Source organism: Lolium rigidum, chromosome 1 (assembly GCF_022539505.1).
Source record: "Lolium rigidum isolate FL_2022 chromosome 1, APGP_CSIRO_Lrig_0.1, whole genome shotgun sequence".
Taxonomy (NCBI): Eukaryota; Viridiplantae; Streptophyta; class Magnoliopsida; order Poales; family Poaceae; genus Lolium; species Lolium rigidum.
Genome location: NC_061508.1, coordinates 271,838,729 through 271,909,375, shown reverse-complemented (window position 1 = coordinate 271,909,375; position 70,647 = coordinate 271,838,729). Strand labels below are relative to the sequence as shown.

At 47.3% G+C, this 70,647-nt stretch overlaps 5 protein-coding genes across 5 annotated transcripts in view; 3 read left to right on the top strand and 2 right to left on the bottom strand.

Annotated features, from left to right (window-relative positions):
* Positions 1-15,744: 15,744 nt before the first annotated feature.
* Positions 15,745-21,529, top strand: LOC124694308 (V-type proton ATPase subunit B 1). The gene is made up of 15 exons (XM_047227309.1): positions 15,745-15,869; positions 16,242-16,321; positions 16,900-16,955; positions 17,073-17,171; positions 17,266-17,325; positions 17,662-17,773; positions 17,914-18,119; positions 18,214-18,345; positions 18,505-18,642; positions 19,228-19,378; positions 20,213-20,295; positions 20,542-20,589; positions 20,698-20,751; positions 20,841-20,924; positions 21,019-21,529. The coding sequence occupies exons 2-15, from the start codon at positions 16,264-16,266 to the stop codon at positions 21,202-21,204; spliced, it is 1,467 nt and encodes a 488-aa protein (XP_047083265.1). The 5' UTR covers positions 15,745-15,869; positions 16,242-16,263; the 3' UTR covers positions 21,205-21,529.
* A 1,943-nt stretch (positions 21,530-23,472) lies between these two features.
* On the top strand, positions 23,473-29,213 carry LOC124694319 (cinnamoyl-CoA reductase 1-like). The gene is made up of 5 exons (XM_047227319.1): positions 23,473-23,619; positions 27,883-28,068; positions 28,263-28,428; positions 28,588-28,777; positions 28,858-29,213. The coding sequence occupies exons 1-5, from the start codon at positions 23,521-23,523 to the stop codon at positions 29,048-29,050; spliced, it is 834 nt and encodes a 277-aa protein (XP_047083275.1). The 5' UTR covers positions 23,473-23,520; the 3' UTR covers positions 29,051-29,213.
* A 22,288-nt stretch (positions 29,214-51,501) lies between these two features.
* LOC124694297 (transmembrane 9 superfamily member 7-like) lies at positions 51,502-57,993 on the top strand. The gene is made up of 7 exons (XM_047227299.1): positions 51,502-51,633; positions 55,133-55,297; positions 55,464-55,573; positions 55,742-55,835; positions 55,923-56,035; positions 56,310-56,457; positions 56,534-57,993. The coding sequence occupies exons 1-7, from the start codon at positions 51,502-51,504 to the stop codon at positions 57,689-57,691; spliced, it is 1,920 nt and encodes a 639-aa protein (XP_047083255.1). The 3' UTR covers positions 57,692-57,993.
* Positions 57,994-59,106: 1,113 nt separating this feature from the next.
* Positions 59,107-61,297, bottom strand: LOC124683705 (L-ascorbate oxidase-like). The gene is made up of 3 exons (XM_047218170.1): positions 60,884-61,297; positions 60,245-60,751; positions 59,107-60,141 (listed from the first exon to the last, which is right to left on the bottom strand). The coding sequence occupies exons 1-3, from the start codon at positions 61,295-61,297 to the stop codon at positions 59,107-59,109; spliced, it is 1,956 nt and encodes a 651-aa protein (XP_047074126.1).
* Positions 61,298-69,338: 8,041 nt separating this feature from the next.
* LOC124683704 (L-ascorbate oxidase-like) overlaps positions 69,339-70,647 on the bottom strand; it is a 3,857-nt gene continuing 2,548 nt past the window's right edge. The window contains exons 4-5 of the mRNA XM_047218169.1: positions 70,406-70,597; positions 69,339-70,304 (exon numbers count right to left, since the gene is read on the bottom strand). Coding sequence (XP_047074125.1) covers positions 69,339-70,304; positions 70,406-70,597 — 1,158 coding nt within the window. The remainder of the gene's footprint in view (positions 70,305-70,405; positions 70,598-70,647) is intronic.

Below are 70,647 nucleotides of genomic sequence, written 5' to 3'. Positions count from 1 at the left end.
GGGTGTTTACTCGGTTAAGTCTTTTTATGGGGTTATCAACAATGGCGGGGTTATCCCGGTGCATACTCCCACGGTGTGGAAATTGCATGTACCTCCCAGAACGCATATCTTTTTGTGGCTGCTGGCAAATAATAAGTTACTCACACGTGATAATTTAGATAAGCCTAGGGTTGTTGATGATAAGACTTGCTTGTTTTGTTGTGAACTGGAAACTGCACATCACCTTTTCTTTGAGTGTGTGGTTGCTCGTGTGCTATGGTGCCATCTTTCTGAGATCCTTAAAATTGACATTGGTGCTGATTTTGAGTCGGTTGCCCGTTGGTGGATTAGTGAGAACAAGAATTCTGTTATTAACATCTTTTCTTCGGCGGTTCTTTGGATCTTGTGGTCAACCCGTAACGAATTATGTTTCCAGGGCAAAAGCTGGCCAGGTGTCAAAAATATTCTCCGAAGACTGTGCTCTATCATCGGAATTTGGAGACCTCTATGTCCGGACAAGCACTCGAGCCTCCTCGACTCCAACCTCGTTGCCGTTGGACCATATCGGGGAGAGCTGTCGCGAATTGCCCGGACTTGAGCCTTCGCTGCCGGGCGCCATTGGAGAATCCGATGGCTCACTCGCGCTCCGTCGACGCGTGTTGGCGTCAGGGGTTTGCGTGCGAGAAGATGCTGGAAAATGTTCACCTTCGCTGATTATCCTCTTTTCTTGCTGTTTCTCGGTGGTGATTCCTGTTCTATCATGTCGTTGGTTCCCAGTCATGTCCAAAAGTTTGTTGAAAAAGTGAGTTGGTTTTGGGTTTAGTTCCCAGTTCTGGGTTTTGTAATGAGAGTCCACAAAGCTCAAACTATTTGTGAAACCTTGGTTGCATGTCAATGGAACGAGGGGGCTTTTTTTTGCCCCTTTTGATCTAAAAAAAAATTACTTGTCTCTAATATAGTGGCAAGTAATATGGATCGGAGGGAGTAGCATAATACCCATGCATTATTATGAACTGAGAAATGCAATATATGTTTATAATGTAATGTGCCATTCATTAAATCGATGTCTCGGGTCTCAATTGGTGGTTAAAGATCATGTATTTATATGTGTATAAAGATAGCACGATCATCTTCAATACTTATTGACCTTATCTTAAAGGTTTTGTGACATCACATTAATGTAACTTATACCTATAGCTTGTTGTACAATAACATAATTTGTATGATCTCCCTGCAAGAAAAAAAAATTCCATATGATCATTCATATCCACTTGTTATTCACATTTCTATTGATGAGCTAACCCAATGTCCACAATCAACTCTTCAAGAAAACATGATAACCTAGGATCTTTGGTAAGAAGTACATCATGTGATTCAGTTGTGTTGAAGAGGTTATATGTGCTTGATGGCAAAGAACATCATCCTGGTGCCCCTGGCACGAGCATCTTGATCGACACTTGTGAACAATCACACATGTAGAGCAAAGATCATAAATGAAAGTTCAAATCATAAGCAAACATAGTTGTTTCACAGTCGTAGGTGTTTTGCTATATCTCCTAATGTTGCTCCATAAGTCTACGTTGTGTACTTTTTTATGATATTGACATTTGCCTTGCATCAACTTCAATAAAGAGCCTTGTGTGCATCACTTTAATGCACATGTCGGGGTTTCAACACCCATTTCAGAAAAAGAAAAAAGCAAGCATGCATATTTGAATGAAAAATATGGTGTACTGCAATGGACAACACTTAACAAATTGCAGTGACCAACTGATACCCATAAGAGATATGGAATTCTCAAGAGTTTACACGAGCGTATGCATGTGATATCTCTATTGTACAGAAAGTTTTTGTCTAGAAATTCTTAGCCAATTCTTGTTCATGTCACATTTCTTAGCTGTAAATAATGTTTTTATCTAACAGTCATTTATAAACCAAAACTTGTTCCTCTTATAGTGTTTGAGTTGTAATGCTAATCTTATTGTATTATCATCACACTAATCGTTGACAGATGTACCATCATACATCCTATGAATCATCAGACTCTCAATGCACTACCGAAGGTTGGCAGGGTGATTTGGGGAGAAGTTATTCATGGGTAATGTAGGAACATCGCATATGGGAGGAGGGCCCTGGCAGCAACGCAATCAGGAGAAGATAATCTAGGAGGGCATGCAACTCGGGGATGACACGTCCATGAGGAACTGTAGCCTATCCATGGTGGCGGGAGGGGCCATGGAAGGGAGCATGGCGACGCCGAGATGGGAGACAGAGCTCGGCGACAACTCAAGCCGAAAGCGAGATAGCTATTTGATCCATACAAAATTTCATTCTCTAATTATTTCTTACGAATAGAAAACATAAAACTCCATTTTGGTAAATATGCAACATAACATGGGCGATGTGTCCTAATGAGCATTGTAAAGCCGCAAGTCGCGGTCTTTACAGATCAATTATCCACCCCGAGTTCCAACGTAGCACGTGGAGTCATGGTATTAAGATAAATGAGACAATAACATTAAGATTGATGATGTCAATGTTACTCCCTCAAAGGTAATCACACTATCGACCCATGAATATTGTCACTTGAGCATATGCCATCGAATCATGCAACTAACTCAACTCAAACCATAATACCTTTACCAGTCTCTCTAGTTTGGGTACCTATCGAACCTTCAAGATCAAGCTAAAAAGATTGAAGACTAGAAATGGACTATACTCCCATATTGCACAATATCTCATAAGTAATTAGATGCACATAGTGCTACAATGCTAGGCCTCAGCCCATAGCCCGAGAGGAATACTCACGCATGATTAGATCAACAATCATAAACATTGTATTATAAATCTCAAAGAGATGGATGATGATTAGTCTTACAAATAATGCCGCCAATCACGAATGAATCAAGATTACAATCAAGGGAAGAGAGGATGGACATGATGATGATGAGGCGGAGAAGTCGATGGCAGCAAGGACATGGCTTTTGTGTAGATTGGATTTGACTATGGCGGTGGAATTTTGTTTTTCTTTGTGTGTGTTCTCCCGAATGCTATAGGTGCCTTCACAATTTATGCTGGGTTTGACGAGGTAAAGCCACCGATACATGGTACGGTCAGGCTGTACAAGTGGCCCTGGCAGTAACCGTACCAGTGGTCGTTAAAGCTTTTGCAAATCAGCTCTGCACCCTAGTTGACTTGGTGACATCTCCAACCCGTAATTCTTCATTAATTGCCCTTGATTTCCTCCTAAATACTTTCCATTTCTGCATAAAACAAATGAAGAAGGAGATTTCTTGATCTTGGCATTGGTTAGTACATATTAGTGGGTCTAGGAATGTATTTTCTTCATATTGCAACAAAATGTCTCAGTCCAGATGGAAATAATGTGGTCGTTTTCATGAGCCATCATATCCCAAGCTTAAACCTTGAGCGTCCTCGAGCAACAAGGTACAAAAATCATAAGGAGCTCGGAGTCTAAACCGAAATAAAGAAAATTCAAGTTCACCTACAACTGGTATCCGCAACTCTTACTTCTTATCCTAAAAGCTTTGCATAGATAGAGTAATGGCAAGATACTATAAAAGTTTTAGGATGCCAATGCAACTACAATTAAGCTTTCATTAATAAGTATGGTTAATTAAGTAATTGGTATTCTGCCTTTTTCTAGACAACACTTGCTTGCCAAGAATTAATTGACATTCAAGATTTAAAAAATTGAGAGTGACATATCATGTCAAAAAAAGCATATCAATAGAGCAGCTCATTTAACTCCCACTTATTAAAGCATGGCTTTCAAATACCTTCTTTAGTTTGTTGTCTTTCAAAGACTCACACTTATTAGTAATGCGACCATGCCAAAAAGTTGTAAACTTGGCTTAGAAGAATTAGAAACACCTTTTTGTCACCGTACCAGTAGATCAGCATATCTAATAGCGAGGGGATCTTAAATTTGCTCAAGATAGTTAACAACCGAACACGGGTTCTAAAATGTGTTCCTTGCCCTGAGGGGATGTATGAAGGGCCACATGCTACCATATGTTCTGCTTGGACTAATCAACTAGGGTACGATTACAAAAAGAACCTACAACTAAACCATACTATAAAACTTGGTCATATTACCTTACATGAATGCATATACGTGAAATCGTGTCCTTTGGAGAATGGATAAGGCAGGGAGCAATGGTCTCAGAACATGATCATACCATCCCGTGGTCCACCCATTGATCAATATTTCATTTCCCACTGATGCGTGTAGTTGACACGTCCGTTGGGAACCCCAAGAGGAAGGTGTGATGCGCACAGCGGCAAGTTTCCCTCAGTAAGAAACCAAGGTTTAATCGAACCAATAGGAGTCAAGAAGCACGTTGAAGGTTGATGGCGGCGGGATGTAGTGCGGCGCAATACCAGAGATTCCGGCGCCAACGTGGAACCTGCACAACACAACCAAAGTACTTTGCCCCAACGAAACGAAGTGAGGTTGTCAATCTCACCAGCTTGCTCGTAACAAAGGATTAACCGTATTGTGTGGAAGATGATTGTTTGCGTAAAACAAGAAAACAAGTATTGCGAGTAGATTGTATTTCAGTATAGAGAATTGGACCGGGGTCCACAGTTCACTAGAGGTGTCTCTCCCATAAGATAAACAGCATGTTGGGTGAACAAATTACGAGTTGGGCAATTGACAAATAAAGAGGGCATGACAATGCACATACATATTATGATGAGTATTGTGAGATTTAATTGGGCATTACGACAAAGTACATAGACCGCTATCCAAGCATGCATCTATGCCTAAAAAGTCCACCTTCGAGGTTATCATCCGAACCCCTCCGGTATTAAGTTGCTAACAACAGACGGTTGCATTAAGTATTGCGCGTAATGTAATCGGTAACTACATCCTCGAACATAGCACCAATGTTTTATCCCTAGTGGCAACAAGCACATCCATAATCTTAGAGGTTTCGTCACTCCCCAGATTCACGGAGACATGAACCCACTATCGAGCATAAATACTCCCTCTTGGAGTTACAAGCATCTACTTGGCCAGAGCATCTACTAGTAATGGAGAGCATGCAAGATCATAAACAACACATAGACATGAATTGATAATCAACATAACATAGTATTCTCTATTCATCGGATCCCAACAAACGCAACATATAGAATTACAGATAGATGATCTTGATCATGTTAGGCAGCTCACAAGACCCGACAATTAAGCACAATGAGGAGAAGACAACCATCTAGCTACCGCTATGGACCCATAGTCCGGGGGTAGACTACTCACTCATCACTCCGGAGGCGACCATGGCGGTGAAGAGTCCTTCGGGAGATGAATCCCCTCTCCCGGCGAGGTGCCGGAGGCGATCTCCCGAATCCCCCGAGATGGGATTGGCGGCGGCGGCGTCTCCGGAAGGTTTTCCGTATCGTGGCTCTCGGTGCTCGGGGGTTGCGCGACGGAGGCTATTTGTAGGCGGAAGGGCAGGTCAAGGGGCGTCACGAGGGGCCCACACTATAGGTCGGCGCGGCCAGGGCTTGGGACGCGCCGCCCTGTGGTTTGGCCACCTCGTGGCCCCACTTCGTCTCCTCTTCGGTCTTCCGGAAGCTTCGTGGCAAAATAGGACCCCGGGCGTTGATTTCGTCCAATTCCGAGAATATTTCTTTACTAGGATTTCCGAAACCAAAAACAGCGGAAAACAGACAATCGGCTCTTCGGCATCTTGTTAATAGGTTAGTTCCGGAAAATGCACGAATATGACATAAAGTGTGCATAAAACATGTAGATATCATCAATAATGTGGCATGGAACACAAGAAATTATCGATTCGTCGGAGACGTATCAGCATCCCCAAGCTTAGTTACTGCTCGTCCCGAGCGAGTAAAACGATAACAAAGATAATTTCCGGAGTGACATGCCATCATAACCTTGATCATACTATTTGTAAAGCATATGTAGTGAATGCAGCGATCAAAACAATGTATATGACATGAGTAAACAAGTGAATCATATAGCAAAGACTTTTCATGAATAGTACTTCAAGACAAGCATCAATAAGTCTTGCATAAGAGTTAACTCATAAAGCAATAATTCAAAGTAAAGGCATTGAAGCAACACAAAGGAAGATTAAGTTTCAGCGGTTGCTTTCAACTTATAACATGTATATCTCATGGATATTGTCAACATAGAGTAATATAACAAGTGCAATATGCAAATATGTAGGAATCAATGCACAGTTCACACAAGTGTTTGCTTCTTGAGGTGGAGAGAAATAGGTGAACTGACTCAACATAAAAGTAAAAAGAATGGTCCTTCAAAAAGGAAAGCATCGATTGCTATATTTGTGCTAGAGCTTTTATTTTGAAAACATGAAACAATTTTGTCAACGGTAGTAATAAAGCATATGAGTTATGTAAATTATATCTTACAAGTTGCAAGCCTCATGCATAGTATACTAATAGTGCCCGCACCTTGTCCTAATTAGCTTAGACTACCGGATCATCGCAATACACATGTTTTAACCAAGTGTCACAATGGGGTACCTCCATGCCGCCTGTACAAAGGTCTAAGGAGAAAGCTCGCATTTTGGATTTCTCGCTTTTGATTATTCTCAACTTAGACATCCATACCGGGACAACATGGACAACAGATAATGGACTCCTCTTTAATGCATAAGCATGTAACAACAATTAATTTTCTCATATGAGATTGAGGATATTTGTCCAAAACTGAAACTTCCACCATGGATCATGGCTTTAGTTAGCGGCCCAATGTTCTTCTCTAACAATATGCATGCTTAACCATAAGGTGGTAGATCGCTCTTACTTCGAGACAAGACGAACATGCATAGCAACTCACATGAAATTCAACAAAGAATAGTTGATGGCGTCCCCAGAAACATGGTTATCGCACAACAAGCAACTTAATAAGAGATAAAGTGCATAAGTACATATTCAATACCACAATAGTTTTTAGGCTATTTGTCCCATGAGCTATATATTGTAAAGGTGGAGAATGGAAATTTAAAGGTAGCACTCAAGCAATTTACTTTGGAATGGCGGGGAAATACCATGTAGTAGGTAGGTATGGTGGACACAAATGGCATAGTGGTTGGCTCAAGTATTTTGGATGCATGAGAGGTAATCCCTCTCGATACAAGGTTTAGGCTAGCAAGATTATTTGAAACAAACACAAGGATAAACGGTGCAGCAAAACTCACATAAAAGACATATTGTAAACATTATAAGAATCTACACCGTCTTCCTTGTTGTTCAAAACTCAATACTAGATATTATCTAGACTTTAGAGAGACCAAATATGCAAACCAAATTAGCAAGCTCTAGGTGTTTCTTCATTAATGGGTTCAAAGTATATGATGCAAGAGCTTAAACATGAGCACAACAATTGCCAAGTATCACATTACCCAAGACATTATAGCAATTACTATATGTATCATTTTCCAATTCCAACCATATAACAATTTAACGAAGAAGAAACTTCGCCATGAATACTATGAGTAGAGCCTAAGGACATACTTGTCCATATGCAACAACGGAGCGTGTCTCTCTCCCACAAAGTGAATGCTAGGATCCATTTTATTCAAACAAAACAAAAAAAACAAAAACAAACCGACGCTCCAAGCAAAGCACATAAGATGTGATGGAATAAAAATATAGTTTCAAGGGAGGAACCTGATAATGTTGTCGATAAAGAAGGGGATGCCTTGGGCATCCCCAAGCTTAGACGCTTGAGTCTTCTTAGAATATGCAGGGGTGAACCACCGGGGCATCCCCAAGCTTAGAGCTTTCACTCTCCTTGATCATGTTGTATCATCTCCCTCTCTTGATCCTTGAAAACTTCCTCCACACCAAACTTAGAACAACTCATTAGAGGGTTAGTGGACAATAAAAATATACATGTTCAGAGGTGACATAATCATTCTTAACACTTCTGGACATTGCACAAAGCTACTGAAAGTCAATGGAATCAAAATATCCATCGAACATAACAAAACTGGCAATGCGAAATAAAAGGCAGAATCTGTCAAAAACAGAACAGTTCATATTGACGAATTTTATCGAGGCACTAGACTTGCTCAAATGAAAATGCTCAAATTGAATGAAAGTTGCGTACATATCTGAGGATCACTCACGTAAATTGGCATAATTTTCTGAGTTACTTACAGAGAAAACAGCCCAGATTCGTGACAGCAAAGAAATCTGTTTCTGCGCAGTAATCCAAATCTAGTATGAACTTTTCTATCAACGACTTTACTTGGCACAACAAAACACTAAACTAAGATAAGGAGAAGTTGCTACAGTAGTAAACAACTTCCAAGACACAAAATAAAAACAAAGTACTGTAGTAAAAACATGGGTTGTCTCCCATAAGCGCTTTTCTTTAACGCCTTTCAGCTAGGCGCAGAAAGTGTGTATCAAGTATTATCAAGAGACGAAGTGTCAACATCATAATTTGTTCTAATAATAGAATCAAAAGGTAACTTCATTCTCTTTGTAGGGAAGTGTTCCATACCTTTCTTGAGAGGAAATTGATATTTAATATTACCTTCCTTCATATCAATGATAGCACCAACGGTTCGAAGAAAAGGTCTTCCCAATATAATGGGGCAAGATGCATTGCATTCAATATCCAAGACAACAAAATCAACGGGGACAAGGTTATTGTTAACCATAATATGAACATTATCAACTCTCCCCAAAGGTTTTTTTTTAGCATTATCAGCGAGATTAACATCCAAATAACAATTTTTCAATGGTGGCAAGTCAAGCATATCATAGACTTTCTTAGGCATAACAGAAATACTTGCACCAAGATCACATAAAGCATTACAATCAAAATCATTGACCCTCATTTTAATGATGGGTTCCCAACCATCCTCTAGCTTTCTAGGAATAGAAGTTTCAAGTTTTAGTTTCTCTTCTCTAGCTTTTATGAGAGCATTTGTAATATGTTTTGTGAAAGCCAAGTTTACGAGCGCTAGCATTGGGACTCTTAGCAAGTTTTTGTAAGAAATTTATAACTTCAGAGATGTGGCAATCATCAAAATCTAAATCATTATGAGCTACAGCAATGGGATCATCATCCCCAAGGTTGGAAAAATTTCAGCAGTTTTATCACGAGCGGTTTCAGCGAGCTTTAGCAATTTCGAGCAGTTTTGTACGCTTTGCACTAGGAGTAGAAACATTGCCAACACCAATTATTTTACCATTAATAGTAGGAGGTGCAGCAACATGTGAGGAATCAACATTACTTGTGGTGGTAATAGTTCAAACTTTAGCTACATTTTTCTCTTTAGCTAGTTTTTCATTTTCTTCTCTATCCCACCTAGCACGCAATTCAGCCATCAATCTTATATTCTCATTAATTCTAACTTGGATGGCATTTGCTGTAGTAACAATTTTATTATGATGATTCTCATTAGGCATAACTTTCGATTTCAAAAGATCAACATCGACGAGCAAGACTATCGACTTTAGAAGCAAGTATATCAATTTTCCTAAGCTTTTCTTCAATGGATTTGTTAAAAGCAGTTTGTGTACTAATAAATTCTTTAAGCATGGCTTCAAGTCCAGGGGTAAATTCCTATTATTGTTGTAAGAATTCCCATAAGAATTACCATAGCCGTTGCCATTATTATAAGGATATGGCCTATAGTTGTTACTAGAATTGTTCGCGTAAGCATTGTTGTTGAGATTATTATTTTTAATGAAGTTTACATCAACATGTTCTTCTTGTGCAACCAATGAAGCTAACGGAACATTATTAGGATCAATATTAGTCCTATCATTCACAAGCATAGACATAATAGCATCAATCTTATCACTCAAGGAAGAGGTTTCTTCGACGAATTTACCTTCTTACCTTGTGGAGCTCTTTCCGTGTGCCATTCAGAAGTAGTTGATCATCATATTATCAAGAAGTTTTGTTGCTTCACCAAGAGTGATGGACATAAAGGTACCTCCAGCAGCTGAATCCAATAAATTCCGCGAAGAAAAATTTAGTCCTGCATAGAAGGTTTGGATGATCATCCAAGTAGTCGATCCATGGGTTGGGCAAATTTTAACCAAAGATTTCATTCTTTCCCATGCTTGTGCAACATGTTCAGTATCTAATTGTTTAAAATTCATTATGCTACTCCTCAAAGATATAATTTTAGCAGGGGGATAATATCTACCAATAAAAGCATCCTTGCATTTAGTCCAGGAATCAATACTATTCTTAGGCGAGAGATAGCAACCAATCTTTAGTTCTTCCTCTTAATGAGAAAGGGAACAATTTTAATTTTATAATGTCACCATCTACATCTTTATACTTTTGCATTTCACACAATTCAACAAAATTATTGAGATGGGCAGCAGCATCATATGAACTAACACCAGAAAATTGCTCTCGCATAACAAGATTTAGTAAAGCAGGTTTAATTTCAAAGAATTCTGCTGTAGTAGCAGGTGGAGCAATAGGTGTGCATAAGAAATCATTATTATTTGTGGTTGTGAAGTCACACAACTTAGTATTTTCAGGGGTGGCCATTTTAGCAACAGTAAATAAAGCAAACTAGATAAAGTAAATGCAAGTAACTAATTTTTTTGTGTTTTTGATATAGTAAACAAGATAGAAAATAAAGTAAAACTAGCAACTAATTTTTTTGTATTTTGATTTAGTGCAGCAAACAAAGTAGTAAATAAAACTAAGCAAGACAAAAACAAAGTAAAGAGATTGGGAAGTGGAGACTCCCCTTGCGGCGTGTCTTGATCTCCCAGCAACGGCGCCGTGAAATTTGCTTGATGCGTGTAGTTGACACGTCCGTTGGGAACCCCAAGAGGAAGGTGTGATGCGCACAGCGGCAAGTTTCCCTCGATGAGAAACCAAGGTTTAATCGAACCGAGTAGGAGTCAAGAAGCACGTTGAAGGTTGATGGCGGCGGGATGTAGTGCGGCGCAACACCAGAGATTCCGGCGCCAACGTGGAACCTGCATAACACAACCAAAGTACTTTGCCCCAACGAAACAGTGAGGTTGTCAATCTCACCGGCTTGCTGTAACAAAGGATTAACCGTATTGTGTGGAAGATGATTGTTTGCGAGAAAACGATAGAAACAATATTGCGATAGATTGTATTTCAAGTATAGAGAATTGGACCGGGGTCCACAGTTCACTAGAGGTGTCTCTCCCATAAGATAAACAGCATGTTGGGTGAACAAATTACAGTTGGGCAATTGACAAATAAAGAGGGCATGACAATGCACATACATATTATGATGAGTATAGTGAGATTTAATTGGGCATTACGACAAAGTACATAGACCGCTATCCAGCATGCATCTATGCCTAAAAAGTCCACCTTCGAGGTTATCATCCGAACCCCTCCAGTATTAAGTTGCTAACAACAGACAATTGCATTAAGTATTGCGCGTAATGTAATCGGTAACTACATCCTCGAACATAGCACCAATGTTTTATCCCTAGTGGCAACAGACACATCCATAATCTTAGAGGTTTCTGTCACTCCCCGGATTCACGGAGACATGAACCCACTATCGAGCATAAATACTCCCTCTTGGAGTTACAAGCATCTACTTGGCCAGAGCATCTACTAGTAACGGAGAGCATGCAAGATCATAAATAACACATAGACATGAATTGATAATCAACATAACATAGTATTCTCTATTCATCGGATCCCAACAAACGCAACATATAGAATTACAGATAGATGATCTTGATCATGTTAGGCAGCTCACAAGACCCGACAATTAAGCACAATGAGGAGAAGACAACCATCTAGCTACTGCTATGGACCCATAGTCCAGGGGTAGACTACTCACTCATCACTCCGGAGGCGACCATGGCGGTGAAGAGTCCTCCGGGAGATGAATCCCCTCTCCGGCAGGGTGCCGGAGGCGATCTCCTGAATCCCCCGAGATGGGATTGGCGGCGGCGGCGTCTGCGGAAGGTTTTCCGTATCGTGGCTCTCGGTACTGGGGGTTTCGCGACGGAGGCTATTTGTAGGCGGAAGGGCAGGTCAAGGGGCGTCACGAGGGGCCCACACTATAGGTCGGCGCGGTCAGGGCTTGGACCGCGCCGCCCTGTGGTTTGGCCACCTCGTGGCCCCACTTCGTCTCCTCTTTGGTCTTCTGGAAGCTTCGTGGCAAAATAGGACCCTGGGCGTTGATTTCGTCCAATTCCGAGAATATTTCTTTACTAGGATTTCTGAAACCAAAATCAGCGAGAAACAAAGAACGGGCTCTTCGGCATCTTGTTAATAGGTTAGTTCCAGAAAATGCACGAATATGACATAAAGTGTGCATAAAACATGTAGATATCATCAATAATGTGGCATGAAACACAAGAAATTATCGATACGTCGGAGACGTATCACTCACTAAAATAAATCCAAAGGATATTGCTAGTGTTCACAAGACATGACATTTTGCGGGCTCTATCTCATTTCACGTAAAAACTGTGCGTAGACGTCTCCGGCTTTTGCTTTATGGATTAAAATTTGATTAGCTTCCCTTGTTTTTATTTTTGTTTTGTTCTTTTTTGTTAACTTTCTTATTGTCTTTGGCACATCAACTTAGTTTACTTTTTAATTATCTGTTGACTGGACTTTTAAAACCTCGATAACCTAAAACTACACTCGGTTAGGGTATTAAACTTTAGTGAAACATTAGTATAAGAGCATCTCCAGTCCCCAAACTGTTCCCTCAAAGGGATTTGAAGCACGCCGGACAAAAAAACGTTCCCAGCCGCGTGCTCCAAAGGCCTTTTTTGTCCGGCGCGGCCTAATACGGTGTCCGGCGTCCCGAGCCCGTCCCCGCTACACAGGGGACGCTCCGGGCATACCGGACACAATGAAATGAGAGGCGAGGAGGCGCGGCCCCGACGCGTCAGCGGCTCAGATGCTCAACCGCCGTCTACGTAGCGACGATGCAGTTGTCGGGAAGCGGAACCGTCGTATTGCCAACCGCGTCCACCGACGCGCCAACCGCCGGAATGGAGCGCGGACTCCTCGGAAGAGCAACCGCCGCTCTCTTCGACTTCTGCGCCGCCGTTCATCCGCGCTCAATAAGACCCGTACGTCGGCGCTTTCGGATCTTCAACCGGCCTCCATTCATCCAAGCTTCCATTCGACACCTCCAGCGACGATGAGCTACATCTCCGAGCTTCCATCCGACACCTCCAGCGAGGGCAAGCCTGCTGGATGGTGCCATTGGTGGGACAGAATCCGGATGCCCAGCAGCGGCGACGATTCCACGCGGCCAGTTGACAGCGCGGAGGAATGGCTGGGCGTGGAGGAGGAGGAAGGGTCAGAGGAGGCGGCGGCGGCAGCCCGTGCAAAGGCGGAGGCGGAGGCGGACGGGAAGGCCAAGGCCAAGGCGCAGCCGGCGAGCACCGGCGACGACGAAGAGGACACTAGTTCCTCCGACGCGTCGGCCGACACCGCCTCTTCGGAAGAGGTGACAAGCAGGAAGCGCCACCGTGATGACAACAACGAGGCGGGGCCATCATCGAAGAAGAAGTAGTTTAAAATAATTTATATGTAATTTAATTATGTTTTTTCGAAGTTTTATATGTAATTTGTTTATGTTAAACCGATTTGAATATTAGTAAAGAGTTTTCTTCTATTTATTTAAATTATTTTTAATGTTTTGGGGCGGCGTTTGGGGGACGCAACTGGGGAGCGACGTCCCCTAAACGTGGCACGAACAAAACACGTCCCCCAAACGCTCGAACCGGCGCGGTTTGGGGACGGCTTGGAGGACGCGACTGGAGATGCTCTAACTTTTAGCTCTAGGTTATAGATATGGAGTTCTTGGAAACAAGAATAGTTGGATGTTTATCTACGGGAAAACACGGTCTTTCCTCTGGAGGAAGGCTTGCTCGTGTTCTCCGGGTCGCGCGTCCTGATGCTTCACATCATGCGGTCAAAACACGGCCACCTATGCGTCCTTCTGTGCCTATCAAACTAAACAGGTGGAAGGAAAGGGGTCCACGTCCACCCACGTTCTCATCCCCCATCGTTTCTCCCATGTATCTTCCTCCACGTGCCAATTGTCTTCCTCCACGCGCAGGCTGCCATGGAGCTATGCAATTTATCTTCCCCAACACACGTCACCGACCTAAAATCGCCCCCCCGCTCGTTCTTTTCTCTCTGGTGTAATACCGCGTTGTGTTCCCCGCGTACGACCGTAAGGGGTGGCCCTCTCTAGCGAGGTCTAACTTCTGCTGCTACAAGCAGTTGTCTTCCTTAAAAATCACCGTCAGACACTGCTGCAAGCGTCCACTGTTGTTGCTACATATCCGGCCAACACATGCTACAACAGTTGGTCATAGGTGCTGCAAAGCCTCCGCAGCTGGCCGACATTGCTACAACATGCCACTGGGGTCTCTGCAATAGGCCACTGGTGTTGCTACATATCTGACCACCGTGCCACAACGACTGGTAAAGTGCTGCAAGCAGCCGCTGCTACAAGCGTCCACCACAGAAGGAGGAGCGACGCCGTCCGCAACCATCGCTGCAACAAACAACCACCGACGCTGCTACAAGCAATCATCGGTGCTGCTACAAAGCGGCCACTGCCGAAGAGGGAGCGACGCCGGCTGCAGCCACCGGCGTTGCTACAAGGAACCACTTCCGAAGGGGGAGTGACGCCGGCATGCTTCTCTGTGAATCCATGGGGAATGTTGGGAATGGGAGGAGGTGTGCAGGGTAAAGACTAGAGAGCAGGGACGGAGCTAGGGGTGCCAGCTAGGGCCATGGCCCCCCTATGCTGCAAAATTTTCTGAAAGAGTCCCTAAAATACATGTAGATTGGTCCCTAAAATTTGTAAATATTGCATCTACAACCCCCTCCAAGCAATCTTATGTTCTATTGGCCCCCTCTAAATATTTTTCGTGGCTCCGTCCGTGCTAGAGAGTGACAAGGGTGGTGCGCAACAAGGCCAACGAGGGTCTCGTACGGGCGGTTGCTGGGAATTGAGATGACGGGATATCAGGATGACCAACGATTTGGGAGTGAGCTGGGATTTTTGCTTCATGCAGCCAGGGTGGGATCACTCTATGTGTCTGCGTGTCTGCTTGTGCTGACTCTTGAGTCAGGGTTAAGAGAGAGACAATGACATATTGTACGGCGATGATGCCATGACCGGACGATGCGGAAGTCGAGGGATCCCCCGGGGTACACGACCAGTATCTAAGAGCTTCAAAACTTTCTTAAGATTTATGGAGTTTTCAACACAAGTGATGATTCACTCTGTAAAAGGCATACCTATATTGTAGAAGGAGGGGTTTCTTCGTGGACTTTGCCATTAGGTAGGTGAACCATGGCAATAGGTTGTGAATCCATTCGCTCGGGTCTATTCCCATAGTTTGTACATTGCACTATTGGAAACTTCAAAAAATGCAATTTTTGGCACATGTTGCTAATTCAGACAACAAAAATGTGGAGCACTTATCTATAACAAACCCATATCTGTGTCACTCGAAAATCGATCACTGGTTGGTTGGTTGGTTCCGAGGGTAGTTGAGCTCATGGAAATGCACATTCTAAAAATAGCACTCCTGTTTTCCCTCTTGCCTGTATCCAAGTCGGCAGGGAAAAGATGGCCATAAATCTGGCAGGCCGATTGGTGCCCCACCCCGTCAATGTGGACGTATTTGGCAAATCGGTACTCCTCCAGGGCAGGTTCGCAAAACGGCCTCCTGTCTGTCTCTGTCTGAGCGATTGTTAGTATTTCCTGGCATTAATTTCTCGTCTGCCCTCCTCCTCCTCTTCTTGCCCCAGCTTCGTCGTCGCCCACACGATCCACCACCACCACCACCACCTCCTCTTCCCGCTCCTCGCCGTCTCCCACCGATCCCGACCCGAGGTACGCGTCGTCCTCCCCCCTCTCGCGCCTAGTCCGGCGAAGCTCTCTCTCTCTCCCCGCCCGGCCAATTGCTCTCCGCTTCGCGCGCGCGCGGGGGCGGATTAGGTTGGTCCCCGCCGCGCTGTTACGGGGTGTCGAATCCGAGATCGGGATCGAGATCTGCCCCAATTGGCTAGATCTGGGCCTGTGTGCCGCGCAAAGATCCCGCCTTTTCGATCGGTTCGCCTGGATTGGGAGCCGCGGGAGCGATTGGCCGCGAGCTTTCTTTGCTTTTTTTTTCTCGGTGGGGTCGTAGGGTCGGAATGACGAGGCGCTGTTTGCGGAAACGCGGATCGGTTTGTCTAATGGTGCGGTTGATGTTGCTCTCTGCAGGTCGCCCGTCGGTGGGTTCAGCATGGGTCTGGTGAAGGATGGCGTCGACATGGAGGAGGGAACCTTGGAGATCGGCATGGGTGAGCCATTCATTCAACTGATCTTGCATTGCGCCTCCTTATGATCGTGTTGCGCCATTGCCTATTATCGTGGGGACGGGGGAGAGGGCTTGCTTGTTATTGAAAATGCGCTAGGTTGGAGGTTTGAGATGCTGAGTACCATACATGTAAATGAGCTGAGGCTAAAAGATAACGGATAATCAGATGTAGTGCATCGTACAGTCACAGAGCTTTTGCTAAAAAATGCACAGTGTTTGCCCAATAGAGAGACGACCTTCTCCATTGCAGACAAATTTTGCCTTCTGTAGTTTTGCATTTGTTATAAACTACGCAACATTCTTATGTTCCCTCAAGTCTAGCGCTCTAGCTATGCCGATTCTTATAGCTTGCCATGACCATTATTTCATATGCTAATTTTCCGGATAATTTGATTCATATATTGATATATATCCATAAGTTTATGTTCGACCTATTGTGTCAAACCGTCAATGGCATATGGGTCAAAGCCCACATAGCTGTACTGCTTTTAGCCGGCTACAAAAACATTCTTTTCAGACGACTTACCAATGACGCTGTTCACCAAATATTTACTTCTACAGAGTACAGGACTGTTTCTGGTGTGGCAGGACCTCTGGTTATCTTGGATAAAGTGAAGGTATGTATGCTTTTCTGAATTTTGCATCTATTACCATATTCCCACCTTTAACCAGGCTTGTTCTAGTAGCGCATTGTTTTCTCACTATTTCATTCTCCTCTTTACGTTCTACTATAGGGCCCCAAATACCAGGAAATTGTAAACATCCGGCTGGGTGATGGTACCACTCGGCGTGGTCAAGTTCTGGAAGTTGATGGTGAAAAGGCTGTTGTGCAGGTTGGTTATTTTCTTCTGTTATGTTATGTATCGTTGTGACCAAACGGAGTAAACTTAGACTGTATTATTTTATCTGAACTGCATGAATATACAGGTCTTTGAAGGCACTTCAGGAATAGACAACAAATACACTACTGTTCAGTTCACAGGCGAGGTACTTGCCCATTATTCATGAGTCTCTGCTGCTCGTTTTATTTCCTGATAGGATATTGTTTAAAGGTTTCTCTAGTAGGAGAACACTTTCTTTTCAACTGGCCAGTGTTAGTATGATGAGCTGGTGATAGGGACACATATCCATTCTTGACATTGTTAAGTCATGGTTATAGTTGGCATTGCATTATGCATAGCACTGGAACTGAATAAATTGGACAAGCCCATTTTTAACTTTCAGAATGAAATTCAAAATAATGCATGCTTCTCCTTGTGTGTATGTGAATATGAGAAGTTGCCACTTCTTGTTGCTTACTTCTGTATGCTGCTTCTCCGACAGGTTTTAAAAACTCCTGTCTCGCTTGATATGCTTGGACGTATTTTTAATGGTTCTGGAAAACCTATTGATAATGGTCCCCCAATATTGCCTGAGGCCTACTTGGACATCTCTGGTAAGTGCTTTCTCAGGCACACTGTTCTGTAAGAACCTCATGACTTATTTGTATGTTCATCATGATTAGGAACTATGGACGGTGGTAAATTGTCCTCATTTGTTGCTACTGATAATTATGTGCTGTTATGTTTATTTCAGGAAGTTCCATTAACCCAAGTGAGAGAACCTACCCTGAGGAGATGATTCAAACAGGGATATCTACCATTGACGTCATGAACTCCATTGCTCGAGGGCAAAAGATTCCTCTCTTTTCTGCTGCTGGGCTTCCTCATAATGAAATTGCTGCTCAGATTTGCCGTCAGGCTGGTCTTGTCAAGAGGTTGGAGAAAGGCAAGCACGCAGAGGTAATAATCTGTTCGAATTTGCACATGGGGACCTATTTTTATCCTAGCTGAATCATTGCTTGTTGATTGATCTAATTTTTTTTTGACGTACCAGGGTGGTGGTGAAGACGATAATTTTGCTATTGTATTTGCCGCTATGGGAGTCAACATGGAAACAGCCCAATTCTTCAAACGTGATTTTGAAGAGAATGGTTCAATGGAGAGGGTCACCCTTTTTCTGAACTTGGTATTTACATTTTACTTGGTAGCCACATTTTTATGTTGCAAGCCATTTAGTCCTAATGTTGCTATAGTTGATTTAACAATGTTTTATATGTCTCCAAACAAAATTTTGCTATGTCAATACCAAGCAAAGCATAACACTCCGCTCCTGTTTATCTTTCAGGCAAATGATCCCACTATTGAACGTATCATCACCCCTCGAATTGCGCTGACAACAGCAGAATATTTGGCTTATGAATGCGGGAAGCATGTGCTTGTCATCTTGACAGATATGAGTTCATATGCAGATGCACTTCGGGAGGTATTGCGCTTGATATTTTCTTCAACTACTCGGAGACTGAATTCCATAGAAAAGCTTTTCCTAGTCATCTAGCTCTTCCTTGGGAGTTACTTCCTGTCCTGATATTCTTCCAGTGGCATGAATAATTAATGATTTTAGGGAAAGAGTTAATATTTCTTATATATTCTTAGTGCACACTAAAATGCCATCCATGTAATTGCAAAGTTCACTGTTTGAATCAACGGGAAAAAAATGAGAAGCTGCATTTTTAAAGTCAATGTACATAAGTGGTATAAGTTTGGCCAGAATCTGTTGCCGAGATTCTCACCAGAAGAGGTATAAGTTTTGTCAGAATCTGGTACCGAGATTGTCTTGTTTCCATTTGATCATCATTATACATCTTGCCCAAATGGACAAGTAGTGTTGTAAACATAACCTTGACATTTTTATTAGCTTGCAACACTGTTTTGTAGTTTTCTCTATCTAGCAAGTTGGAAGATCTTTGACTTTTACTTGCTATTGTTCAACTGTAATAAAATGGCAATTACTGCCCTCTCTTCTTTTTTATCCACAATAACCCTAGATGGAAATCGTGCTTATGTGTAGGTGTCGGCAGCCCGAGAAGAGGTCCCAGGTAGGCGTGGTTATCCTGGATATATGTATACTGATCTGGCAACCATATATGAGCGTGCTGGGCGTATTGAAGGAAGAACGGGCTCCATTACCCAAATACCCATTCTAACTATGCCTAATGATGGTAAGTAATGAATTTCTTGCTCTGTACATATCTGCTTTTACTATTAAGGTGGAGTTGGTGAGGGCCACACCCCCTCCTCTTATCTGTCTCCCGTCAAATTTTGTGTGTCGACAAGTGTACCCACACCACATGCCTGGGCGAAATATATTTATCATGAGCACTAAATTTATTTGTTGTCCCGTTGCAACACACTGGTATTTAGCTGGTCAGTTATACATCACCATTAGGATTACCTTCTGAACGTTCTGTAAACTAGCTGCGCAATGGATGAAAATCAGCATATAATATCTGACAGTAGTGCTTTAACCAATTTTCTTAGTGTGACACAATGAGTATATGAACTAGTTGAGCATGAGTATATAAACACTCTTGTATGTATAGTAATGAGTTAGCTGCAGATCTGATGGGAAATACTGGGATGAACCTTTTTTCATGTACATATTATGTTGATACTTGTGTAAGTTTTCACAAAAAAATTCGATCGTATGTGGCCTACACGAAAATGACAAAATGTTCAAATGACACTATAATGATTGGCTGTGCACTGTTCACACTGTTCACGAAAATAGGAATCACATTTATGTGTAGGTCACACATGGCTGTCTTTTTATGCCGAAATCTGCACAAATAAGTACATAGGATATACATGAAAAAAATTATTTCAAAATGTCTGAAACTTTGAAATAGCATTTTTTGGAATTTTTCGAAATAGGGTGCACATGCACCTGGGTGCAAATCGTCGGCCTGATCTGATTTGCTTTTTAGATAAGCAGTTTCCACACCTTTCATGTTATTCCCTGTTTGACTTGGTGTTTTTGTTTCATTTTTTAACAGATATCACGCATCCAACTCCTGATCTCACGGGATACATTACTGAAGGGCAGATATACATTGACAGACAGCTCCATAACAGACAGGTGCCTTTACTTGTTCTATTAAGTTAGCAAAGGCGACAGCTTCATATAATAAGTTGTTCCTACTCCCTCTGATCCATGAACTAAAACCACGACACTTATTATGGATCGGAGGGGGTTTCATTTAGACTTGTATTACTTTTCGTATTTACGTGACTCAGGAACTAAATCTGGGGGTTAAACTCTTTTCCTTTCGTTATTCTACTGTAATATCTTCCCTATTTTGACATGATGTAATGGTATTTTCAGATATACCCACCCATCAATGTCCTTCCATCTCTCTCTCGGTTGATGAAGGTGAGATATCTTATCGATCTCGCTTTTTGAAACTGGGTCCATAACTGTAAGATGATATCAGGATTCTACCCACATGTTATTTCTAAGAACTACGAATAATTCTTGCAGAGTGCTATTGGCGAGGGTATGACCCGTCGAGACCATTCAGATGTGTCTAATCAGGTACATGTTTGAACAGCATATATTCGGTTTCCTTAAAGTACCAAGGATAACTTCCAGAAGAGTCACACCTACTGTTTTTTTCTGTTCAGCTTTATGCCAACTATGCTATTGGAAAGGATGTCCAGGCCATGAAAGCCGTTGTGGGAGAGGAGGCTCTCTCTTCTGAAGATCTGGTATGTCACTACTCACTAGCAAATTAACCCATGAGCTGATGTCTTTTTAGAAGTAAACAGAATCTGATGCATTGTTCTTTTACCTCTTGTGCAGCTTTATCTAGAATTCCTCGACAAATTTGAGAGGAAATTTGTGGCACAAGGAGCATACGATACCCGGAACATCTTCCAGTCACTTGATCTAGCATGGACATTGCTTCGCATATTCCCTCGCGAGCTTCTCCACCGTATCCCCGCCAAGACCTTGGATGCGTTCTACAGCAGAGATGCTACCCAGTGATCTCATCCTTGTTAAGAAATTCGGTGTTTTCTCAAGTGCAGCTTGAATAAATTGAACAGTGAACTTCTGGCCTTTTTGCTGTAGTTATATATAGTCAGATCCCATTCTTTTGAGTCAGTGAGCATAATTTATTTGTAGATTTCTCAGTCACGGAGACTTCTGTAATATTATCTCCTGTATTGTTGAACCAAACACACTTGAGCTCTTTTTGGTTTCACTTCCCAGAACTGTGAGCAAGAGCATTCTAGGCCAAGATGCTCGAGCATGCTGGTTGTATCTACTTTTGTGTATGAATAAAGATGGGGCAATAAACTGTTTATCTAGACGTGGTGGTGTACATTGTCAGCTATAAAAGTTCTGTAAAGTCTAGCATGTGAACCTTTTTCTCTCGCTGTGTTGATTTCTGTTTTGCTACCTCTGTACCTTACTTTGAAATTTGCTAAGTTTGCCCTGTGCAAGAAAATAGTAGTGGCAACGGAGACTTGAAGATTAAAAAAACACTATTCAGGCAATTCACTAAAAAAATGAAACAAACAAATCAAAATAAAGAAGTTACCAAAAATTATATTATGATCTAATATTGTGATGGTAGTGGGCAAGGGAGATTGCCGAGCACGGTGAAGCAAGAAAGAAATCGTAATGCTCCCACAAGGCCACAACTTGTGCTTAACAACGGAGTCGCTTTTGCTTTAACATGGACAAAGTTACCACAAACACATCCCCCTTCTAAATACTTGGTTTTAACCAGACAATAAGACGTCAAACCTTCGAATTGATCTCTTTTGAATAGAGCCACCACCCTAACCAATGCAAGCATCCAACCATCATTTGATCGTTTGGATTTAGGATAGTTTTTTGAACTTTTTATAAATTTTTAGGGAAAGCCACCATGGCGATTTTATTTATTAGCAGATAAGCTTACATTGTTTGCCAAATGGCCAACAATAAAATCAGGCAAAGCCAACATATGGGCCACACTATTGTCGCTAGAACTATGAAAAAACTTAACACTAACAAAATTATGAGCTAAGAAGGAGCATTCCTCACAGATAGCTGCATCTGCAGCACCTCCCGCTGAACTTGAACTTGGTACGGTCAAGAAAACTGTTTTAAAAGGGGGAAATGTCACCTTGGAGAAAGCAGCAGAGTTCTTCTAGCAGAGGTCACATTCACGAGTTGTTGCAAGTAAAGAATTTCCAGTTTCCACGTGCACCTTAAAGAAAAGCAAGGGCTCTCGAGTCTCGATCAGTAAGACAAGGTCGTGGTGTGTGCTGGTCCAGTCAATTTGCCTTCGCTTCTTGCGTGTACCATAGGGATGCTTTATGTTTCTCTGCCGCGAATAATCTACTCTTGTAGAGTATACATACATCTAACGGTGCGGGGCGGCAGCCGGCAGGACGGCAGGTATACAGCAAGTCAACCTCCCTTAGCCCAGAGGCCAGAGCAAAAAGATGGCTTCTTCATCGTCGTCGCAGACGCGAGTGTGCGTTACCGGAGCCGGCGGGTACATCGCCTCGTGGCTGGTGAAGCTGCTCCTCTCCCGCGGCTACGCCGTGCACGCCACCGTCCGCGACCCATGTACGTACACCTGTTCGTTTACAGACTTGTCTTTCTACGGGGATGATGGACCTGCCACGAGCTAACGGCCTGAGTCTGATTTGATCAGACTGCGTTCTGGCCTTCTAGATATCTTTTTCCACATGTTACCTCGCTTCGTAATTTTCTACTACTCTCTCCGTTCCATAATTCTTGTCGGGTGAATGGGTGATGAGTTAACTATATATAGCCTATCCCGGGTTGCCGGTGTGTACTAGACCGTTATAATTTTAATTTTCACCATACTTAATACTCCATAGTTCTACGACGTTATGTGTGCCTAAGGATACATAGACTAGGAGACGTATGCTCTTCTAGCCAAACCATGACCTGCCGGTCAAACAATTTACCGATGGTGGTTCTTCGAGATTCGTTCTGAATTACCTTGGCATATTTGGCTTGTTTCATTTATATTTAACGTATGTTGTTTCTTCACTAGAAAGTAGAAACCCAAAACTGTCAGGTATAGGACCTACATCCACAACTTTTTAATCCGGGATATATTGAAAATTAATGTGGAAAAGAGATGCAACCCTGTGCATTATGAGTCACTCAGATTCAGGAGTTTACAAATGAGCACCGCGTAAGGTGTTTGCTAACAAACACAGTTTCAGGATACAGGTTAATATCATGTTAACTTCCATTTCAGGTGATCCAAAGAATGCTTTTCTCAAGCATCTGGACAATGCTCCGGAGAATGTGAATCTGTTCAAGGCAGACATGCTGGACTACGACACAGTGACAGCAGCGTTTAGCGGGTGCGAGGGCGTCTTTCATGTCGCATCTCCAGTGCCCATAGACAGGATGGTTGACAAAGAGGCAAGTACATATTCGCTTGAGGGTGATTGGTTGATCTTCAGACTTGCAAATGTAGTACCTAATATTCGCTTGAGGCAAGTACATATTCGCTTGAGGGATCATCGTGGCTTGGACTAGCCGGGTGGTGCAGCTCGACAGCGCCCACTACGGGGCTAACAGTGTCACAGCGAGGGTCTCCCCTGTGGGTGGTGGCGCGGGATGGTGGCTGACTTGTGTCTATGGCCCACAGGCTGAGGCTGACAAGGTCGCCTTTCTGGAGGAACTCCGCGACGTCCGCAGAGGTCATCCGGGACCGTGGGCGCTCTGCGGGGATTTTAACCTCATATATCGCGATGAGGATAAAAACAACGGTAACCTCAACCGTAGGATGATGGGCAGGTTTCGACGCTTCCTGAACGACTGCGAGCTAAAGGAGATCTACCTTCATGGACGCCGCTACACGTGGTCGAACGAGAGGGAATCTCCCACCCTCGTACGGCTGGATCGGGTGTTCGTTACGACTGCTTGGGAGGAGTTGCATAACGAGCTGCATGTTGCATCGCTTGGCGACGGTGGTGGCCGACCACTGCCCACTCCTCTTGGACTGTACCACCAAGTCCACGGGTCCGAAGCGGTTCCAGTTCGAACGCTTCTGGCTACGCTTAGAGGGCTTCGAAGAGGTGGTGCGGAGCGCCTGGGATGTTGTGGAGGGGGACCCAGACCCCTTCCGGCGGCTCACCGCGAAGCTGAAGCGCACGGCGCGCGAGTCCCGATGAGCCGGAGCGACAAAAAGGTCGGATGCGTCAAGCTGCAGCTGATGATAGCGCGGGAAGTGGTGTTGAGGCTGGACGTGGCCATGGAATCTAAAAGGTTGTCGCCGGATGAACGCCGACTAAGGGCCCATCTCAAACACGCTTACCTCGGGCCTGGCTTCTCTGGAGCGTACCATGGCAAGGCAGCGAGCCAAGATTGCGTGGCTTAAGGAGGGGGACGCCAACACGGCCTTCTTTCACCAGCACGCAGCCTATCGCCGCCAGAAGAACGTGATCCATAGCCTACAGGTTGGAGGCGCGGTCATCTCTGACCATGCGACTATGGCTGAAGCTGCTTTCACTCACTTTGAGGGTCTGCTTGGAACCTCGGTGGAAAGGCAGCATTCCCTGGACCTAGACTTCCTAGACACCCACTCGGAAGACCTATCGGAGCTAGAGGCGGGGTTCTCCGAGGACGAGATCCGGGAGGTGATTCGGCGGCCGCCGGCGGGCAAGGCGCCCGGACCCGACAGGTTCACGGCTGAGTTTCTTCGAAGTGTCGGGGAGTGGTGAGAGGTGACTTCATGGCGGCCTTTGACAAGCTGTTCACGCTGTGCGGGCGCGGGTTCCAAGGCCTTAACCAGGCCCTATTGATCCTGCTGCCTAAGCGTCCGGATGCGGCTGCGCTTAGCGACTACCGACCGATCAGCCTAATCCATATCTTCGCCAAGCTGGTTGCTAAGGCGATGGCCACTCGCTTAGCCCCCCGGATGGAGTCGCTGGTGGATCGCAACCAATGCGCGTTCATTCGCAAACGTTGTATCCATGACAACTTCATGTTGGTTCAGCAGACAGCTAGGTTCCTCCACCGGGAGAAAGAGCCGCGTGTGATGCTCAAACTAGACATTGCACGCGCCTTTGACTCCGTCTCTTGGGGTTTCCTCTTGGAGATCCTTCGCAAGTTAGGGTTTGGACCTAGGTTCCGCGAACTGGTGTCCATCCTCCTATCCACTGCGAGCACGCGGGTGTTGCTCAACGGCGAGCCGAGCCCCCGATTTGGCACCGAAGGGGCCCGAGACGAGGTGACCCCTTGTCGCCGGCCGCTGTTTGTTCCGGTGATGAACTCGCTCAGCAGGATGTTGGCCAAGGCGATCGAGCCGGGGGTGCCGAGACGCTTAGCGCGGCGGGAGCTAATGACGTCCGTGTCGCTTTATGCGGATGATGTGGTAATCTTCTGCCACCCAGATGAGATGGAGCTGCGGGCAGTCCGCGGCATCCTGGAGCTCTTTGGGCATGCATCAGGCCTGCGTACCAACTTCGCTAAATGCTCCGTATCACAGATCGCCTGCTCAGATGTTGAGGCTGCGGGCGCAGCTGAATTCATGGAGTGTCAGCTTGCACCGTTCCCGGTGAGATACCTTGGCATCCCTCTGTCTATCAGGAGGCTGACGGCTGCTGCGTTCCAGCCCCTGGTGGACCGCCTGGCTGACAAACTTCCCACCTGGAGAGCATCGATGATGCCTAGGGCGGGACGTCTGGCGCTGATCCGTTCGGTCCTCGCAGCGATCCCTCTGCACCAGTTGATGGTGCTGGGCCTCCAAAAAAAGGCTCTGAAACAGGTGAACAAGATCCTGCGTGGATTCCTTTGGGCTGGTAGGGCGGATGCCAACGGGGGGACCGCCACGTCAACCGGGCGAGGGTGTGTAGGCCGCCGCGGCTAGGAGGCTTGGGCATCCCAGCACCTCGCGCGTACCGCCATCGGCCTCGGGGTGAGGTGGATCCGGAGGATGCGTACTGACCCCTTGCGACCTTGGCGCGGGCTGGACATGCATTTCTCGAAGACGGAGCTGGATGTCTTCGCGGCCTCCACCTCCATGGTGGTTGGCAATGGGGAATCCGCCCTCTTTTGGGAGGATAGGTGGTTGGATGGCAGGTCCATCAGGGAGATGGCGCCGGAGGTATACGCTCTGGTGCCGAAACGCCGGCGGAAGTCACGCACGGTCCGAGAGGCGTTGGTTGAACGCACTTGGATCCCCGACATCGTTGGGGCACCGAGCGCCCTAGCACTATGGCAATATGTCCAGCTGTGGGGCCGGCTCAGAGACACCTAGCTAAGGGCGGATTCAGACAGGCTGGTTTGGCGTTGGACGACGGATGAACAGTATTCGGCCGGTTCCTGCTACGACACCCTCTTCCAGGGGGCGATCATCTCAGGTTCATGGAAGCTTAACTGGAAATCCTGGGCGCCGCCAAGGGTGAAGTTCTTTATCCGGTTGGCCTGCCTCGACGGATGCCGGACGGGAGAGAGATCGGCACGGCGCGGCCTTCCGCACGCGCCTAGATGCCCGCTCGCGACCAATCTGCCGAGACCATGAGCCACCTGCTCACAGGCTGCTCCTTCTCCGGGACGATTTGGTTTGAGGTTCCGTCGTGGATTCGATCCACCTGCGACCCTCCCATGGCTGAGGGTGACTTCGCGGAGTGGTGGTCGCTGGTGGTGCGGTCCACCCCTCGCCAGCTGCGCAAGGGCACTTCGTCGGTGATCATGCTTACGGCATGGTGGATTTGGAAGCACCGGAACGCGGCAGTCTTCGACAACACGCGGCCTTCGGTGACATCCTTATTCAACGACATCGTGGCTGAGGCGCGGGAATGGGCGGACGCGGGAGCCCGAGGTGTGCGCCAGCTGCTCCCCTAGATTAGTTTCTTTTTCTTGGGTTGAGTTGTACGGCGTGTTGTGTCCGTCCTCGGACTTGTACATAAACTCTTCTTTATCTATCAATGCATCGAAACGCAAGGCTTTTGCGTTTTCGCGAAAAAAAATGTTTAGTACACTCCTTTATCTTTCATGAACAGTAATGGATGTCGTAAACTTAATTGATTTTGAAACCTAAAGAGCAACATCTAAATTTAAGGTGCACATGAAAAATATCAATCAGAACGGTGAAAACAGTTTTTTACCTGCATCATTTATTTATTTAGGTTTTGTGAAGAAGATTTGTTTAAAGTTGGAGTCAAACTAAATTTCTTTAAAACTTCCAAAGAAACACATAAATTCTAATTCAGAATGACAAATATGAAGTACAAACTTTTCGCAGCATATGTAATGCAGACTATTGCAGAATCTAAACGTACTGTTCAGGATGAAATCACTCAATTTTAAGTAAAGTGGGTGAGTTATAATCTTTTCCAAGCTGGGGAAGAATTCATTCAATTATATTATTAATATTTTGTTTTGGCATCCAAGCCAGGCACCACATCTTTAGGCGTGGCACTTCGTTGGAATGCATAAATTACTTTGACAGAATGCATAAAATTTATACTATCAGTTAAATTTTGGAATAATACATAAATGATTTGTAAACATTAGGGCAACAAGGGTATTCTTTTTCACCGTTTCGTAATCGAATTCATTACCTATTATTTATATCTGCAACACATTAGATCCAATGGTACAAGGTACAAGCTCACTATTTCTTAGGGGTACCACATCAACACTTTTTTATTAAGGCCCTAAATTCAAACTATGCAGAGAGAGATGATGGCTCCTACTGTCAGTGGCACCATGAATGTACTCAAGGCTTGCTCTGCTATGAGTGTTCAGAAACTCATTGTGGTCTCATCCGCCGCTGCTGTTACTTTGAACCCTAACTGGCCTCAAGATAAACTGAAAGATGAGAATTGTTGGTCAGACAAACAGTTCTGTAAGGAAAATGAGGTCAGCATTGTTGTTTAAATAACGTGTTAATTTTTTTTTTTTGAGAATAACGCCTTCATGGATCAATTCTCCATAGAGTTTGAGATAAACCACGGAAATCTTAATTAGTTTCCAGGATTACACACTTGGACATTCTTGGATATGATCGCTGAGAGGTAGGGAGGACTGAATTACTCACGTCTTTGTGTTGGCAGATCTGGTACGCTCTTGCCAAGACGGAAGCTGAAGAAATGGCCTTGGAATATGCAGAGAAAAGCGGATTGCACGTCATCACATTTTGCCCCGGTGCGGTCTTTGGCCCTCTGTTGCAGTCCGACGTGCTCAATATCACCACCAAATTCCTCCGTTATATCATAAAAGGTTCACTCCTGATCGTTGCATCCTGTTTACTACGGTCTCATCACATTTATCCCAAGGAGTACATTATACAACAGTTCAACAAAGAGTTAACCAAATGGATGTGTTCTATTTTTGTGTCTTGGTGCTTATACTAACTCCATTAGTTGGATTGAATTACAGGAGGTCCTGACATAATAAACAACAAATTCTGGCCCATAGTAGATGTCCGCGATGTCGCTGACGCACTACTCCTATTATACCACAAGGCGGGATCATCTCAGAGATACATATGCTCTGAACACCAAATGGACATAAAAGATTTGATAGATTTGATAAAGAGCATGTACCCTAACTATGGTTATGCAGACAAGTAAGCCTTATATATTAGCACACTTTTATGCTTGAGGTCGTCATATCCACATGTTTTCACCAAAAAATATTTTTTGGCAGACTGGTTAATGTGGATTATAAGCTTGCGATGAGTTCAGATAAACTAAAGAACCTAGGCTGGCAAGCGCGGACACTGGAGGAGACGCTTGCAGATAGTGTGGAGTCGTACGAGAAATCAGGTATCCTGCAGGATGTGGATGGGCAACCTTGTCGGGTTCCGTATTTCTACCGTATGCCGCCTATCCAAGAGTGAATGGACACTGTTGTTGACCTGTTGTGGTTCCATTCTTAAGTTTGAACTTCACAGATTGTGTTTTGCAAAAATATGGACGCACAAGTGAAGCATGTATATGTATCTCTGTCTGTGTTTTATTTGAATTTGTTTGTGTTCAGCTTATGTGCCCACCCTCATTTGTTTTTTCCCGTACGCGTGGCATCTCTACTGGAACTAATACTCAAGCTGCGTTCATTGTGTTATGATCTGTAAAATCCTCGGTTTTTGTTAGTGGTAATGAGGAGTTGTAATGTGCATCATGGTAATTTCATAGAAATATATGTGAAAATAAAAAATGAAGGGAATTTAAAACATCAGAAACTGCCCTAAATGCATCCAAATAATGAACGCACTGCAGTGCCCACCTTTTTTGTGATATTTTAGCGAAGCTCTAGTAGATGCAAGGAGCTTCTCCAGAATTTTTCAAGAATTTTGGATGCACACTACTTCAAATAAATGGAAGATCAAGAATTTACTTTAAAAAATTCCATACGAAGCAAGAATTTTCCAGGTTCCACTATCAACCAATAAGGAAACAAGGTTTGTTACAGCCGCCCAGAGAAAAAATAAACAACTAGAAAAGATTCATGGCAAACGACATCACAAAGCAGAAACTCATGTCAGCATACCCCCCTTCGCCGGACTTAACATAGAACAATCACCAAGCTCATCAAAATACACCCTCATCAAAGCTCCCAGCACTACAGGAAACACTACGACTACGGCACAACAGAGCTTTGCCGTGCAGCCGAAACGCACGGCAAAGATCAAAATCAGCTCGGCAACGCCTTTGCCGTGCGGGCTTGCACGGCAAAGACTGCACGGCAACCTCCCGCCCGGCAAAGACGGCTTTGCCGTGCGCCGCGGGAAAGTGGCACGGCAAAGGCCTTTGCCGTGCAACCATGCTTTGCCGTGCGCTGTCACTGATTTGCCGTGCAGATTTCTTTGCCGTGCGGCTGAAATGGTTGCCGTGCGGCTATCTTTGCCGTGCGCTCCGCCCCCAACCCGCACGGCAAAGGGTGGGCTTTGCCGTGTGCTTCACCAACACCCCGCACGGCAAAGAAACAGACCAGCACACAGGGCGCAGCGCAGTGCACAGCTGGAGGCTCTTTGCCGTGTGTGTGTGCACGGCAAAGAAGCCCTTTGCCGTGTGCTTGTTTCTTTGCCGTGTGCATATGCACGGCAAAGATGCTGATAAAATTCCAGAATTTCCCTGCTTCCCCATTAATCCCTGCATATGCAATTCACAAATACCAATAATCATCCAGATACACATATAGCATAATATATAGAGTATTTGCATCATCAACAACAAAGTTCATACACGAGTAGTCCAACAAAGTCCATACAATAGTTCCAAGTCACATAATTAGTTCATACAACAAGTAGTCCAACATCAACAACAAAGTCTCCAACATAGAATGCGGCAAGTCGCACAACAAGTTCATACACAAGCAACATCAACCTTCGCCACTTCCTTGTCCTTCTCCACTTCCTTGTCCTTCTCCACTTCCTTGTCCTTCTCCACCTCCTTGTCCTCCTACAAGTTCATAGATGCATAAGTGGCATGGAATGGCTAAAATTGACATGTAAGAACTAGGATTGACATGGAAGAAGTAGAATTGACATGGAATGGCTAAAATTGACATGGAAGAACTCGAATTGACATGGAATGGCTAAAATGGACATGTAAGAACTAGAATTGACATGGAATGGCTAAAATTGAACATAATCGCTAGAATTGACATGAAATGGCTAAAATTCAACATAATGGCTAAGGATGACATGGAATGGCTAAAATTAACATGGAATAGGTAAAATTGAACATAATGGCTAAAATTGACATGGTTGAATGGCTAAAATTCACAAGTGACATGGTATGGAAGAATTAGAAGTGTAGGAGAACTCACCTAGAAACCGCTGCGAGGCTCCGGATGATGCCCGTATTGTTGACGGTCAAGCCGGGTGTCGGCGGGCTCGACTTGGCGCTTGCTGGAGGAGCGCCATCACAGCCGGATCGGGCGTGGGGATCTGCAATATCCAAAGTTCGGTTAGACAACAAACAAGATTGAGACGGAGAAATTAAGTTAACCACTTACAAAATGTGGGAACATAGGAGGACACGACGTGCTAGGACCACTACTCCCCGGTGGGGAAGTCAGCACGGCCTCGGTTCATGAACATCTGCTGGAACATCTGCTGCTCGTTGTTGCATCTGCTGCAACATCTGCTGCCGCATCCGCATGTTCTCCCTAAGCTGCTGCCTGCATCCGCATCTGCTCCTCTTGGTGCCTCCGTTCCCTTTCTTCCATCTCCGCCTACGTTGTGTTGCCGCGATGTCGGTAACATTGCAATGGAAAACATGTAATGAAGCGTAGAGGATCGACGAAGAACTTACCCGTAACTTCTCCACGGCCTAGGTCCGAAGCCCGTGGGCGGGTCTCTACCCGAGGCTGCTCGCTCGTACGCCCACGACGGATCTGGCGTAGAGATGGAATGGTCGTTGGGTCGACTAACCCGTCAGCAATCCATAGGCGGCCACCCTTCTTGCCTTGTCCCGCAAGCACCGCAACCTCAACGTCAAAGTCTTCGGTGGTTGGGTCGGCGTCTTCGCCGTGCTTGTCCTTGAACTTCGAGCGGTACGCGCCACACTGGGGCCTCCGCTAGCCCGTTGACCCACACGGACCCCGTTTCGGGATGCGGCTCCCTCCTCGGTCTTGGACTTTTGGAAAAGGCCAAACAAGTTTGGTGTCACGCTCGTCTTCACTTCCTGCAAAAGAGTACATGCAAGTAAGTGAAGAGGGACACCCTTGCGGGGCTAACAATAACATGAAACGAAAGAATGAAGAAACCATTTGCTCACCTCTTGCTGCAAGGTAAGGGCCAAGTTCTTGCTGCCCAGGACATGTGATCCACCTCCCATCTCTAAACGCTTCTGCTTGCCCTCCTCGTGCTTCCGGGCGTACTCGGGGGATGTCCACCATATGACCATCGCAAGAAAGCACGCCTTGTCTTCCCCGACGTACTGAGGAGGGTTCTACATACACAAGATAGACCCATTATTAGAACATAAACTACATGAAAATGCGGAAATAAAGAACACATCGATGCTAATACTGCGCAGTACGCCACGGTGCCATGAGCGTATCCCGAGCAATCAGCCTTACTCATCCAAACTTTGCGCTCGGCGTGCCGATCGCGGACGCACTGGACACGTGCCTCGTAGTGCATGCCGGTCACCCTCACCCTGCACAACTCGTGTAAGATAACGTCGCACGCAATTTCCTTGCCCTCAGCCCTCGTGAAGTATTTACTGCAACCATGCACATAGGTAAAACAAGAGGAATTAGAGCAACTATTGGTAGTCAAGAAGTGTTTGAATGCTAAGAAGCCAAAAGTCACGTACCCGAAGTGGCGGACAACCCGCTCTTGCATGTTGGCGCACTTGCCGCTAGGATCTTCCGCGTAGCTGTAGTGCTTCCAAGTCCAAGCCACATCGCGGCCACCACTAGGGAGATTGACAATCCCGGGGAAATGCTTCCTAATTAGGCCTCCAAGGATGTTCGAGTACTCACGTGTCGGGAGCCTCCTCGGGTCACCATACTTGAACATGCTGCACAACGAATTGCCAAAATCAGTATGCATGTGATAAAAAAATTGTATAATGATAAAAATTTCAATAATGGAATGCCAAAATCAGCATGTACCTCTTTCCCGCGGGCACGAGAACAACATCGCGGAAGGCCCAAGTTTTTAGCTTGGGGAGTTTCGTAATCCCGCGCTTATACGGCTTCTTGTCCCGTGGTTCCAGCCTCTCCTCGGCTGCAACGTACACCTCCTCCTCGGGCGGATACCAAGCTAGGTCTTTGTTTAGCTCCTGCGGCAAGCCCCCCAACCCCTCATCCTCCTCGAGCTCCTCCCCACCGTCCTCCCCACCGTCCTCCCCACCATCCTCCCCACCATCCTCCTCATCCTGCCCACCGTGCTCCTCACCGTCCTCCTCGTCCTCCCCACCCCACTGCTCCTCGTCATCATCCTCGGCCGGGGAGGACTAGGAGAAGGGGTACGAAGTCGCCGTGGCTGGGCATTCTTCCTCCGTGGTGGAGGGCTAGGAGGAGCGCTAGGAGGACGTGTCCGCGACGACGAACCACTCGAAAGTCCCACAAGCTCAGCCACGGCCTTGATCTTCTTTTTGAAACCTCCCTTTCTTTTTCTTGGCGGCATGTTTCAATCACCTGCAAACACAATGAAAAGAGTGGTTTATTAGTATGCAATGTAAACAGATGAATATTAGTGAAATCAACAATAAATAGCACATAGTTCAGTACATAGATCATAGTTTATTACAAATAGCACATAGTTCGGTACATAGGATAGCCTCACAATTACAACTACATAGCACATAGTTTATTACAAATAGCACATAGTTCAGTACATAGGATAGCCTCACAATTACAACTACATAGCACATAGTTTATTATTACAACTACATAGATCAGTAGCCGTTGTCGACATCCGTAATCGGACCACATGTTTCATCATCATCAGGCTCAGCGAACCAATAATCATCGATGAAACCTGGAGGTGGTCCATTTGGACCTAGGTCAATGCCTGCTTTGAACGCCTCGAGCAAACTTAGGTCTTCTACGGCACACACATCCTCAGCTTCATATTCTTCATTGTCTTCCTCCATAACCGCATCTTCTTCTTGCTCATCGTCTACGACCATGTTATCAACAACAGCCGACAAGTCGATAGTGAAATGACCGGGGAGCCCTTCTTCTTGATAAAAATCAACACTCCTTGTTGAGGGGTCTACGCGGCGGTAATCATCCTTGTTTGGCTGGGGTGGCCTAATGCGTGAAGGAACCGTCATCACAACATCCCATCCATGTAGACGTTTGGTCGGGTTTCGGCACGCGTACGGGAGATAGAATACTTGGAAGGCTTGGGTGGCCATAATGTACACGTCCTCTCCCTTATAAACAGAGCTTCTTTCAACTTCGACGAATCCAATTTCAGGATCCCGTCTCACGCGGCGTGGGTCGAACCAATGGCATTTGAATACGACGGGATTTAGCCCTTTGTCAAACCCGTAATTCAGCTCGTATATACCCTCGACTCTTCCATAGTAATGGAGTCCATCATCACCTTGACATACCACCCCGCTATTTATTGTCTTCTTGTTTGGACGGCTTGTTGTGTATTGATGGGTCCGGAAGCGATACCCGTTCACGTCATAAGAATTGAACGAGTCGACGGAATGGTTGAAGCCCCTAGCAATTTTTCGTAGCAAGGGATTCATGTCTTTGTCGGTTCTTGCCTACAAGATTAGGACGACAAGTTTAGAACAAGAAATGTCGGCCGAAATGTCGACAGTGTACAAACAAATTTGGATAGGATAGTACCAAACCACAGAACCAGCTACTGAAACCGTGACCGCCGCCCTTATCGAAAATATCCTTGGATTCTTCCGAGGTAGGATCCCTGTGGGTATACCTCCAATATTTAGTCGTGAATTGTCTACAACAATGAACGGAGGAAGAGTTAGCCACGAACATACGATGAATGTTTGCGAATAACTAAATGGTTAGCACTTACTTGATGTACGGCTTCACTTCCACCATGGTGTTCAAGACATATGAGTGGATCAACTCCCGCTCATGTAAATTCGTTGTGTACGGCTTCGAGCCACTTGACTTGCCGCCAAGCCCTATGAAGATGCTAAGCTTGGGTACATCTTCATTGTTGGCGGCATTGTAACGGAGGACCGGGTTGTGCTTTGTGGGAATGTTGGGATCATAGTGCTTAGTGGTGAAGTTTGCCACCTCCACGTTCGGGACTGCCTCGGCTATGGATGCTTCGATCTTGCATTTATTGCCGGTCATCCGACGAAGCTTTTGTGTTTCTCTCTCGGGACCAAACTGCCAACGGCCCCAATCCGGCCCCCCTTTAAGCATTCCTTCGCGAGGTGGAGGATCATATGTTGCATCGGATTAAAGAACGCTCGGAGGAAAGATCTTCTCTAGATCGCAAAGCAACATGGGTGCCTGTTCATCCAGCTTCTCAATCACTTTAGTGTCTAACTCCCTAGCACAAATCTGGCGGAAGAAATAACTCAACCTCGCTAGCACTCGCCAAGTCTTCTCAGGGACATAGCCTCGAATCATCACCGGCATTATCCGCTCAATCCATACGTGGTAGTCATGACTCTTCAGTCCTTGTACTCGCAACGTTTCAATGTTAAGACCCCTCATCCGAGTTGGCTGTGAACCCATCAGGGAAAAACAAGGAGTCCTTCATCCATTGGAAGACCTCCCTTTTTTTGGCCTCTGTGAGGCAGAACGGAGCGTGTGGCTTAGTCCAAGTTTTTTTGGCACCTTGAGGTGGCTTCATGTTCAACTACGGCCTATCGCACAACTTTTCTTGGTCAATTCGAGCCTTTATGTTATCCTTCGTCTTCTCAAGTGTCCACTATGGTGCTCCAAATGGCTTCACCGATATTCTTCTCGGTGTGCATTACATCAATGTTATGCGGGAGCTCCGAAACTCAAAGTAAGGAAGCTTCCGGAAGCACGGCTTGTGGGTCCATTGGTGTGTCTCCCCATATCCCAAGAAACCATTCCCATCGGGGTTAGGTCGGAGAGCGTCTAACTCGGCCTTGGTTTCCTGTCCGGTCTTCGGAATTGGCTTCGGTGCATGGACAACGCGGCCTTTTTTGAAGCTCTTTACATCACTCCTGTATTCATGACTCTGCTCAAGGAACTATCGAGCTTCATCAAAGCAGGAATACTTGCCACCCTTGTTTAGCTAGAAGAAAGTCACGGTTTGCCTGCACTCCGGACAAGGCCACTTCCCATGTGTACACCACCCGCAGAACAAAGCACGTGCTGGCAAGTCATGCAGAGACGTGTGGTACCAGACATACATATCGAAGTGTTCCTTCTTTGCCGCGTCATAAGTTCGGATCCCGCGATCTTCCCACCCAAGAAGCAAGTCATCAATCGGTGGTTCCGGATACACGTTCATGTTCTTACCGGGTATTTCGGTCCTGGGATTATCATCGACACAAACATGTACTCGATCTCGTGCGGACGCCCGGGGGTAGGTTCGGGGGAATAACAAACACCGGCCAACAACTGTATACCGCAGCCGACATACCATATGGATTGAACCCATCGGTTGATATCGCAATTGCTACGCTCCTCGGGTCACCGGCTTTCAGGGGATATTTCTTGACAAAGTTCTTCCATGCAGTACCATCCGACGGATGTATCATCTTGCCACTGTCTGGTCTGATCCCTTCTACAGCCCACCTCATCTGCTGGGCAGTATCCTCGGTCATGAAGAGCCGCTGGATCCTCGGTAGGACTCGGAAGATAGCGGAGGATATTCTTGGCAACCGTGGTCCGCCTCTTCGACCATCACCATTGGTGTCAACCTCAAAGTACCTAGAGCTATTGCAATGGATGCAATAGTTTGTGTTAGCATGCTCCTCTCTGAATAGCATGCATCCCTTTGGACAAGCGTGTATCTGCTGAGATGACATCTTGAGGTCACTGAGCAATTTTTTCGAATAGTAGAAGTTTTGCGGCAAGAGTTGCCCTTTCGGCGAGAATGCTGCCAACGAGGACCAGAAGTTCATCGAACCCATCTCTCGCACAGATTCCTGTGGCACTTAAAGGCCAAAAGGCGAGCGATGGCATCTAGTTGGGTGACATCTCGTATTTACGTGTAGGGGTTTCGCGAAGCAAACAAAGCCTCGTAATACTTCTTTGTGTTTTCCTCCGGCTCCTCACTTGTCTCCGCATCCCTAGATGTCTCCGCCTCTACATGAGGGCTTTCGGGCACATTACCATTAGCCAAGTTCTCTAGGCACCTATCAAACCCGAGTATCATATTCTCTCGTAGGCTGAATCTGCCGCACCTCCTTCCTAGCACGTTTCTTCGCCTTTTCTCCATGAAAAGTCCAAATCTTGTAGGACGGTTTGAACCCAGACTTGATCAGGTGAAGACTCATAGTTTCCTTGTCCTGTGTTTTTTGGTTAGCGCACTTACTACAAGGGCAAAAAACTGTCCTGGGTCTGCTAGGGATGTCAAACGCGCTGTCCACGAACTGCTTGGTCTTTTCTCCCCATTCCCCAGTATATTTCCACGGACCGATTCTGCCATCGTACATCCAGTCACGGTTATCCATCCTCTAACCAGCACCAAAACAGACGAACTTAGAATTTATATCAAACATGATCCGCATTTTAATTTTTCCTTTTTTACGCATGCATCAACCTCGAATCTCTACTAGGTGGGCTCCTAGCAGCCGCCGGATCCGTAGATTGAGTATGTTTTCCATGCTTTACCCCGGTCCGAGACAGAATTTCGGCAACACCTCCTCGCTGCTCTCCCGATACACGTCTCGCCGAAAAGCCGAGAGGGGTGTGCATCCGGAGAACAACGGGGAGGCGCTGCCGAAATCCTGACTCGGATCGGGGTAGAGCAGGGAGAACGTACCCAACTACGCATCCGCCGACCGTCCCGATAAATGCCGTAAGAGTTACGCTTCATAATATGCGAGACCACTAATGCATATTTATCCGCGTAACCCTTACGGTCGGGAAAAGACGCCTAGGTATCGCGACGGACTTGGTGATCTAGACCCACAAAAAAAACCTAGGTGCACGAGAGGCGAACGGATTCTCACCCTCGAAGCGTGATCGACAGCCGGCGAAGAAGACCAACGACCCTCCGGCAAATTCCCCTCCGGGAAAACGGTCTCTCCGAGCAACGCTCCTCAAGCACCCCGACAACGCCGGCCCCTGTGTCCACCTCGAAACATCGTCTGCATAGCGAGAAAACTAATTAGCGATAAAGACCATTTGTTTCCTCTAAATCCAACTATTATAAATACACTATTTCTAATTGTGCCCTAAATCCCATTACTAAAATAATTTCTATACTAAACTATTCTATTTTTTATGTAATTTTATTTTAACTACAAATTAGCATGCATAATATGTTTTAACTACCCTAAATACAATAAGTAATATGCAAATTTCAAAAAAAAATGCACACATACTGTGAGGGCCGGCAGCGCTTTGCAGGCGAGCAGCAGCGGCAGCTGCGGGCGAGCAGCGACAGCTCTGCGGGCGAGCAGCGGCAGCTCTGCGGGCGAGCGGGGGAGGGTCGGGTGCAGCGTGTGGGCGGGGAGGGCCGGGTGCGGCTGCGGGCGGGGAGGGCCGGGTCGGGCGGGCGAGGGAGCGGCGGGCAGGGCCGGGCGAGGGAGCGGCGGGGGATGGCTGGGTCGGGCGGGCGAGGAGGGGCAGCGGCGCGCGGGGATACCTGGGTCGGGCCGGCGAGGAGCGGCGGCGGCGGCGGGGAGGAGCGGCAGCGGCGGGGGCGGGGGAGGGTAGATCGAGGCGGCGCGTGCGGCGCGGCGTGCGTGCGGTGGCGCGGCCGGTGCGAGGGGCGGCGCGGCGTGTGCGGCGGCGGCGTGGCGGCGGCGGCGGCGGGCGTGCGTGTGCTAGCTCTAGCTGTTTGTCTGTGTGGAGGAGAAGGGGGTCGGGCCGACACCCCCCGTGCCTTATCCTCTGCCTTTGCCGTGCGAGCTGCCTTTGCCGTGTGGCAAAGGAGCTTTGCCGTGCGCCAGGGGGCGTTGCCGTGTGCTCTTGCACGGCAAAGATCTTTGCCGTGCGCTTTTGCACGGCAGAGGTCTTTGCCGTGCGTTTGTGCACGGCAATGAATTTTTTTTTTAACATTCAACAATGCTTTCTTTTAGTTTATTTAGGGTGTATATGCACCCTGGTGTAGAAACATCGTGTCCAATTACTTTTTCCTACAAAAGTTAATGTATTTGGGATATCATTTGTGATAAGGGGGTGAACATGCTGAATTTGTATGGTACTTTCAAATTTTAACACATAATGTGAATTGTACCAGATTTTGTTAGTGAGTCTCACACCCCTAGGATATGTGCCAAAGTGTGCCAAACCTGGCTTTACATGTGTATATGGCCTAAACAAAACTAAACCTATCAAAAAGTATGTTGGTGGAACCTCGTGCGGAGAAATCTAGGGGGGTAGACCCCCCGAGGCACGCGAGCCGCCGTTTTCGGGGAGAATGGCCGCCGGAGCACCGGAATACCACCAACACTTGCAAGTGGACCTAGGATATGTGTGAAAGTGTGGTGGAAGGTGTGATTCACCAAATGGTGCAAGACATAGCTCCCATATGTGAGATTCCTCTCTTTCGGGCGATAACACTTGGAAGATTCCTCGACTTGTAGGTCGAAGTGTCCCGCTGCGGGTATACCGGAGGCTGTAGTGTGCCAAAGTGTGCCAAACCTAGCTTTCCATGTGTATATGGCCTAAACAAAACTAAACCTATCAAAAAGTATGATGGTGGAACCTCGCGCGGAGAGATCTAGGGGGGTAGACCCCCGAGGCACGCAGAACCGCCGTTATCGGGGGAATGACCGCCGGGGCACCGGAATGCCACGAAAACTTGCAAGTGGACCTAGGATATGTGTCAAAGTGTGTTTGGAAGGTGTGATTCACCAAATGGTGCAAGGCATTGCTCCCATGTGTGACATTCCTCTCTTTCGGGCGATAACACTTGGAAGATTCCTCGACTTGTAGGCTGAAGTGTCCCGCTGCGGGTATACCGGTGGCTACAATGTGCCAAAGTGTGCCAAACCTAGCTTTCCATGTGTATATGGCCTAAACAAAACTAAACCTATCAAAAAGTATGATGGTGGAACCTCGTGCGGAGAAATCTAGGGGGTAGACCCCCCGAGGCACGCAGACCGCTGTTTTCGGGGGAGAACGGCCGCCGGAGCACCGGAATGCCACGAAAACTTGCAAGTGGACCTAGGATATGTGTGAAAGTGTGGTGGAAGGTGTGATTCACCAAATGGTGCAAGGCATTGCTCCCATGTGTGACATTCCTCTCTTTCGGGCGATAACACTTGGAAGATTCCTCGACTTGTAGGTCGAAGTGTCCCGCTGCGGGTATACCGGAGGCTATAGTGTGCCAAAGTGTGCCAAACCTAGCTTTCCATGTGTATATGGCCTAAACAAAACTAAACCTATCAAAAAGTATGTTGGTGGAACCTCATGCGGAGAAATCTAGGGGGGTAGACCCCCCGAGGCACGCAGACCGCTGTTTTCGGGGGAGAACGGCCGCCGGAGCACCGGAATACCACCAACACTTGCAAGTGGACCTAGGATATGTATGAAAGTGTGGTGGAAGGTGTGATTCACCAAATGGTGCAAGACATAGCTCCCATATGTGAGATTCCTCTCTTTCGGGCGATAACACTTGGAAGATTCCTCGACTTGTAGGTCTGAAGTGTCCCGCTAGCGGGTATACCGGAGGCTATAGTGTGCCAAACCTAGCTTTCCATGTGTATATGGCCTAAACAAAACTAAACCTATCAAAAAGTATGATGGTGGAACCTCGCGCGGAGAGATCTAGGGGGTAGACCCCCCGAGGCACGCAGACCGCCGTTATCGGGGGGAATGACCGCCGGGGCACCGGAATGCCACGAAAACTTGCAAGTGGACCTAGGATATGTGTCAAAGTGTGTTTGGAAGGTGTGATTCAGCAAATGGTGCAAGGCATTGCTCCCATGTGTGACATTCCTCTCTTTCGGGCGATAACACTTGGAAGATTCCTCGACTTGTAGGCTGAAGTGTCCCGCTGCGGGTATACCGGTGGCTACAATGTGCCAAAGTGTGCCAAACCTAGCTTTCCATGTGTATATGGCCTAAACAAAACTAAACCTATCAAAAAGTATGTTGGTGGAACCTCGTGCGGAGAAATCTAGGGGGTAGACCCCCGAGGCACGCGAGCCGCTGTTTTCGGGGAGAACGGCCGCCGGAGCACCGGAATACCACCAACACTTGCAAGTGGACCTAGGATATGTGTGAAAGTGTGGTGGAAGGTGTGATTCACCAAATGGTGCAAGACATAGCTCCCATATGTGAGATTCCTCTCTTTCGGGCGATAACACTTGGAAGATTCCTCGACTTGTAGGCTGAAGTGTCCCGCTGCGGGTATACCGGAGGCTATAGTGTGCCAAAGTGTGCCAAACCTAGCTTTCCATGTGTATATGGCCTAAACAAAACTAAACCTATCAAAAAGTATGATGGTGGAACCTCGCGCGGAGAGATCTAGGGGGGTAGACCCCCCGAGGCACGCAGACCGCCGTTATCGGGGGAATGACCGCCGGGGCACCGGAATGCCACGAAAACTTGCAAGTGGACCTAGGATATGTGTCAAAGTGTGTTTGGAAGGTGTGATTCACCAAATGGTGCAAGGCATTGCTCCCATGTGTGACATTCCTCTCTTTCGGGCGATAACACTTGGAAGATTTCTCGACTTGTAGGTCGAAGTGTCCCGCTGCGGGTATACCGGTGGCTACAATGTGCCAAAGTGTGCCAAACCTAGCTTTCCATGTGTATATGGCCTAAACAAAACTAAACCTATCAAAAAGTATGTTGGTGGAACCTCGTGCGGAGAAATCTAGGGGGTAGACCCCCGAGGCACGCAGACCGTCGTTTTCGGGGAGAACGACCGCCGGAGCACCGGAATGCCACGAAAACTTGCAAGTGGACCTAGGATATGTGTGAAAGTGTGGTGGAATGTGTGATTCACCAAATGGTGCAAGGCATTGCTCCCATGTGTGACATTCCTCTCTTTCGGGCGATAACACTTGGAAGATTCCTCGACTTGTAGGGTCGAAGTGTCCCATTGCGGGTATACCGGAGGCTATAGTGTGCCAAAGTGTGCCGAACCTAGCTTTCCATGTGTATATGGCCTAAACAAAACTAAACCTATCAAAAAGTATGTTGGTGGAACCTCATGCGGAGAAATCTAGGGGGGGTAGACCCCCCCGAGGCACGCAGACCGCTGTTTTCGGGGGAGAACGGCCGCCGGAGCACCGGAATACCACCAACACTTGCAAGTGGACCTAGGATATGTATGAAAGTGTGGTGGAAGGTGTGATTCACCAAATGGTGCAAGACATAGCTCCCATATGTGAGATTCCTCTCTTTCGGGCGATAACACTTGGAAGATTCCTCGACTTGTAGGCTGAAGTGTCCCGCTGCGGGTATACCGGTGGCTACAATGTGCCAAAGTGTGCCAAACCTACCTTTACATGTGTATATGGCATAAACAAAACTAAACCTATGAAAAAGTATGTTGGTGAAACTCGCACGGAGAAATCTAGGGGGGGTAGACCACCGGGGCCCATATATAGACCGATGTGTTGGGGGGGGAGACCTCCGGAGCACTTTGAATCCCAGCCAAACTTTCATGTGGACCAAGAATATGTTTGGAAGTGTCGTGTAAGGTGTAAAGCTGCAAGAAATTGCACCAAATATGTGGGGGCGATAACACTTAGCAGACACCGAACCCCCGTTAATTTGCTCCGAAACCCTGATATGTTGGGGGGAGGGGTCGATGAAGATGTAGATTACTTGTTTTATCGGTATACAGATTGTATTAAGTAACACTAACAAACAGTCTACAAAAAGTAAAAACTAATTTTACAACAAATATAAGTATTAATATAAATATGAATACTACAAAAGAAGGAAAATAAATGAAACTGCCCTCCGTGCCGTGCAAAAACGCACGGCAAAGGGGTTGCCACGCACGGCAAAGGCATCGTTGCCGTGCCCGCGGCTTTGCCGTGCGCCTTGGCTCTCTCGTTGCCGTGCAGATATCTTTGCCGTGAGCTTTTGGATTCTTTGCCGTGCGTTGCTTGCTTTGCCGAGCGCTGAACTGGCTCTTTGCCGTGCGCTGTTTGTTTGCCGAGCGTCGCCCCGGAGCCACACGGCAAAGAATTCATTGCCGTGTGCGAGGCGCACGGCAAAGAACTTCCGCACGGCAAAGGGCGCTGGAAGCACACGGCAAAGACCCGTGCACGGCACTGAGCTTTTTTCCCGTAGTCAAGAACACGGCAAAAATTAACTTCACGGTTGCTCCACCTAACTGACGGTGCCACGTCAGGCCACCTTTGCTGTGTGCCTTGGGAGGACTCACACGGCTAAAAAAAAACTGCCTGGTCGCGTCGCCAGAGACGAGCACAAGCCCCGTCTTTGTCATTGACGACGCCGGGTACCACCGCCGGCGACCCACGTCGTCGTTCTGGGACGCATCTCCACCGGCGAGTGTGAGCACCTGGCAACGACAGCGGCCGGCGGAGGGGCGATGGAGGAGCGGCGGAGGTCCGTGGACGGCGTAGGCGCGGCTATGAGCATCCCCGTCGTTGGGTGCCTCCTTGTCCGAGGCGCGGGGAGGACGGAGGGCAGCCACAGCCGACGGAGGGGCCGAAACGCAGATGATGGGGAGGGGCCGGAACGCTGCGCCGGGAGGGGCCGGAACGCCGCGTGGGGAGGGGCCGGAACGCCGCGCGAGGAGGAGCCGGAGCGCCGCACGAGGAGGAGCCGGAGCGCCGCAGGGAGGATGGTGGGCAGCCGCAGCCGCCGGAGCGCTCGGGGAGGCTCACTGACGCGCTCGGGGACGGGGCCTCACGGAAGCGCTCGAGCGGGTGGAGGAGACGAGCGGCGGTCGAGCGCGAACTGCTTGTTGCCTGCGGCTGCAGAGCGGGCGGGGGCCGGCGCGAGCGCGAGGGTCGACGAGGCGAGCTCGGCCATGGAGGCCTCACAGCGACGAAGCGGAGGGAGGCGGCGGCCGGAGGCGAATCGGAGGGTCGTGGCTGGGAGCGAAGCGGAGGGCCAGGGCTGGGAGAGATGAGGCTTGTGCGGCTGGGAGAGAGATGGGAGAGGATAAGGGTTGGGGTGGTCCTTTTTTTTATTTTTATTTTGCTATGTCATGAGATCGATCTCGTATGTATACATGTTTGCCGTGTTCTACCCTGGGAACACTCGGAAAAGACACCTTTGCCGTGTGTTTTGAAAAGACGCACACGGCAAAGGCCTTTTTTTAATTTTTTTAACTATTGCAGTTTCCTATATTTCTTTATTATTAAAGCTTGTATTATATAAATGTTGATACTTCTATTGTTTTCACTTTTATTTTTCTTTAATCTAAAGACTTCTTCGCCAGGGTTTCCGTGCGCTCTACCTATCTCGATTTCTCTGAACGACGGCGGTCTACCCCTACGAAACTTTCCAAACGACGGTTTACCAATGGGATACTATATTCGTTTGTGTTTGTTTATCTCACGGCAACATGGAAAGCAAAGTTTGATCCTAAGATCTCGGGCACGATTCCCTCTCGTGGACCCTACATGGGAGTTTCCCCCTTCAGTTTGGAGGGCAGCGGCTTGGAAATGGGAAAAACCGGGAAACAACCACACATAAAATGACATGTCTCCGTCCTAAAAGTATTTTTCTCAAAAACTTTGTAGCGAGCGAAAGTGGACGCTTAGTTCAAATCTAGCCCGTTTCCAGCGAAATTGGCAAGATACCGCGGGGGGGGGGGGGGGGCAGGGACTCCCAGAAAGCTAGTGTGCCGCAACTGGCATGTGAAAGGTAGTGTATGTATAGGTTGGTCTCTACCAATGTGCAAAGGTCACGCTCAGTTGTTAAAGGGACGAGATGATGTTTGAATCGTAAGTGTGCCTTTTCTCTTTTACACCATCGAATCACCCGATAGCCTCATCCGTTTTGATGATATGTTCGAATTTATTTGACCAGTGATGAAGGAGAGATACCTCCTCCACCTCCGAAGAAACCGAGGGTCAGTTCTGAAAAGACGATGACCACGGGAGCCGAGGAGCCAGTGAAGAAGCGTCGGTTCCGCCAGAAGATAGGGCGACTGAGCCTAGCTCGTTCCTGTTGTCGCAGCCGATGTAGTAGTAGGACGTCAGATCCGACGACCCCGAGTCGTCAGACCTGACAAACATCGTGGAAGGAGACGCGGTTCCGCGCGATGATGATGCTGATGATGATGAAGAAGCCAATATGATCACGAGATCCATCCCGCCAAGCAGACCTGAAAAGGCTAGGCACAACGAGAAGGGGTGCGGGGTGAACTCGAAGGATCTGAAGCAGATCAAATCCTCCAGGGCCGACGAAGACGATGCCGACGAAGACAATTTGAATCTTTCATTGCCCAGCACTTCAAGAAACTGTCACTTTCCACCTTTCCACCGTGCAACCGACGTTTTGGACCTTCTTGGGCTGCGGCGATCCATATGGGCCCCTTCTTGGGCCAGAGGAGGTAGGCCAATATTGAGTACCCGAAGGGTAATGCCCACATCAACAGTTGGCGGTGGCGGTGAGAGGGGCTATTGGCGGTGGGAAATGGTGGAGGAAGAACTGAGTGGTGAACCTTGTGTTCGATACATGGCAATATATAGTGGTGCAAGGACGAAACGATGGCAGGAGAAAACAGCAGCGTTGCGGAGAGAAAATGGAGGAAACAATAGGCGGGGATACCCTTTGCCGTGTGCCAGCGAAAAACAGATGGCAAAGGGAAATACTTCATACGGTGTTGCTTCCCGTCCCAAGGGGCACACACGTGCCTGGATATGGGCTCGCTCCGACAAACTATGCGTGTCCGGAGGGCAATACCTAGCTCTTTTGCCCTAAAACCCATATAACCCCAGACGTGATAGCTCATTTCGTGAAGGGGATTAAGAATAGCCACACCCCACATCTGTCTTTTATTCTCGCTACTAGGTCACATAAAACGATGTCCTCAACATCTCGCATATTTCTGGCTTTGTTTCGATACATTTCTGCCCAAAATGGGACCCATGTGAAATGATGGGCCGCCAGAACCGCCGGCTGGGGTTCACCGGGTTGGGAATGCGTGAACCGAGGTTACCTTTACAGATAAAATAACGTGTCCCGGTTCTAAAAATGATTTTTCCAAATTTTTTGGGGCGACAGAAAGTGGACGCTTAGTTCAAATCCGGGCCGTTTCCAGCGAAATCGGCAGGACACCGCACGGAGCCACATGTCTACCCAGAAAGCTAAACCGCGCGGCACACATGTGATCTGCGGTGTATATGTGTTCCTCTATCAACGTGCAGAGGTCCCGCTGAATTGTTGAATGTGCTCTATGTAGCTGCTTCACAAAAATAGCCCGCTTCGGCACTCGGGAAATGGGAAACGGGTTTTTCGTGGCACCGAAAGGGAAACACTTCATGCGGCGTTGCTTCCCGTCCCAAGGCACACGCACGTGCCCGATATGGGCTCGTTCCGACAAACTATGCGTGTCCGGAGGGCAATACCTAGCTCTTTTGCCCTAAAAGGCTAAAACCCATATAACCCCAGACGTGGTAGCTCATTTCGTGAAGGGATTTTCAGAAGAACAGCCATATCCCACATCCGTCTTTTGTTCTCGCTACTAGGTCACACAAAACGACGCCCCCCAACATCTCGCATATTTCCGGCTTTGTTTCGATACATTTCTGCCCAAAATGGGACCCACGTGAAATGACGGGCCGCCAGAACCGTCGGCTGGGGTTCACCGGGTTGGGAATGCGCGAAACCGAGGTTACCTTTACACATAAAATAACGTGTCCCGGTTCTAAAAATGATTTTTCCAAAATTTTTGGGGCGACAGAAAGTGGACGCTTAGTTCAAATCCGGGCCGTTTCCAGCGAAATCAGCAGGACTCCGCACGGAGCTGCATGTCTACCCAGAAAGCTAACCCGCACGGCACACATGTGATCTACGGTGTATATGTGTTCCTCTATCAACGTGCAGAGGTCCCGCTGAATTGTTGAATGCGCTCTCTGTAGCTGCTTCACAAAAATAGCCCGCTTCGGCACTCGGGAAATGCGAAACGGGTTTTTCGTGGCACCGAAAGGGAAACACTTCATGCGGCGTTGCTTCCCGTCCCAAGGCACACACACGTGCCCGATATGGGCTCGTTCCGACAAACTATGCGTGTCCGGAGGGCAATACCTAGCTTTTTTGCCCTAAAAGCCATATAACTCCGGACGTGATAGCTCATTTCGTGAAGGGGTTTTCAGAAGAACAACCGTATCCCACATTCGTCTTTTGTTCTTGCTACTAGGTCACATAAAACGACTCCCGAGACATGGGTATATATAGGGAGGGCTAGTGCTGGTGCTGTTTGGAGGAGAATTGAAGGTGCCGGTGCTAGAGAGGGAGAAGTGCTGGTGGATGTGGAGGAGAAATGCCCGTGACATGGGTATATATTGGGAGGGCGAGTGCTGAAACGACGCGAAATAAATGGCGGGAAAGAAACGGTGGCCGGGAAAAAATATGGCGGGAAAGAAACGACGGGAAAGAAGAGGAGAAATGGCGGGGAAGAAGAGGGAAATGGACATTTGCTGTGTGCTTTTTAGAATTGCACACGGCAAAGCCTTCTTTGCCGTGTTCTTTTTAAAATGGCACACGACAAAGACTTCTTTGCCGTGTTCCTTGCTCTTTTGCACACGGCGAAGGTTTCGCACCAAAATGTTGCCGACATGCGCGGGAGAAGGGCCTTTGCCGTGTTTCCGTTAGGGGCACACAGCAAAGCCATGCCGTTATGACGGCGGCGTCTTGAGTGCTCGCCCGGGACACGTGGCGCCGCCTTTGCCGTGGTTCGGACCTTTGCCGTGTGTCTTGTATGAGGTTCGCCGTGTTCTTTTTTAGACCTTTGCCGTGCTGCTTTTTTTGCCGTGTTCTTTTCCCAGATTTTGCCGTGTTTTCTATCTTTGCCGTGTTTCTTTTCCGTGGAACACGGTAAAGCTCGTAATTGCCGTGTTCCGAGGTCTATGGCACACGGCAAAGGTTGGGCAACACGGGAATTGCCGTTTTTCCCGTAGTGAAAACGGCACTGTGCCGACGGTGTGGACCTATGCCGACGGCCAATGGTCGGGGCCGTCGGCGTAGTCCACGGACGCCGAGGGCTGCCGGAACACCGTCGGCATAGCTTCACCGTCGGCATAGCTCCACCTATGCCGAGGGTCACCGTCGGCAACACTTAACCGTCGGCATAGCTACAGGTACGCTGACGGTCACCGTCGCCGCAGCTTCCGCCGTCGGGCTTCGACGCGCGATTAGGTCTGCGGTCGGCTCGCCGTTTGGTCCCAGAGTATGCCGACGGTTATACCGTCGGCGTAGGCTCAGCTTTTTATTTGGAAAAGTTTTGGTTAGTTCAAGGGTTTGGTTTTTTCTTAGTAATTTTTGTATGCATGATACTTAATGGAACTTTTTGCTTGGTTTTATTTTCTATGTATTTAGTAATGTTTGCATGCACGATTACTTTATATGTTGTTTTACCCTGAGCACTAGAGTTAATCTAGAGATATGATTTAACTAGTACACATCATTTTATGTGATCTAATACCTACAGGGGCATAACTAATGATGCTACTACAAAAACTAACTGACTGTACCAGAGGTTGCACGCCTTATTGCGACTCAGGAAAATGAGTCACTAAAACTTTGGGAACAGCTAGAAATTAAGATTACGTAGAACTTCTTTTCAAAGATAGGTGTAACATCGTGGTTCAAAGCTTAAAATGATTGATATAATACTTATACCAATAAGATACATCTTCTTTTCTGGAAGTCATTTCAGAATAACCCCTGAGTTAAGCGTACTTGGCCCATAGCAATTTGGGGGAGCGACCTCTCGAAAAGTTTCTCAGGATGCGTGCGTGCAAAGGCAAAGTGCGCTAGAAAGATGTGTGTTGGTCTATGGGGCTAATCCAAGTATTTTGACAGGAGTAAAGACCTCTAGCTCTAGGGTGGCCGGGGTATTGCATTTGTTATAGAGCCAACCCTCACGGTTACATGGGCACGTGTGGGTTAGGGGCACTGACATGTGGGACATGTATCAACACTAGATGCCCAACCAAAACTGGTGGTCGTTACTATAGGCAAAGCACCCTATGCCGGCTCGAATCTCATCTGAGAATATCTCTTGAGCTTCAAGAATCTATTGATTGAGGGATTTGAATTGATATAAATCTCTTTAAAAATATAGTCTTCCAATATTGTCATGAAGCTACTTTAGTCATCTCATATTTTTTGGGACCAATAAACAAAACATTTACTGTTCAAATCCTTATGTAATATTATGGGTAGCCCCTGCAGCGATTTTTGTTTTTAAATAATAAGAACCCAAATTCGCGTCCCTGGGACTTAAAACCTGGGTAGCTAGGTTGTACATCTACTTCCCTAACCAAGTGAGCTAGGCTCACTTCTTTATTTTTATACCCTGTATTGTTGAACCAACACACTTGAGCTCTTTTCGGGTTCACTCCCCATAACGGTTAGCAAAGAGCATCCTAGGCCAAGATGCTCGAGCAAGCTGGTTGTATCTACTTTTGCTTATGAATAAAGATGCGAAGTCATTTTAAATCCTAGGCATCAGTGCTTTTATTGTATAATTTTTTTTGAAAACTATATTTATATATTTTAAAAAATTATGTAACAAAATGCTAAAAGAAGTTGATGATGTATCCCACTAACGTACAAAATGTCAATTACTGTTTTGTTTTCTAAGCTACACAAAAATGACAAAGTTTGATTTCTTTTTGGAGATTTGAATCACTGTATATATTCAGGTCTACATATTTGTAATTTTTGTGTAGCTCAAAATACACATTATTTCTAGTTGAAAGTTTACACGTTTGTGGGATACAATACTGGCTACATCATAATATATTTTCATATTTTCTAAAACTTAGAAACATGATTTTTGGTTACTTTTTTAAAAAAGATATCGGTGATGTCCATGTGTACTAAATCTCTGTCCGGATGCGAATAAAGATGGGGCAATAAACTGTAGTTGACTGCACCGTGCTGTTTTACATATGGAGCATACATGCTATTGTAAACTCTACCCCTAAGTTTTTTTTTCTCCCACCGATGAGTTGGTTGCTATATTTGTACGTCCTCACCTTCTCGAAACTTGAAGCTCACAGTAACTTTTTTTTTTTTTTTTGAGAACAAGCTCACAGTAACTTCGTTGCCATGTGCACAAGAAAATGGCAGTGGCAAGTGGACACTATTCTGGCAGGGCTTGCAACATTTTGGCAGTGGCGAGTGCACAATGAAACCGAGTACCCAGCTAATCATAGAGATCAACGAGGTAAGTGCTACTCCTTCCGTCTAGAAAATACATCCGTATCTAAAAAAAGTTGAACAACTTTTTTTAGTACAAAAGGAGTAATATCATTTTGGCTTTGCCTTGTTCTCCTTTCTCTTAATTGTCGGTAACATTGATCATTGGCTTGAAGATCAGCAGTACTTAGTTATTGGTATATATATTTTTTAGTTATGTTTTTCTGTTATTCTTTAAAGATTTTTTTTCTTTTGTGGCCCTATTGTTTTTGGTCAGAGTCAAATAGTATCATGTTGGGGGTTTAGAAAAAATATAAGAATGGGATAGCACAAAAACCCTATTTTAGGGCTGAATAATGACAACTGCCGAGCCTCTCCCGCCATAAACTCAGAAAATGGGAATGAACAAATTGAAATTAAGAACTTAAAATTTGTATGTACATGTCATTGATCTCTCGCAACGGCTAATAAGTTTAGGCCCCCATTTGGAACAATGTCTGAAGCAAAGTAGATGATATGATTCTTATAGGAATTTCCCATGGAATAGGCCATAGGAATTTAGATGGGAAAAACATGAGGGTCTACCTCATGTTTTCATTTTCCTGTGTTTATTACAACTCGTGCGGGTTTTCTGTGTGTCATCCAAACAACCCTTCTGAATCTTTTCCATGGTGTTGGTTCTTGCAGAAATCCAGAATATGTGATATTTCCTGCATTTTTTTACTTCGTACGCTCGAAACGGGACCTAAAATTCAAAGAGAAAATCAAATAAAGCATTTACCAAAATAACAGTAGAGCTTGATAGGTGACCAGGAAACTAGAACTCATGGTGGATCATAAGCACGGCGGAAGCATGATGGATCAATGCTTGGTCAATGCGATACAAAATTATATATATAAGCAAGTTTTTTTTTCCATACGAATGTGATGATAAACTTTGTCGCATAAATTGCTGCACATGGTGGAACATTCATGGGTCAAAATCACATATTAACAAATAAGATAATCCTACATTATAAAACTGTAGAGTAGCTTGCACTGCCAAGAAAACTTTTCAAGAAGGCAAAGTGCCACCTAACAAAAAACAAAGAAAGTCTTCGATAAGCCTAAGCTTAAAAGAAGGTGAAGTGTCATCCAACAGCAAGTGTACCATTACTATCTAAAACTGTACTTCGACAGTTTCTTTGTGGTGATTCCAAAAAGATGAAAGTGATTTGAGGTTGATCAGAACCGTCCATCGTCTGTCGGTACGTTTTTCATTTTGAAATGCTTGTTCTACACGATACTACTCTGACATTTTATTTTATTATTGTTTCGAGGGATCACGGCCGTTTATTGCACCTTCCGTCCGCAGCTCGCACTTGCCCAACAACGCCTCCCCATTTCTCTTCTCGCTCGCGCAGACCCGCTCCTATCCCCACCATGGCGATCGCCGGCGGCCCGCGCGGCCGCCTCCTCGTCGTCCCCCTCCTCGTCCTCGCCGCCGTCGTCCTCGCCTCCTCCCCCGCCCGCGCCTTCTACCTCCCCGGCGTCGCCCCTCGCGACTTCCAGAAGGTGATCAGTCCATCCCTCGCCCTCTCCTCGTCGGATCTAGCTCCGGGCGAACTTCCCGGCGGTCCGTGCCGGTGGATCTGGTCGCGCCTCTCGGCGCGGCCCCAGATCTGGCTCTCCGGACCTCGTTTCCCCTCGTTTTGGAAGGTTCCCCCGCGTTTGGAGGATTGTTAGGTTCAGGGTTTAGTGATCTGAGCAATGTGCGGAGTATGTTTAGCTTGCGCGTGCGTTTCGGGCGTACGGGGTGATAGCGGAGAAGCTGCACGGTGTAATGCGCGCTTAGCCTTTGATTGCTTGTGATTAATAATTTAGTTTAGGTAACACGGTGCGTTTTGTTAGTTCCCGCTGTCGAATTCTGATGCTGGTTTAGTTCTCCCTAGCGTGAATGGAAATGGTATTGCACAGCGTAGGGAGGTTCGTGGTATGATTAGTTTGGTTGCTGTTCGATTTAGTCTCCTTTGTACTATTATTACAGAGCATCCTGAGTGTAAAACCCAAGAGTATTTACGTCGGTGGTAAACTATTTTGGTGTTGTAGGTAGAAAAGTCTGCTTGTACCTGTTGTTTGTTTATGTCGCTGGGTTTCATGGAGATTGCAAACACTGCAATCACAAACCTTGGGAAAGTGGCATGAACTGAAGTGTTTTCTTCGTCTAACTTGCTAGGGCCTAAGTGTTTTTTACTTCTTGGCTTCGTTTGGTTGCTGTTTGATTTAGTCTCCTTTGTACTGCTGCAGAGCACCCCGAGAGTGAAATCCAACAGTATTTACGTGGGTGGTAAACTATTTTGGTGCTGTAGGTAGAAAAGTCTGCATGTACCTGCTGCTGTTTATGTTGGCGGGTTTTACAGAGATTGCAAACACTGCAATCAAAAACCTTGGGAAAGTGGCATGAACTGAAGTGTTTTCTTCGTCTAACTTGCTAGGGTCTAAGTGTTTTCATATGATGGGCAGCAAACTACAACTAAGAGATTTCATAAAAAAATACTTGAAATGCCACTTGTGTGGTATGAAGACATTGTCCCTTTTTCTTGTTTGATGTACTACAGTTCCTAATTTAGAAGGCCCAATCATCTAAACAATCATGTGTATACCGAGTTTTTTTTTTATGTTGGACTATCGCACTATAATTAGTTTGGTATAGGCGCATAAGTTCCGTTCTTTACCATTTATAGCTCATTTGGTTATCTTGGTTGGATGCTATTCTGATGAGTTCAAATGTCTAGAAGTAATATAATCTACAATAGTATAATTTATGCCAAGGCCAAGGTGTTGCATGTGCTTGATGATCTACTGGAAGAGGCCCCACCTGTAGACAAGTGCATGGTTATTGTCTCTTGTTGCCTTCTAATCCAGTTACTATCTCAGGAGATCTGAAGAACTAGATACAATTTGTATTGCTAACTTGCATATTGTTGTCGATGCCATTAAGTTGAGGTGTTCCTTGATTCATCATTTACAACTTGCATATGGTTTGGTTCCTTTTTCGATTTAGTCTCCTTTGTACTACTGCAGAGCATCCTGAGAGTGAAACCCAACAGTATTTATGTGGGTGGTAAACTATTTTGTTATTGTAGGTAGAGAAGTCCGCATGTACCTGCTTTTTCTTTATGTTGGCTGGTTTCACGGAGGTTCAAACAGTGCAATCACAAACATTGGGAAAGTGGCATGAACTGAAGCGTTTTCTTCGTCTAACTTGCTATGGCTTAAGTGTTTTCATATGATGGCAGCAAACTACAGCTAAGAGATTTGATAAAAAATGCTTGAAATGCCACTTGTGTGGTATGACGATATTGTCCCTTTATCTTGTTGATGTACTATAGTTGCTAATATAGAAGGCCCAGATTATCTAAAAAAATCATGTGTATACCGAGTTCTTTTTTCTGTTGACTATCGCACTATGATTAGTTTGGCGTGGACGCGTAGGATCTGTTCTTTGCTATTTTATAGCTTATTTGGTTATCTTGGTTGGATGTTATTTGATGAGTATCAGTTGTCTAGAAGTAATATAATCTACAAAAGTAAAATTTATGTCAAGGCCAAGGTGTTTGCATGTGCTTGATGATCTGCTGGAAGAGGCCCCACCTGTAGACAAGTGCATGGTTACTGTCTCTTGTTGCCTCCTAGTCCAGTTACTATGTCAGGAGATCAGAAGAACTAAATACAATCTGTATTGCTTCACTTGCATATTGTTCTCAATGCCATTAAGTTGAGGTGTTCCTTGATTTCATTATTTACAAGTTTATAGAATCCTCTTGTTTATGGGCCACCTGTTGCATTGAGATTGTTGTTTCTTCTGAGAAAAGGTTACCGACTTACCACATAATTATTTTGGCTCAGATCTGGCTCGCCAGACCTCGTTTCCCCTCGTTTTGGAAGGTTCCCCCGCGTTTGGAGGATTGTTAGGTTCAGGGTTTAGTGATCTGTTCTGACCAGTGGAAGTGGCGAGCGAAATGTACGGGTTATGTTTGCTTGCGCGCGCGTTTTGGGCTTGTCGAGAAGCTGTACGGTGTAATGCACGCGTAGCCTTTGATTGTTTGTGTTTAATAACTTAGTTTACGCAACACTGTGCGTTTTGTTAGTTCCCGCTGTCGAATTCTGATGTTGTTTCAGTTCTCCTTAGCGTGAATGGAAATGGTATTGCTGTTCGATTTGGTCTCCTTTGTACTGTTATTACAGAGCATCCTGAGAGTGAAACCCAACAGTATTTACGTCGGTGGTAAACTATTTTGGTGTTGTAGGTAGAAAAGTCTGCTTGTACCTGCTGTTTGTTTATGTTGGCGGGTTTCACGGAGGTTCAAACACTGCAATCACAAACCTTGGGAAAGTGGCATGAACTGAAGTGTTTTCTTCGTCTAACTTGCTAGATCCTAAGTGCATTCATAGAATGGCAGCAAACTACAACTAGAGATGTGATAAAACAAATGCTTGAAATGCCACGTGTGTGGTATGAAGATATTGTCCCTTTATCTTGTTGATGTACTATAGTTGGTAATTTAGAAGGCCCAGATTATCTAAAAAAATCACGTGTATGCCGGGTTCTTTTTTCTGTTGAACTATCGCACTATGATTAGTTTGGTGTGGACGCATACGATCTGTTCTTTACCATTTTATAGCCTTTTTGTTTATCTTGGTTGGATGCTATTCTGATGAGTATCAATTGTCTAGAAGTTATATAATCTACAATAGTAAAATGTATGTCAAGGCCAAGGTGTTGGATTGCTCACTTGCATATTGTTCTCAATGCCATTAAGTTGAGGTGTTCCTTGATTTCATTATTTACAAGTTGATAGAATCCTCTTGTTTATGGGCCTCCTATTGCATTGAGATTGTTATTTCTTCTCACAAAAGGTTACCAACTTACCACATAGTTATTGCAGTTACAGCTGAATAACCAAACTTCTAGTCTTAGTTGTTTGGCAGTTTCATCCATTTTTCCTCTATATATATTCTCCCTTTGCTAAATTGATTTATAGGGTTGACTAATCAACCATTCATATTGCAGGATGATGATCTCCAGGTGAAGGTTAACAAGTTGTCATCTATAAAGACGCAACTTCCATATGACTATTATTTCCTGGACTACTGCAAGCCTGATGCAATTAAGAACAGTGCTGAAAACTTAGGGGAAGTCCTTCGTGGGGACCGTATTGAAAATTCTGTCTATAATGTAAGTATGCCACCTTGTATTTTGCATTAATTACTCTAGAAATGATAATGTAAAAAAAACTCTACAAATGACGTTTCCTGTTAATTCTAGGGTGTAGGCAGCAGGAGAACATAATATGAGAAGTTGTATGCTCTTTAACTTCAGTTTAATTTTCGAATGGTTACAGTTCAAGATGAGGAGGGACGAGAGTTGCAAAGTTGTTTGTCGACCTAAACTTTCTGCAGAAGCTGCAAAGAATTTCAAAGAAAAGATCGATGATGAATATCGAGTGAACATGTATGTATGTATGTTCTGAGTTTGAAGTTTTTGCTATTGCCAGTTGATTAACATGGCCATCTAGCTACCACTGGTTCAAGTTGTGCTGTTGTGGTATATGTGCAGCATATGCTATATATATAGTACAGTGCCTAACAATGTATTTTTTTTTCTGCGTTTTTCTATCAGGATTTTGGATAATCTCCCAGTTGTGGTCCCTAGGCAGACACGGGAAGGAAGCCAAGCACCAGGCTTTGAGCATGGTTACCGAGTTGGCTATAAGGTGAGCATCTCACCTGTTTTATTGATACTCATTGGAACTTGAAATAGTTATCAAGGAAGTTATCTAATTTGGGCTCAATATTGGCAGCTCAAGGATGACAAGTACTATATTAACAATCACTTGAGCTTTAAAGTCTTGTACCATGAAGACCTAAACTCCCCAGAAGCTCGCATCGTTGGCTTCCATGTGATTCCTAGCAGGTATGGATACTTGGTCATGTCCAACTTAGCATGCCTCATGGTGTATTTGATCTTGTTTTGTTATGGTTTTGTATGCATAGCTGGCCAGCATGAAACGAATTGAATTTCATGTTCATCGAATGTTTTGATCATTTCATTGATTTCAAATGGATTGATAGGATATATCAAATGTTCAACATAGCCAATATTTTGCCTGCCCTTTATAGATTATATATTTATCTGAAGGTTCATGTGCTTATGATAACTAGTCAATTAACTCTCCTCCTGTATACAGCATTAAGCACGAATATGGTGACTGGGATGACAAGAATCCTATAGTGCAAACTTGCAACGCTAACACTAAGATAACTCCTGGTAGTCACACACCTCAAGAGGTGGCTCCGGATGCATACGTTGTATTCTCTTACGATGTTACCTTTGAGGTAATTTCCTTTCTCACTCTGTTGCTGATATTCTTGTTCCTGTCATGTTGATTAATTTGCAATCGGTCTGCTGCAGGCTAGTGAGATCATATGGGCATCTCGCTGGGATGTGTACCTTCTTTCTAGTGACAGCCAAATCCACTGGTTCTCAATCATTAATTCTTTGATGATTGTCCTTTTCCTTTCTGGTATGATAGCCATGATTATGATGAGAACCCTTTACAAGGACATAGCAAACTATAATCAGCTTGACAATCAGGAGGAGGCCCAAGAAGAAACTGGGTGGAAATTAGTGCATGGTGATGCCTTCAGGCCTCCTGTTCATTCAGGCCTTCTGTGTGTTTATGTTGGAACTGGTGTGCAATTCTTTGGTATGACGGTGGTTACCATGATGTTTGCGCTACTTGGATTCTTATCCCCTGCAAACCGTGGAGGACTGATGACAGCTATGGTCCTTTTGTGGGTTTTCATGGGCGTGTTGGCTGGTTACACATCATCCCGCCTCTACAAGATGTTCAAGGGCAATGAGTGGAAGAAGATCACTCTCAAAACTGCCTTCATGTTTCCTGGTATAATCTTTGGGGTCTTTTTCGTCTTGAATGCCCTTATCTGGGGTGAGAAATCATCTGGCGCAGTTCCTTTCGGGACAATGTTTGCTCTGGTCCTCCTCTGGTTTGGCATCTCCGTGCCACTGGTTTTTGTTGGAAGTTTCTTGGGATTCAAGCAGCCAGCTATTGAAGATCCAGTCAAGACAAACAAGATTCCGAGGCAAATTCCTGAACAAGCATGGTACCTGCAGCCAGCTTTCTCAATACTCGCTGGTGGCATATTGCCATTTGGTGCTGTCTTTATTGAGCTATTCTTCATCCTCACATCTATCTGGCTGAACCAGTTCTACTACATCTTTGGCTTCCTCTTCATAGTCTTCGTCATTCTCCTGGTAACTTGTGCTGAGATCACAATTGTCCTCTGCTACTTCCAGCTATGTAGCGAGGACTACCACTGGTGGTGGCGGGCATACCTGACCGCAGGCTCTTCAGCTCTATATCTTTTTGCTTATGCTATCTTCTACTTCTTCAACAAGCTGGAGATCACAAAGCTTGTTTCAGGGATTCTGTACTTTGGTTACATGCTGATCATTTCTTATGCCTTCTTCGTGTTGACTGGCACTATTGGCTTCTATGCTTGCTTCTGGTTTGTGAGGAAGATATATGCTTCTGTGAAGATCGACTGATGTAACAACTGTCAAGATAAGCTTCCTGTCTGCTTGTAGAGCATCTCCCGGACAAGGTTTTCTTCCAATCTCATACATGGTGTGCTGCTCAGTTGATATAAAGGAAACTGGAATTTGAGATGGGATTACATGGTTTTGGTAGAGTATGTAGTCTGGTAGGAGTAAGAATCACCGGATGTTCACGGATGTTGAAGAGAGAATTTGATACTTGCTGCAGCTTTAGCATGCTTATGTAATTCTAAAGATATATTGAGTGCTCTTGTACTGTTTCGGATCTTGGTTGACCATGCCTGTTGAATTTATTTTATGCCTTGTCTGTACTGCGGTGGAGATGATACTATTTCTTACAGCATACTTTCTCGATGCTGGAATGATTTCATCTGTTAGGCTGGTGCAAACTTATGTATGCAGGGTACCCTGATACTGGACTGTTTGGCTTTACTGTCTGTCACTCTGGGAGCAGTATCTTACCTGGGCCGATCACATGGTAAGTATGTAGGTTTCTTGGACACTTAACTAAAACCCACGGCACTCACTATGTTACTATGGATCGGAGCGAGTATCTTCTAACGTCTCATTAACTTGACATGAAATGTGTGGACCTCAAGTTTCTATTGTTATTTTTGCCAGAGAGCTCGTTAACTTGTCATGAAATGTGTGGACCTCGAGTTTCTTTTGTTACTTTTGCGAGAGAGATGGGAAACATCATTCGGAAATTCAATTCGGCTCCCGGGTGCGTATGCTCCCTCTACCAAAAAATCATATTTTGAAGTGTCAAAAAATTTTGACAAAAAATTCTACATGTACATCTGCATGATATAGGTGCGTTCGTCAAGTTTCATGAAAAACTGATATTTTTTATGGTCTATGTAAAAATAAGAAAATTTATCTTGTTAAAAGCTTTATTTTAAGCATTGAATTTTGTCTTTTTCACACACGTCACATGATAAGTTGATTTTTTATGAAACAACTTTGTGAGCGTATAGCACATGAAGATAAACGTGCGAAAAGTTTGTTTCAAATTTTTTGAAATTCAAAATATGTGCAAGATGCAATTCAAAATATAGAAAGCATATGCTCCCATGTTCCAAAACACCACTCCACATTCATTTGTTCTGATCTGTCATGAACTATAATTAGAACCTGGCGGGACTTTACAATTTGCGTATTTCTGTACTCAATTTGGTACTACATTTGATTGATTTCATTTTAAGCCGGCGTGTATATAGTTCATCGGAAATAGCAAACTTATTTCTTTATTCAGTGCGCATATAGTCAAACGTTTTACATTTGACAACCAATCATTTCTCTGGTTCGAGTGGGAAGGCCTTGGTTCGCACTCGGCACTGACAGATGACAACAGATGTGCTGGAACGGGCATGCGAGGAGGAGGAGCTTATCCATGAACTCTGACATCACGGCGCCGGCGCCGGTGTGCGCGGCGCAGCGGGTGTCACGACCGCGGCGGACGTGCTGATCACCCCGCACATCATTGCTTCCCTGGGCACCTTGAGCTCGCGCATCTTCTCCACTCCCTCGACGAAGACGGCGCCCATGCCCATGTGGAGGTGCGGCTCGATGTGACAGTGGAACGCCCAGGCCCCCGTGTTGTCGGCGACGAACCGCAGCGCCGTCCACCCGTGCGGGAACACCACCACCGTGTTCCGCAGCGGCGGGTCCTCCATGTTCAGCCTCGCCAAGTCCTTCCCGGCGTCGTACCGCCCGTCGCCGTAGCCGAGCACCCAGAAGTCGTGCCCATGCAGGTGCCACGGGTGCGTCTCGCTCGCCCTCTCCCTCATCATGTCCGCGTTCTGCAGCACCACGTCCACCAGCGCGCCGTGCGGCAGCTCGTACACCCGGTCGCTCAGCCGCGCCGCGTACCCCTCGTTCTCCCCCGGCGGCCGGCTCACGTTGTACCCCTCGGGCACCCCGTCCGGCGCCTCCCCCGCCGCGTCGAAGGCGCTGCCCTGCAGGCCGTAGTGGTAGGCGCCCAGGTACGGGGTGGCCGGCAGCGCCAGGGACACGTTGTTGATCGCCCACCTCACGTGCCCGCCCACCATCGTCTGCGTGTTCAGCATCACGATCGTCCGGTTCAGCGCCGATGACCTCGGCGGACGTGTCTTGGTGATGGCGTTGTTCCTCAGGGCTTTGATTCTGTACGTGAAGCTCTTGCTGTGGTCTATGTCGTCCCAGGCCGGAGTCTCCGGCGGCGCGCTGCCCGGCCAGTCGAACTTGCTGTTGGTGTACCTCAGGACGGCGGTGGCCGGTAGCGTCTTCGGGTGCCGCCCTCTCACGCCCACCGAGATCCAGAAGGCCCCCGGTCGGTAGAAGGTAGGCTTCTGGCTGGTCGTGAGGAGGACGGAGTAGCTCTCGCCGGAGTAGATGTCGATGTCCGTCACCTTGAACGGCTCCACCGGGTTGCCGTCCGCCTCCACCACCGTCAGCTCGTGCTGCACGCAAAATTACCAGAACGTGTCAACAGACATGTTTTCTTACTACTACAGTGCTACTGAAGACTGACAACACAAGAAAGAGGAGTAATTTCTTGCTTACCCCTTGGACCTGCAGATTGAGAGCAGAGAGCGTGGTGGTGCTGGCGATCCTCAGCCTGTACGTCTTGCCAGGCTCCACGTCGAAGACGACGGGCGCGCACTGGCTCTCGGGGCAGTAGGGCCCGCACTCGCTCCGCCTCAGGCACCGCTCCTCGTCCCTGCACAGCTTGGCCTCCTTGCCCCTGACGCACGTCTTGGCGTACCTGTCGATGCCCCTGTGGTACCTCGTGACCTTGCCCAGCATGCACTCGTACTGCCCTCGCCCGTTGATCAGGATCGTCTGAGGCTCGCCTATCCACTCGAAGTGCTTGTCCTTGCGCTCCAGCCCGGCCGCCTGCGCGTACACGTTCTCGTGGTACCAGTCGCTGAGCAGCACGTTGAGCTCGCCGCCGTCGTAGTCCCTCCGGTACGGCTCGTCCTGCGCCGCCGTGGCGTTCACGATGAGCGACCCGTAAAGCCCCGCCGCCCTCTGCATCCCGAAATGCCCGTGGTAGAAGAACGTCCCGGGCTTCACGCACAAACAAACAAAACTTGTAAGCACGCGGCGGCGCATCGGCCAGTTCACTCTTCACTTGCCCAGCCAGCCAGGACCATAGTGGTTTCTAGCGAAACAATAGTTGGATTGTTATGCGTTGGGTACCTTGTCGGCGACGAACTCGTAGGTGAAGGAGTCCCCGGGGTTGATGGCGCACTGGGAGATGGACGCCGTGCCGTCCGCCCACGGCGTGCCGACCTGCCGCATGCCGTGCCAGTGGATGACGAGCCCCTCCGTGTGAAGCTTGTTGTTGACGGTGACGCGGACGACGTCGCCGGCGCGGGCGGTGATGGTCGGGCCGGGGAACTTGCCGTTGATCCCGACCATCACCCGCTGCTGGCAGTCCGGCGCCCACAGGATGTACTCCACGTCCCATGTCATGTTCACCTTCGCCGGGGACGGAGCAGCAGGAGCGGAGGCCGCGGTGGCGGTGGGAGCGGCGAAGGCCACGAGGAGCGTGCAGCATAGCAGCAGCTGCACTGCTGCTAGGTGGTCACTACTCGTGTGAGGCTTGGCCATCGTGGCTTTTGGTAGGGGGTGCTGTGGACTGTGGAGTTTTGCCGTTGGGTGGCGTGCCTTTTATAAGCGTTTGGGGAAGAATAGGGATGGCTCTCTCTAGCAACTTTTAAACACAGATAGAGGAACACGGTCGTTTTGTTTCAGCAACACAAACCACCACCTTAATGGTTAGAAAAGGCAAACTAGCAACTTAACTTTAAACATGATTATGATTTGCAAATAAAAAAACTTAAAACATGATGTGAACACTTGCCCATGATGATGAAATCGGCTAGTGCATTTTTGCAACAATTTGGTAGTTCCCCAATTTTTTCTTTAAGTCTTGATCGATGAATATGACGATCTCTAGACATATGGATCTTATATGAATCATATAACGAAATACCACATTTTTTTGGACGAATAAAACATTGCTTTTTCATTTATTATAGAAGAACAATGGCACAGTTTATAAGGAAAACCATGCCTGAAAAGCATACAACAACTAGCAAGCTAGGATATCAACATCATGAACAAAAGCATGACACGACAACAACAACGCACTGCTACAAACTATAGTGAAGGGAACAACATCTCCAAACAACAACAACAACAAGACCACCGCAACCAACTCCTCATGTGGCCCTCCCTACTGAGCATCCAGCCAAGAGGCGAGGAGGCCGAGCAGTAAGCTTCGATGGTCGTGTCACCGGCATTGCAGCAACAGGGACTCACTAGTACTACAAGATCGCTTCGACGGGTTCACACCATATAGCATAGGAGAAAAGGCATGCCAAGAGAGGACGTAGCCTCAGCACGTGGAAGGCGCCAAACCGGAATTGAGTTAAGGGATTTCCACCGCGACATTGCTCGCCAGCCCTAAATCCACATCCCCAAAGATCCCTAAGGAGGATGATGTGCCACATGAGTGGATATACATGTGCAAATGAAAATCGAATATTCTAAATCGCTCATGTCATGATCGTATACATCCTTTGTTCCCGTGTTCCGTCATCTGGCTTGTGTTTGAGGAGACGAGGGCTCCCAGCCTCACGCACCCCAGCCTCCCAGCCCTAACCGCCGCCGCCGTCGCCGCCGCCGCCGGTAGCGCCGCCAGGGCAAAGACCCACGGGGCGTGGCGGCGGCGGGGGCCCTTCCTCGTCGACGCGTGGTGGACGGCGGTCGGATCTCCTCTCCTCGAGCATGGCGGACGCGCGGATGGGATGGGCGGCGGCGGCCAGCGCTGCGCCCCCTTCTCCCGTCGGCTCTCCCCTGGGCCGGCCCGGTTGGGATGGGCGGCGGCGGCCTGCCTGCGCTCCCTCCTCCCGTCGGGTCTCCGCAGCACTCCGACAGGGGCTGGTGGTGGGTGGCGGCCAGGCCCATGGCCTGCGCCAATTTCCCCCCGCCTCTCGCCGGTGGCGATCTCGGGCTTCACCCGCGACACGAGGTCGCTCGGGGCAGCAGCCTTGGGTACGACGGTGGAGGTGGCCCTCTTCTTCGCCGGAGAGGGTCGGCCTGCGGTTTGTGGTGGTGGATCTATCGATCTATCACCGTGTTCCGGCGGCGAGATGGAGATGCATGGAAGCCGGCGACGGAGTCGCCGGTGGAGGGTTGGAGTGGCCAGCCCGGGATGGTCGCCGACGTGGGGGTCCGACCTGAATAAAGGCGGTGGTCCTAGGGTCTCTCTTGCGTGAAGAGGAAGACCTACCGGAGGCTCCGGACTCGTGATCTAGCCGGAGTGTTGAGGTCCGGAAGGTTCCGCCGGCGAATGTAACAATGGTCTGTTTTGCCCGGAGTTTGTCGGAACGGTGGTATTCGGTCGTGCGCACCCATGCATTTATTCCGACCGATTGGTTCTGGAGGGAGCGGCGCGAAGCTCTTTTTCTGTGTTGACATCAAGTGACTATGAATCCATGATGAAAGTCGGAAGAAGAGAAGTTCATGAAGGCCGGAGGGGAGGACTAACTAAGGGAGGTTCAAGTCTCCGCGTCTGTTGAGGAACTTGCTTGGTGTTCCAGGCTTCACAGCAGCGGTATGAAAGTGGTGGCGACAACACAGGTGAAGTTCAGAGTCCTACCTTTCAGGGTGAAAACCCAAGGTCTGGCCTTAACTGGTTGTGCCTGGCAATGACCTTGTTGGAGGCATTGTTTTGAGAGTGGGGACTATCTTCAGGGTGAAAACCTAAGATCGTTGATCGGGCGACGACGGTGTTAGAGCACTCTTCCCTTCTTGGAGGCGTCGTTTTTGGAGAGTCTGTATTTCAGGTGTTGTCTTGGCGGTGGATGTATTGCTGTTGTTAGGCCCGAGATACTATAGCGGGACTTTTGTTTCTTAGTTTTCTTTCCTTTTTTTGGCTGTGTGCATCCGTAGTACCATTAAGGTGGTGCGTTGTTGCAGAGGCTGGGTGTAATTGGTATCTTTTTGATATTAATATATTCCCTTTATCGAAAAAAAATCTGGCTTATGTTTTTCATCCCGCATTCAGATCGAAATGATTCTATGAAATTTGAAAGAGAGAGAGAGAAAAAACTTTTTTTTTGCAATGTGCAGCTTTTGTTCGTGGGCGCTATGCAAATACTCCCGTTGCTTTGTCGTCGTCTACGTGCTGTACTATATGCCGGTACATTGCAGCAACGGACGGTGCGCCGTGGAGCTCCTAGCTAGCTAGCAGCCACGGTCTTATCAGCATCGCCGGGCTCGATCAGAAACGTGCATCATGCATGATATTTTCGTTGGCAGCTAGCAGTTCCGGTGAGGCCGTGAGCGAGGGAGCTACCATACATGCAGTGTGAGCCCATCTATTTTGGACCTGCCAATGCCATGCCATCCGTAGGGGCCACACCCAGTGGGGCAATGCATGTGCACGCAATACGCGAAGAGCGGATGGCCGCACCGAACCTTGCGTACTCCTGCTCCCTCTGCCCCTCTGCTCGATTCGACATGCGTGTGCACATCACTGGTGACGGCTCTCTCTCTCTCCGAGGCCTGGTGCCAATGCATCATCCCACTATAGCTTCGCCACGTCAGCTTTTACCTCACTCTCACCCCACTCTCACCTCACTCTCACGGCAGGGGCGGGCGCAGGATTTCGACAATGGGTATTCAAATTTGATTTTTTTACTAAGACAAGATTTAACAACTCAACATGAAAGCTTAAAAATTTTAATAAATATTTTCTGTTTTGGGTGGCCTCTTTATCTTCTGACCTTGCTAACTTAGAGGCTTCTTGTTTGCCAACCATGGTAATCTAGAAGGAAAGAGGTTTTTAGTAGAATCAAGGGAGAGAAAGGCGCTGGGTTTTCTTTGCGCTCGCTCAATGCTACGACGCTCTCGCTCTGTTTGTAGTTGGCCGGGCTAAGTGTTGAATCCTGATGGGTGTTGAGTTGCAAAGTTGGGCCATGTGCCGCTGAGTGTTTGGAGTGTTTGGAGGTGAGATGGGGGTTGGCTTTGAATCGGAGGAGTACCGCTGGTGAGGAGCAGACATATCATGCTCATGAGCTAAAAATTAGCCGAATACCAAAGCACATCATACATATGCTATATACATGAAATATTTTCACAAAAATAATAGGTATTCATCTGAATACCCATGAATTGAGCTGGGCCCGCCCCTGTCTCACGGTCTCACCCCACGGTGTCAGTGCACGGGCTATAGTGCCAGCTCTCACTTCTCTCTCCTCCCTACCGTCTCCCTACCGTCCCCACTAGCACCGCTATCGCCTCCCTCTCGCCCCGCTCTCGCCTCCAACGCAGGCTATAAGCGGGCGATACCGCGCCCTAACGCCGGGCGCCCGCGCCACCGCCCGACGCTACCGTCTCGCCCCGCTCTCGCCTCGCTATCGCCCCGTCACGGGCGGTAGCGCCCCTCCTAGCGCCAGCGGGGGCACCAGCCTGATGAGACGAGGACCCTCTGATTTACGGATGTGAACTTGTGATTGTGAATGCCGTCGTCTTCTTTGAGCAGTTTCGCGTCCGCGTCGTGGACGTTCCGATGAGGTCGTTTCGCACGACGGCCGGCCGGCCGGCGTGTCTGCTCGGTTTCAGTTTGCGTGATTCCGTTCCCGATCCGAAGCTGGGGATCGTGTTACACGTATGGTTTGCTTTCCATGGTACGTCGCTGATGCCCCATACGCGCGTGGAGATTAGCCAGGTCTCTTTCGGCGCGCGTCGTGAGACACGATCGGTTCAGTTGTGGGTGATATCTATCGGCCCATCAGAAAACCTTGTTCTTGTGTCGTTATGTTTTGCCAGCTAAGATTTGGGATGGACGTCCTCGTTTTTGTCTTACCGAGTGGTGAGCAAGACAATTCAAGCAAAGAAGAACCTGGTAGGGAGATACGAACGACATTGAGAGCTGTTTTATGGAAAAAGGTGCTGCTAACCGGCACCTCCACCACGGCGGCCGGCCGTAGTGCTCCGATCCTTCACTGGAGAGAGCAAACCGGTGCCCTCGGGAGCAGAAGGTAGTGTTCCCTTCCTTCTTGAAAAAAGAATTTCAGGACTTCAGCATGAAGCCATGAACACACACATGTTAATATGTATATTTGACATAAACCACTCTAGCGAGTCTTTTCTTTTATGTAATTTTTTTTCTTGGCTGTGTGCATCCGTAATGCTGCTAGGGCAACACGTTGTTGCAGAGGCTGGGTGTAATTGGTATCTCCGCAATATTAATATATGCTCTTTGTCGAAAAAATATGTATCTTTGACATGCAATTTACCTGTGGCCAGGGGAAGAGCTAGCATAGGTTTAATCTTCATCAATGCAAACGATGCAGGTGCGATCAGACTTAATGAAATTTTGAATATTTACAAATTGTCATGGGGACATAAAGTAAATAAGGAGAAGAGTGATCACTGATCTCACAGAGGAGGTGAAGCAAAGTCTGAATATCCCCAGTTGGTGAAAATTGACAAGTGAAGCTTTTGAACTCATTGCTGAAAGTGCAAGAAGTAGCATCAATGGATGGGCAGAGAAGAATTTCTCGTATCAAGGGAAGGAAGCTTTACTAAAATCAGTGATTCAAGCCAAACCAATCCATAGTATGAGTTGTTTCTTACTCTTTAAAGGATCATGCAAAAAACATCACATCTATTGTGGGAAGATTTTGGTGGAGTGGAAATTTGGATAAGAGATCCATGCGTTGGTTAGCCTGGGATAAATTGGCTATTCCGTTCGCAAGGAGGCATGGGCTTCCATGATAATTTGGCTATTCCTTTTCTTTTTATGCAGTATACACAGGTTTTTCGATTAAAAACTGCAAAAAAGAAAGCGACCGCATTGCAACCCTGCTGGTCGGACCAGCGAGTTGGCCTAGTGTTTCCACCGACACAAAGTAGAATGTGGGATAGGGGCTAGCTCGACACCCTTTAGGGAGGTTTGGCGACGAAGTTGCGGCAACACCAAACCTGTCGACGCGGATTACTCCGCGACCCTAAATCCACACCCCCAAATAATCGTAGTGAGGATGAGAGGTACCGCACGAATGAGATCCGAATACTCCAAATCGCTCATGTCATGACCTTATACATCCTAGGTCTCCGTGTTCCGTCATCAGGCTTATGGTTTTAATCCCGCATTCAGATCGAATGACTATGGAATTTGAGAGAGAGAAATATTTTGCAATGTGCAGGTTTTATTCGTGGACGCTCTCCAAATACTCTCGTTGCTTTGTCGTCCACTACATGCTGTATATTAGTACAAAGAATCTAAAAAAACTGGAGGATTGATGGGAAACAAGAGCCAGATCTCACGGCCCCGGAACACACGGTGATGGAGCTCTCCAAACAATCCATGCAACCACAAAAGAAATAAAGAACCAGAGGGCAGGGGAGTCACGGGAAGAAATGAAGAACTAGAGTTTGCCACCAGCGGGCCTGGTTGTAAATCTGCCATGTGCCCACCGTCACATGGGCCTTCGGATGGACCCCACGGCAGGAGGGACGGGCCGAAGCAGGCTCTGAAGCCCACTTCACATTACTCTGAAGGACTGGATCCAATGGGCGGAGGGCCAGGCAACTACTAAGGAGGAGAACACGTGTTGGCTGGGTGTCGATGAACTGAAACCTGGAACCGGCTCTATTTCCTCCCCTTTGCTGTATCCTCCTCTCCCACCTCGGCTCTAGATTTTTTTTCGATAAAAAAATATATTAATATAAAAAAGATACCAATTACACCCAGTCTCTGCAACAACGCACCATCCTAATGGCACTACGGATGCACACAGTCAAAAAAAGGAAAAGAAAACTAAGAAACAAAAGTCCCGCTACAGTATCTCGGGCCTAACAACAAAGAATACATCCACCGACAAGACAACACCTGAAATACATACTCTCCAAAAAATGACGCCTTCAAGAAGGGAACAGTGCTCTAGCACCGTCGTCGCCCGATCAAAGATCTTATGTTTTCACCCTGAAGATAATCTCCGCTCTCAAAACAATGCCTCCAACAAGGTCATTGCCAGACACAACTAGTTAAGGCCAGACCTTGGGTTTTCACCTTGAAAGGTAGGACTCTGAACTTCTCCTGTGTTGTCGCCCCCACTTTCATACCGCTGCTGTGAAGCCCGGAACACCAAGCAAGTCCCTCAACAGCGCGGAGACTTGAACTTCCCTTAGCTAGTCCTCCCCTTCGGCCTTCATGAATTCTCTTCTTCCGACTTTCATCATGGATCCATAGTCACTTGATGTCAACACAGAAAAAGAGCTTCGCGCCGCTCCCTCTAGAAACAATCGGTCGGAATAAAAGCATGGGTGCGCACGACCGAATATCACCGATCCAGCAAACGCCAGGCAAAAAGCACTGTTACATTCGCCGGCGGAGCCTTCCGGAACTCAACACACCGGCCAGATCACGAGTCCAGGCCTCCGGTAGGTTTTCCTCTTCACGCAAGAGAGACCCTAGGACCACCGCCTTTATTCAGGTCGGACCCCCACGTCGGTGACCATCCCGGGCTGGCCACTCCAACCCTCCACCAGCGACACCGTCGCCGGCTTCCATGCTTCTCCATCTCGCCGCCAGAACGCGGTGATAGATCGATAGATCCACCACCACCAACCGCAGGCGGACCCTCTCCGGCGAAGAAGAGGGCACCTCCATCGTCGTACCCAAGGCTGCTGCCCCGGGCGACCTCGTGTCGCGGGTGAAGCCCGAGATCGCCTCCACTCACCGACGAGAGGCGGGGGGGGGATTGGCGCAGGCCATGGGCCTGGCCACCGCCCACCACCAGCCCCTGCCGGAGTGCTGCGTAGAGCCGACGGGAGGAGGGAGACCACAGCGCAGGCTGCCGCTGCCCATCCCATCCGCGCCGGCCGGTCCACGAAGGGAGAGCCGATGGGAGAAGGGGGCGCAGCGCAGGCCGCCGCCGCCCATCCCATCCACGCCTGCCGGTCCGCCATGCGTCGAGGAGAGGAGATCCGGCCGCCGTCCACCACGCATCGATGAGGAAGGGCCCTCGCCGCCGCCACGCCCCGTGGGTCTTTGCCCCGGCGGCGCTACCGGCGCCGGCGGCGGTTAGGGCTGGGTGGGTGGGGTGCGGGAAGCAATAAATTTGGTATCCGATTGCTAGCAGTGCCCTAAAAAAAAGGCTATGGGTGTTTTCTCTATTTTAAAATGATATGGAATTCATTTAATTAAGAATTTAAATATCTCCAGAAGGCGAAAAAGACGCAAGGAAATTTGGGACTGATATTTGGAGATTCGAATCTTGATCATTTCATCATTTGATACCTTCATTTTTTTTTGATTAAGCTGCATTAAAGGTTAGCAAAAAAAAAACACGTCTGCTTTGAATAACTTTATTCACATAAATATTCAGCAATAGTGAACATTGTTGACATCACATTACTGCCGAGAAAACCATTCCGTTGCATTCCAATAAATCGCAAGCACTAGTTAAATAATACAATCGCACTCTAATCGCAAAGAGTGGGGAATAAATAGAAGAACCCTAACTAATTAGCAATCACAAAAAACGCTTACCCTTCAGTTGCAAGTGCAACCGATGCAGAAGAGATTACCACTTCTCAAAAAGAGCCTGCCTCAGAGGTGATCCACACACAATCAGAGGTGGTCGCCGTTCATGAGCGCGGTGGCCGTGGCGCCGCACGACACGGCCTCCCTGGGCACCTTCCCGACCTGGTCGATGGCCTCGGCGAAGATGACACCCATGCCCATATGAAGATGCGGCTCGATGTGGCAGTGGAACGCCCACACGCCCGGGTTGTCCGCCACGAACCGGAGCGCCGTCCACCCGTATGGGAAGATCACCGCCGTGTTCCGCAGCGGCGGGTTCACCAGGTTGAGCCTCGCCGCGTCGGCGGCGTCCCCCTTGTACGCCCCCTCGCCGTAGCCGAGCACCCAGAAGTCGTGCCCGTGCAGGTGCCACGGGTGCACCTCGCTGACGTTGTGCGCCAGCGCGTTGGCGTTCTGCAGCACCACGTCGACGGTGGTGTTGTGCCGCAGCACGTACACGTTGTCCCCCGTCGTCGTGTTCGGGTTCTGCGGCGGCTTCGTCACGTCGTAGGCGCGCCCGAACGTGTCCGCCGGCCGCGCCGCGGCGAGCGCCGTCTTCAGCCCCATCTTGAGGGAGCCCAGGTACGGCGTCGCCGGGAGCACCATGGACACGTTGTTGATGGACCACTTGATGTGCCCGCCGATCTTGTTCTGCGTGTTCAGCAGCTCGATGCGGCGGTCCGACGTCGCCGGCGGCGCGGGCGTGCCGGCGCGGGCGCGGATCTTGTTCGCGAAGGCCTTGCTGTGCGCGGTGTCGTTCCACACCGGGGTCACCGGCGGCGCGATGGCCGGCAGCTTGAACCCGCGGTTGGACCGGTAGTTCAGCAGGGCCAGCGCCGGCGCCGTCTTGGGCATCCGGCCGCGCACGCCGACGCTGATCCAGTAGTTGGACGACGGGTCCTGGTCGGTGGTGAGCAGAACGGAGTAGCTGTCGCCGGAGTAGATGTCGATGTCGTCCACCACGAACGGCTCCACGTAGTTGCCGTCGGCCTCCACCACCGTCAGCTTGTGATTCTGAAACGATGAACGAGCGATCATGATTCTGTACATTGCACCAACAGTTTACACTGTTCTGTCCTTGGCCTTGGAGAATTATGAATCTTGGATTTGCTTACCCCGATTGCGAGGTTGAGAGAAGCCAGCGAGGTGGTACTGGCGATCCTGAGCCTGTAGGTTTTGTTGGGCTGGACGGGGAGGATCACCGGGGCGCAATGCTTGTTGCCGCCGGCGGTGCACTGCTTGGTGCCTGGCGTGTGCGCCGCCGCGAGCGAGCAGTTGAACTGCCCCCTACCGTTGATCAGCAACGACTGCAGCAAAACAAGAAAACACGGTGCATGTCGTTAACACAAAAATTCCG

Coding starts and splice junctions, on each gene's coding strand:
- LOC124694308 (XM_047227309.1), top strand. CDS start 16,264: ATGGGTCTGGTGAAGGATGGCGTCGACATGGAGGAGGGAACCTTGGAG. Junction 16,322..16,899: donor AACCTTGGAGATCGGCATGG/GTGAGCCATTCA, acceptor TTACTTCTACAG/AGTACAGGACTGTTTCTGGT. Junction 17,326..17,661: donor CTGTTCAGTTCACAGGCGAG/GTACTTGCCCAT, acceptor CTTCTCCGACAG/GTTTTAAAAACTCCTGTCTC.
- LOC124694319 (XM_047227319.1), top strand. CDS start 23,521: ATGCTGGACTACGACACAGTGACAGCAGCGTTTAGCGGGTGCGAGGGC. Junction 28,429..28,587: donor CCTCCGTTATATCATAAAAG/GTTCACTCCTGA, acceptor ATTGAATTACAG/GAGGTCCTGACATAATAAAC. Junction 28,778..28,857: donor AACTATGGTTATGCAGACAA/GTAAGCCTTATA, acceptor ATTTTTTGGCAG/ACTGGTTAATGTGGATTATA.
- LOC124694297 (XM_047227299.1), top strand. CDS start 51,502: ATGGCGATCGCCGGCGGCCCGCGCGGCCGCCTCCTCGTCGTCCCCCTC. Junction 55,574..55,741: donor GATGAATATCGAGTGAACAT/GTATGTATGTAT, acceptor TTTTTCTATCAG/GATTTTGGATAATCTCCCAG. Junction 55,836..55,922: donor GTTACCGAGTTGGCTATAAG/GTGAGCATCTCA, acceptor CAATATTGGCAG/CTCAAGGATGACAAGTACTA.
- LOC124683705 (XM_047218170.1), bottom strand. CDS start 61,297: ATGGCCAAGCCTCACACGAGTAGTGACCACCTAGCAGCAGTGCAGCTG. Junction 60,752..60,883: donor ACGAGTTCGTCGCCGACAAG/GTACCCAACGCA, acceptor TTGTGCGTGAAG/CCCGGGACGTTCTTCTACCA. Junction 60,142..60,244: donor TCAATCTGCAGGTCCAAGGG/GTAAGCAAGAAA, acceptor TTTTGCGTGCAG/CACGAGCTGACGGTGGTGGA.